Source organism: Mauremys reevesii, linkage group 24 (genome assembly GCF_016161935.1).
Source record: "Mauremys reevesii isolate NIE-2019 linkage group 24, ASM1616193v1, whole genome shotgun sequence".
Lineage (NCBI taxonomy): Eukaryota > Metazoa > Chordata > Testudines > Geoemydidae > Mauremys > Mauremys reevesii.
The window spans coordinates 16,236,282-16,304,418 of record NC_052646.1 but is presented as its reverse complement, the minus strand read 5'-3'; the positions used below and the strand labels follow the sequence as shown (position 1 = coordinate 16,304,418).

General features: G+C 56.6%; 5 protein-coding genes across 10 annotated transcripts; all 5 read right to left on the bottom strand.

Moving 5' to 3' along the window:
• Window positions 1-8,818: 8,818 nt before the first annotated feature.
• LOC120390395 (free fatty acid receptor 2-like) lies at window positions 8,819-9,872 on the bottom strand. Its single transcript, XM_039513037.1, has one exon. It carries the CDS (start codon window positions 9,870-9,872, stop codon window positions 8,877-8,879), a length of 996 nt encoding a protein of 331 aa, XP_039368971.1. The 3' UTR covers window positions 8,819-8,876.
• An 8,038-nt stretch (window positions 9,873-17,910) lies between these two features.
• On the bottom strand, window positions 17,911-18,966 carry LOC120390555 (free fatty acid receptor 3-like). Its single transcript, XM_039513286.1, has one exon. It carries the CDS (start codon window positions 18,964-18,966, stop codon window positions 18,007-18,009), a length of 960 nt encoding a protein of 319 aa, XP_039369220.1. The 3' UTR covers window positions 17,911-18,006.
• Window positions 18,967-26,824: 7,858 nt separating this feature from the next.
• Window positions 26,825-27,811, bottom strand: LOC120390554 (free fatty acid receptor 1-like). Its single transcript, XM_039513285.1, has one exon. It carries the CDS (start codon window positions 27,809-27,811, stop codon window positions 26,825-26,827), a length of 987 nt encoding a protein of 328 aa, XP_039369219.1.
• Window positions 27,812-32,484: 4,673 nt separating this feature from the next.
• CD22 (CD22 molecule) lies at window positions 32,485-46,341 on the bottom strand. Of its 6 annotated transcripts, none has more exons than XM_039513634.1 (14): window positions 46,222-46,341; window positions 44,880-44,937; window positions 44,037-44,438; window positions 41,737-42,027; window positions 41,046-41,306; window positions 39,785-40,048; window positions 38,840-39,103; window positions 36,712-36,975; window positions 36,180-36,452; window positions 35,915-36,014; window positions 35,631-35,694; window positions 34,902-35,041; window positions 33,884-33,977; window positions 32,485-32,983 (listed from the first exon to the last, which is right to left on the bottom strand). In XM_039513634.1, the coding sequence occupies exons 2-14, from the start codon at window positions 44,911-44,913 to the stop codon at window positions 32,810-32,812; spliced, it is 2,625 nt and encodes an 874-aa protein (XP_039369568.1). In that variant the 5' UTR covers window positions 44,914-44,937; window positions 46,222-46,341; the 3' UTR covers window positions 32,485-32,809. The 6 variants fall into 6 exon arrangements, 5 of the variants coding, with proteins under 5 accessions (XP_039369568.1, XP_039369566.1, XP_039369565.1 ...); XM_039513632.1 differs by having other exon boundaries at window positions 44,880-44,975; window positions 46,222-46,298; XM_039513631.1 differs by lacking the exon at window positions 46,222-46,341 and having other exon boundaries at window positions 44,880-45,331.
• Window positions 46,342-48,955: 2,614 nt separating this feature from the next.
• On the bottom strand, window positions 48,956-57,528 carry LOC120389973 (protein NKG7-like). The gene is made up of 5 exons (XM_039512142.1): window positions 57,418-57,528; window positions 50,245-50,463; window positions 49,654-49,800; window positions 49,326-49,454; window positions 48,956-49,032 (listed from the first exon to the last, which is right to left on the bottom strand). Exons 2-5 carry the CDS (start codon window positions 50,417-50,419, stop codon window positions 48,986-48,988), a joined length of 498 nt encoding a protein of 165 aa, XP_039368076.1. The 5' UTR covers window positions 50,420-50,463; window positions 57,418-57,528; the 3' UTR covers window positions 48,956-48,985.
• Window positions 57,529-68,137: the final 10,609 nt, after the last annotated feature.

Sequence of the window (68,137 nt, the reverse complement as noted above, 5' to 3'; positions counted from 1 at the left end):
AGGTACCACTGAGCCTCCTGTCCCACCAGTCAGGGCTCCCACTCACACTGTGATGATGTGACAAGCCAGAAACCTCTGGCAGGTACTGGACTGACACAGCCATCCCCAGGCAGGGACACACCCTTCTGAGTTACATGAATGCTGCCCTCAGCTACTCATGAACCAATAACGGAGAGTCTTCAGCCAATTTCCTCCAGGTCCCCAGCCTAAGACTCCACACCTTTACCGTCCTGCCATGGTCAGAAGCCTGAGCAGTGTAAGTTCTTTGCCCAGTCCATCCCCCTCGCCCCGGGCCTCTCCGTGTGGAGAGGACATGCACATGCCTTTTGTTACCTGAGCTAAGATCTCCAAGCATTTCAACCAAAATTCATGGTTTTAGATAAAGTATAAGACAGATTTATTAATTGCAGATAGAGTCTAAGTGATTATAAGTGGTAGGTATAAAAAGCAGTGATAGTTACCAAAGAAAACAAACTAAACCTGCAATCTAAATCTTCAACTTCTAAGACACTAGGCAATATTTAGATCTAGCAGTTTTCTCCACTCAATGGATGTTACAATTCACAATTCACAGGTTTCTCCCTTGTCTCCTCTGCTGAAATTCTCTCTCTTCTCCGTGTCCTTGTGCTTGCAGCGTAGGTGGGGGAGGAGAAGAGGCCAAGCCATGCAGCCTCTGCCCCTTATTTTATATCCTTAGCCCATGTGCTTAGATGACACTTACCCAGACCCATCCTAGTGGGCTTTGCTGAGTGACAGTGATCAAGTAAATCCCCCATTGTGTGGTGCTTGTGCAACTGTCATTGAATTGTAAATCCCTTGATTGCAACTCCCCTGTGGATGAAAGGCCGGTGAACGCCCACCTGGGCGGAGGTCACCACCCTTGTAGGAAGGACTCTCAAACTTACAACATATTTCACTGACAACAATACAGTAAAATCTTATAACTTCATGCACACTAACGATACACATATTTAGACAGAGCAATGGCTTTCAGCAGATCATGACCTTTAATATGATATCGCACATGCATACTTTGTATCACACATAACATAATCATGTGACATTGGTGAATACGGTGTTGCTTTGGGGTACAGAGTGCCAGAGAGGGGAGTGGGATCTAGTGGTTGGAGAGGGAGTGGGCTGGAGCTAGGACGACTGGGTTCTACCCCCAGCCCGGGGACAGTAGTGGGATCTAGTGGGTTGGAGCAAGGGGGCTGGCTACCAGGACTCCTGGGTTCCTTTGGCAACTGATGAGCCCATTCTCCTCTGTAGGAGCCGAGAAGATGAGTTTGAACGTTTCCATCCCACTGGTTCTCACTGTCTACATCTTCACCTTCCTGATCGGCCTCCCGTCCAACCTCCTGGCCTTCTACACCTTCCTGGTGAAGGTCCGCCAGAAACCCACCCCCATCGACATCCTTCTCCTCAACCTCACCGTCTCCGACATCTTCCTCCTCATCTTCCTCCCCTTCAGGATGGTGGAGGCTGCCTCAGGCATGGAGTGGCCCTTGCCCGCTTTCCTCTGCCCATTCACCAACTACTTCTATTTCAATAGTATCTACATCAGCTCCCTCTTCCTCATGGCCGTCAGTGTTGATCGCTCCCTAGGGGCGGCCTTTCCCATCAAGTACAGGCTCCAGCGTCGTCCAGGTTACGCCGCTGCCACCTCCGTGGTCTTCTGGGTGGTCTCCTGCGCTACATTGTCTACATTGTCCAATACGAGGTCCTGAGCCCCAATGGGACCGCTTGTGCTGCACAGGCAACTGTACAACGTAAGCTCATAACATTCGCCCCCACCCTCAATGTGGAGAGGAATATGCAACAGCCTTTTGCCCCTGAGTTATGATTCCCAGACACTGGTTTAAGTAAAGCAAAAACAAGTTTATTAACTACAAAAGATAGATTCTAAGTGATTATAGGGGATAGCAAACAGAGCAAAGCAGATAAACAAAGAAACAAACATCCATTGAGTGGAGAAAACTGCTAGATGTAAATACTACCTAGTGTTTTAGAGACTGAAGTTTCAATGGTGCCGGGCCTGCACTCAGAACGGGCCCTGGCACCTGACCCTCCACCCTGCTGTGCCCCGAGGCCCCACCCCCACTCGGCCTCTTCCCCCAAAACCCTGTTCGCTGTTGCTCCTCTCCACCCCCTATGCCCCGTGCGAACGGGGCTGAGCAGGGGCAGGGCTTTGCGGCAGAAGGAGGTGCCATGGTCTGGGCACTGGGGACCACAAAAGATTAATCCAGCCCTGGTCCCGCCGGACTTGGGCCTACTTCAGCTTTGGAGTGAGTGTCCCAACTTCCGCAAGGATCCGGTCTCTCTCTGTGTCAGGGTCGCCATGGCATCAAGGGCCTTCCTAGACCGATTTCAGCTGGAGGGTCCCCCCGGCGCCCTCCACCGACTCCAGGTTTTTCCTTCTCCATGGTTGGACCCAAGGGCAAGCAAGCTACTATGGGTTGTAACTACAAGGGGGGAACCAAGTGGGGTTGCTTGAGGGAGAGCAAACAGGCTGAGCTGAGCTTGTCCCATTTCAGGGGAACCATTTAGTGGCATATGAACAAGGACCAGGCTCCGTGAGGGGCCCGTGGGCCCCAAGTTTGCCCTTGTTAAGCTATGGAGAGCTACTAGTGGCTATGGCCACTAGTATTAGTGCGTGTTGGCCTCCATGGAAATGTAGTTACCGCCTCGGTAGGACTGGAACGCAAGAGGCTGCAGCCGAGCTAAGGGAGAAATGCCGTGTGTTGGCAGCAGTAGTAAGGCTATTATCTGCCAAGTGGATGGGAAGGATTTGGACTCTGGACCTCAACCATCAACACATGGCACAAGTGGAAGGGCCCGCGCCGCTTGGTAGCAGCAGTGGGAACAGGCTGTTATTAACTAGGTTTTGAACGCAGGACTTCCAGCACCACAGTGAATGGCTCACGTGATTGAAAAGCGGAGTGCCTTTTGCAGCAGTAGTAGGGCTGTTATCCTCCAGGTTGGTCGGGGATAGGCGATTAGCAGACACATGTACAATGGACACTGGTTCCTGCGGGTCTGTTCCAGGTCCGGACGTAGAGCTGAGATCTCCCTCGCACAAGGTCCTGCACCTCCTCCCTTCGCTGGTGGATCTGGCGCCCCCCAGGGGCAGTGGCTTTAGCTACGTATTAAATAAAATTATTGATTTATTACCCAATTGAGATTATATTCTTATTATTCTTCAGGGCCAGTGGAGTGGGGACTATGGGTTAGAGTTGGGGGGACGCTGGGGACCAGGACTCCTGGGTTCTATCTGTGGGAGGGGACCATGGCTAGGAAGTAGGGGACACACATTGTCGCTGGTGACTTTTAATTAACTGCAGGGAGTGATTCTGGCACCGCAGGTGAGCAAATAGCATCTCTGTGGTGCTGATATTAACAGGGGTTAATGGATAACTGGGCCGGGCAGGGCCTGGGGCAGCTGGGTGATCTTGAATGGGCAGCTGGAGAAACCACCGGCTTCCAGGCCACGGGACACCCCTTTCCCTGGGGCTTCCGCAGAGCAGGAGCCCACTCACACCGCCCCCTGTAAACACAAACTGTGAGCAGTGGCAGAGCTGGGGGGCGGAGCCCAGGGCTTGCCTAGCAGGGGGCTGTGGGTCGGGAGTGAGGGGCACCCAGAGTGCAGGAGTGGGAGGGAGCCCCAGGCTGGGAGAACAGGGGGCTGCAAGCGGAATTGGGTTTGTTTTTGTTAAAGTCGCTTTCATTTTTGCAGCGTTGGGGGTTTGGAGGTGGTGGAGGTGGCTGATTTGGCCTTGAAGGTCGTCTGGGCTGGGCTGCCTCCCCTCCAAGGTCTCGACACTCTGCTTACACCCTGTGCAGGGTCCCGGCGGTGCGGGGGGAGGCGGGATCTGCTGCCGCTCAGTGAGCTCCGGGCAGGGCTCTGCAGCAGTCACCAAGTGCTGGCCCTGCTGGGCCCTGGTGGCCTGCGAGGGACAGACCCAGCCCAGGTAAGTGTCCAGGGGGGAGGCGGTGAAACCCGACCAGCCTGCCATGGCCCAGTTCTCCACTAGCACCTGCTGGTTCTTTGCCCAGAGAGGGGTCCGCAGAGGAGGGGGCCAGCAGATAGGGTTGCCAGGCCAGAACGCCCAGTCAAACAGGGACCCTGGCACACATTTCTTATGGTCATATTTTTACTGGGTCACTGGACGTTGTAGGCAGCAAAACTACTAAACTACATGATGGAATTTGTATGAACAGAGTCGCTTTTTCTTCTTGTGACATCCCTGCTGCACAGCGCCCCCTAGCGCCACCCTGGGGTCTGCAGTGAGTTCACCCCACTGAGCTCGCACACCCTGTCCCCTACGGCTGCTGTGAGCATGTGTGGTGTGTGAATGTCCTATGAGTGTGTTAGTGTGGTGAGCTTTTGTGCAGCTGTGTGCATGTGGACCGCCCTGCACTGTGTGTGGCTAGACAGACACACCTCCTTCCCCACACACCCCTTCCCACCCCAGCCCATTACACACACACACACCCTGACGGGACAGGCCCAGGGACACAACCACACAGCCAGCTGCACCGCACTCCCCCCCGCACACACATCCTCCGAGTGCCAAGATGGGAACAGGCGTCCAAGGGAGAGACAGTCCCTGATATAAACCCTTGTGGTCAGACTGACACTCCTCCCAGCTCTGCCGGTGCCCCTCACTCAGGGCCGGGTTGACAATGGCCCCAGTGGCTCCATGGAGCCGGGCCCATGCTCAGAGGGGCCCCAGCCTGCTCCACTTGCCCTGCGCCCCGGGACCCCGCTGGCTCCCCCCGCCCCCACTTGCTCCTCAGGCCGAGGGCTCCTCTCCACCCCCTGGCCCCACCCCCTGCTCCTCTCTGCCCCCTGGCCAGACCCCAGTGCCCCTCCGGCTCCGGGCAGTCTCTGCTTCCCACCATCTGCGGGGCCCCACCTGCCTCCCCAGAGCTGAGCTGCCTGGGACTGGCGCAGAAGCCTGGCCAGTCTCAGCCAGGTGTGTGTGTGGGGGGGGAATGACAGTGGTGGGGGTGTTGGCTGGGCCCCTCCAGGCAAGAGGGGCCTGAGGGAGCCCGGGCGGAGCAGGCCCTGGCCTGGCTGATCGCGGCACTCCCGAGGGGCCGGAGCGATTCCCCGCCCCGGGACTAGCCCTGGCTGCGCTGCCGGCTCAGCCCGTCGGACACAGTCACCTCCCAGCAGGGCCGGTGAGTGCGGCCAGGAGGCCGGGGTGGGGAGTGGGTCTCTGGGGGGTGCTGGGCTGAGGTGACGGGGAAGATTTATGTGTGTTGGGCACTAGGGAATGGAGCTTCTGTGCGGGGTGCTGGGCAGTTGCGATGGGCAGGGACGTTCTTAGGCGTACGCAGCAGTGTAGGGCACCCGAAAATTTGGGCCGCCACCGGGACAGCAGGGGTTCTTCTGGGGGTCCATGGACGGGGGTGCTGGCTTTGCCCCAACGTGGGCATAGGGGCACCAGTTTAATAATACTGTGCAGGGCCCCATAAATCCTAAGGGCAGCCCTGGTGGTGGGGCTGTGGGCAGGGGGGTGCTGGGCGAGGGGGGTGTTGTGCAGGGTGCTGTGCATTTGTAGGGGGGGTGAGGGGAGGTGTTGGGCATAGCCAGTCCGGGGGGGGCTCTGGCCATAGGGAATTGGGGGGGGTGTTCTGGTGTTGGAGGGGGGGGCTGTGTGGCTCAGCATGGGCCTGTCCCCGAGGGGAAGGGGCACCTGGCAGCACAGGGCCAGGTGGGGCACTGTGCATCTGGCAACTGCCCGTTTGTAAACAGTGCCCCTGCCATGCCAGGCCCCATTGCCTCTGGCTGGCCCCTCGCTCTGGGGATGGACCCCGCACGCCAGGCTCCATTGCCTCCATCGGGGCCCACAAATGTGTTTGGCGCCAGGCCCACAAAACGTTCATCCGGCCCTGCAGGGCCGCAGCCCCTGCTAGCCCAGCCCTGGGCTCCCCCCCAAGCTCTGCCGGTGCCCCTCAATATCAACCTGCAGACCCCTGCTGACCCAGCCCTGGGATCCCCCCTCTCCCCCCGTCCACACACGGCTCCCCTCCCCGCTGCCCATGTGCATGAGGGGTTGGGAGCCCCTGTGTGGGTGTGGGGGGGGGGTGCAATGCAGCGTGGACGGGGGGAGGCGCTCCCAGTGCACGTCTGCACCACGCTCGTTTGTTTATCTGCTAACAGCTGCTCTGGGGAGCTCGCAGTGCAATGAGGTTTGCTGAGTCTCAGCCCCATTAGGAGCAGGAGCCAACCTGCACCCAGCTCCCCGCTCCCCCCCCCCACTGACCCCCTGAGGAGCTGGACAGGCCATGGTGACTGAGCCCAGGAGAGGGGGCTGCATTTGTGATACAGGGGGCTCTGTGTGGGTGGTAGGGTTGCCAGGCATCTGGTTTTTTATCAGAACGCCCAGCCGAAAAGGGATCCTGGTGGCTCCAGTCAGCACCACTCACCAGGCCGCTAAAAGTCCAGTTGGCTGCAGCACCAGCAGGGCAAGCGGGCTCCATACCTGGTTCCATGTGGCTTCCGGGAAGCCAGCGGCATGTCCCTCCAGCTCCTAGGCGGAGGGGCAGCCAGGTGGTCTCTGCGCACTACACCCACCCCAAGCGCTGGCTCCACAGCTCCCACTGACCAGGAACTGAGGCCAATGGGAGCTGCAGTTGAGGCAGCGCGCGGAGCCCCCTTGGCCGCCCCTCCACCTAGGAGCTGGACGGACATGCCAGCTGCTTACCGGAAGCCGCACAGACTTCCTCTGTCCCCGGGAAATGCCGGAGCCACCTGAGGTCACCGGAGCCTGCACCCCGAACCCTCCCCCACTCCCAAACCCCCTGCTCCAGCCCTGAGTCCTCCCCCCACACTCCAAACCCCTCAGCCCCAGCCCGGAGCTCCCTCCTGCTCCCTAAACCCCTCATCACCGGCCCCACCCCAGAGCTCACCACCCCAGCTGGAGCCCTCACCCCCTCCTGCACCCTAACCCCCTCCCACACTCTGAACCCCTCAGCTCCAGCATGGAGCCCCCTCCTGCACCTCAAACCCCTCCTACCCAGCCCCACACCAGAGCCCGCACCCCCAGCTGGAGCCGTCACACACTCCTGCACCCCAACCCCCTGCCACAGCCCAGTGAAAATGAGCGAGTGAGCAAAGGTGGGGGGATTGAGGGAGCGGGGTCAGGGCCTTGGAGAAGGTGCAGGGCAGGGGTGGAGCCTAGGAGAAGGGGTGGGGCAGGGGCGGGGCATTGGAGAAGGTGCGGGGCAGGGGTGGGGCCTCGGAGACGGGGGGGGGCCGGGGGGGGGCCTTGGGACGGGACAGGGAAGGGGTGGGGCCTAGGAGAAGGGGCGGGGCAGGGTGCAAGGCAAGGGTATTCAGTTTTCTGCAATTAGAAGGTTGGCAACCCCAGTGGGTGGCTCCTGCTCTGGGGAAGCCCCGGGAGTGGGGGTGTCAGGTCCATGGCAGCCTCCCATGGCCTGGGACCTGGTGGTTCCGTGTGAAATACCCTGGCAGCCCCAGGCTCTGCCCAGGCCAGTTATCCATTAACCCCGGTTAAAATCAACTCTACAGAGACACTATTTGCTCACCTGTGGTGCCAGATTCACGCCCTGCAATTAATTGAAAGTCGCCAGTGACAATATGTGTGAGGCCTGCTTCCTAGCCATGGTCCCTTCCCATGGATAGACTCCAGGAGTCCTACCTCCAACCCTCCCCAACTCTAACCCATAGACCCCACTCCCTTCCCAAAACTGGGGATAGAACCCAGAAGTCCTGGCTCCCCATCCGCCTGACACCAACCCACTAGACCTAACCCCAGACCTGAAGGATAAGAAAATAATCTCACTTGGATAATAAATAGATTATTTTATTTAATACGTAGCTAAAGCCAGTGTTGGGGGTGCCAGATCCACCAGCGAAGGGCGGAGGTGCAGGACCTTGCGCGAGGGAGATCTCAGCTCTACATCCGGACCTGGAACAGACCCACGGGGACCAGTTTGCCCTCCCTCAACCAACCCCCACTTGGTTCCCCCCTTGCAGTTACAGCCCATAGTAGCTTGTTTGCCCGTGGGCCCAACCATGGAGAAGGAAAGACCTGGAGTGGGTGGAAGGCGATGAAATAGGCCAACTACTCATGTGCCAGCAGCGGCAAAGGAAGGCCCTTGACGCCATGGCGACCCTGACACTGAGAGAGGCCGGATCCTTGTGGAAGTTGGGCCACTCACTCCAAAGCTGAAGTAGGCCGAAGTCTAGGGGGTGCTTGGCCGACCACTCGTGGCCAGGGCCAAGGATGCACCGAGGCCCAGCCCCTCACTCTGCCCCAAGGCCAGACCCTGCTCAGTCTCTTCTCCCTTGAGGCCATGCTCCCACTTGGCCTCTTCCCCCCGAGGCCTCGCCTGCCACTCGCACCAGGTGTAAGGGGTGGAGAGGACTGAGTGGGGGGAAGCTGAGGAGGGGGTGGAGAGGAGCTAACAGAAAGTGCAGGATTGGGAGGAAGAGGCTCAGGGGGGGCCTCAGGCTGCAGCAGGGGGGTGAGGCCATGGTCCCAGCATCAGGGCCCCTTCTAAGAGTAGGCCCGCTCCTGTTGGCGCCATTGTAAGCCCAGTACTGCTCGTGGCCCAGCAGTGGCAAAAGAAGGACCTTGACCCCAACTAGAAGTCGGCCAAACCCCTGCGCAAGTTTGGCCAACCAAACTGAAGCTCGAGTAGGCCAAAGCCTTGTGGAAGTTGGACACCAACTCCAAGCCCTGCCACATGCTGCTGTCTAAGGAGGCTTACGGCCCTCTCGGGAGGTGCAGGGAAGGAGAGAAGACGCCCTGGCTGAAGTGCAGGATCTCTTGCTCCTGCGGATCACGGGACAAGGAAGGCTCTACAGAGGAAGCAGAGAGTCAGTCTCATCCTGGGGATCAAGTCGACGACTCCTCAGCCATTTTCCCACTGGCCGCCTTCAACTCACTGCCCCCTTCCCCGCAGCGAGTGAAGCAGTGGAGATGGCACCGGGACAAGATGGTGCTGAGTTTGTGCCACAGGCTGGCCAGGCAGTTGGCGAAGGCCCGTTGGACGGCACTGGAGGAGAAGTAGAAGATGGCGGGGTCCAGGGCGGCGTTGAGGGTGCTGAGGAGAAGAGCGTACACCCTCCAGGAGGGGCTCTTTTTCTGGACAAAGCCCACCACGTGGGACAGGTTGTAGGGGGCGAAGCAGACGATGAAGTTGAACAAGGTGGCCAGAGCCAGGCCCACGGCCCGCTGCTTCCTCCGGGCCGGGATGTTGGGCAGGGCCACCAGGATGCGGACGAGGTTGACATAGCAGAAGATGGTGACGATGAAGGGAAGGCAGAAGAGGACAACGAAGAACTCCAGCCGGACAGGGAGCAGGATCTGGCGCTGCTTAGGGGAGAAACGTTTGTAGCAATGGGACGAGCTATTGGAGGTCGCGGTCTCATTGGGGCTCAGGACCTCGTACTGCACGATGTAGACGATGCTGCAGTGGATGCAGGAGACCACCCAGAAGACCACGGAGGTGGCGATAGCATAAGCTGGACGGCGCCGCAGCTTGTACTTGATGGGAAAGGCCACCCCCAGGTAGCGATCAACACTGACGGCCATGAGGAAGAGGGAGCTGATGTAGATGCTATTGAAATAGAAGTAGTTGGTGAGTGGGCAGAGGAAAGTGGGCAAGGGCCACTCCATGCCTGAGGCAGCCTCAGCCATCTTGAAGGGGAGGAAGATGAGGAGGAAGATGTCGGAGACGGTGAGGTTGAGGAGAAGGATGTCGACGGGGGTGGGTTTCTGGCGGACTTTCACCAGGAAGGTGTAGAAGGCCAGGAGGTTGGATGGGAGGCCGGTCAGGAAGGTGAAGATGTAGACAGTGAGAACCAGTGGGATGTAAACTTTTGAACTCATCTTCTCGGCTCCTTCAAAGGAGAACAGGCTCATCAGCTGCAGAAGAAAGCCAGGAGTCCTGGTAGCCAGCCCCCTCCTCCTCCAAACCACTAGATACCACTCCCCTCCCAGCACTGGGGATAGAACCCAGAAGTCCTGATAGCCAGCCCCCTCCTACTCCAACCCATTAGGTCCCACTCCCCTCTGTGGCATTCTGTACCCCAAAGAAACACCCTGGAAACCCATATTCACAAATGTCACATGATTATGTTACGTGTGATACAAAGCATGCATGTGAGATATCATATGAAAGGTCATGATCTGCTGAACCCCATTGTTCTGTCCAAATATATGTATATTTAGTGTGAATGAAGTTATAATATTTTGCTGTCTGGTTGTCAGTGAAATATGTTTTAAGTTTGAGAGTCCTTCCTACAAGGGTGGTGACCTCCGCCCACGTGGTCATTCACCAGCCATTCATCAACAGGGGAGTTGCAATCAAGGGATTTACAATTCAATGACAGTTGCACAAGCACCACACAATGCGGGATTTCCTTGATCACTGTGGCTCAGCAAAGCCCACCAGGATGGGTCTGGGTATTAAGGGACGGAGGCTGCATGGCTTGGCCTCTTCTCCTCCCTCACCTACGCTGCAAGCAACAAGGTCGCTGAGAAGAGAGAGAACTTCAGCAGAGGAGACAAGGGAGAAACCTGTGTATTGTGAACTGTAACATCCATTGAGTGGAGAAAACGGCTAGATCTAAATACTGCCTAGTGTCTTAGAGGTTGAAGATTCAGATTGCACGTTTATTTTATTTTCTTTGGTAACTATCTCTAACTTTTGTGCCTACCACTTATAATCACTTAAACTCTCTCTATCCGCAGTTAATAAATCTGTGTTATAGGTTATCTAAAACCATGAATTTTGCTTGAAATGCTCGGAAATCTTAGCTCAGGTAACAAAAGGCGCGTGCATGTCCTCTCCACACGGAGAGGCCCAGGGGAAGGGGGATGCACTGGGCAAAGAACTTACACTGCTCAGGCTTCTAACCAATGCAGCATGGTACAGCTCCAGGGTCCTAGGCTGGGGAGAATTGCCTGGAGCCTCTCTGGTTTTAGCTCATGAGTGGCTGAGGGCAGCATTTCATGTAACTCGGCTGGGTGTGTCCTTACCTGGGGATGGCTGTGTAAGTCTAGTACCTGCCAGAGGTTTGTAGCTTGTCGCCGCATCACAGAGTGAGTGGGAGCCCAGACTGGCAGGGCAGAGAACTCAGGGGTATCTGAGTTCCAGGTTGCACCCCAGGGATCCTGTCACACCCTCCTAGGCCTGCGGATAGAACCCAGGAGTCCTGGCTCCAGTCCTAATTCACTAGATCCCACTTCCCTCCCTGAGCTGGGAGAATACCAGGAGTCGTCCTCCTAGACCCTCTGCACTAACTCTTAGATGCCCCTCCCCTCCTTACCCATAGCCCCGGGCTCCCGTTCCATTAGCTGACACTAGACATAAAAGCCCAGAATTTATGTAGCCGGCTCCTGTATTTATTTAGCTCAGTTTCCTGTTTAGCCAGCAGCGGGCACAGAGGGGTTCGGGGGCAGCACCAGAGAGAGAACAGAGAGTCTGGGATGCATGAGATCCTGTGAGCAAACACACAGGGATGGGCTGCAGGGAGCGGGCCAAGCAGGCACCCTGAACAACAGGGAAGTGGTTGTTACTCAGAGGGAAATTTTCATAAATATCATCGAAGGTGGAAGGAAGTGATGTCTAGTGGTGGGTGGGGGACTGGGAGCCAGGACTCCTGGGTTCAATCTCTGATTTTGTGATAAAAATAGTTCCACTAGACCCCACTCCTCTCCCAGAGCTGGGGAGAGAACCCAGGAGTCCTGGCTCCTAGCCCCTGACTGCTCTAACCACTAGCCCACACTCCCCCCCCCCCCGAGTTTGGAATAGGAGACGTTGATAAGCCTCTACCGTAAAGTAAACCATTGTCTGAGCCCGGCCAGTCCCTCGCTTCTCCACCAATCACGGTGGGGCTAGTGGGTTAGAGCAGGGGGCCAGGAGTCAGAACTCCTGGGTTCTATCGTTGGCTCTGGGTGGGGAGTGAGGTCTAGTGATCAGAGCAAGGGGCTGGGAGCCAGGGTTCCTGGGTTTTCCTGGACTATAAGGCGGATAGAAAGCTGGCTAGATTGTCGGGCTCAGCAGGTAGTGATCAACAGCTCGATGTCTAGGTGGCAGCTGGGATCAAGCGGAGTGCCCCAAGGGTCAGTCCTGAGGCTGATTTTGGTCAACATCTTTATTAATGATCTGGATGATGGGATGGATGCACCCTCAGCAAGTTCGCAGATGACACTAAGCTGGGGCAGAGGTAGATACGATGGAGGGTAGGGACAGGGTCCAGAGTGACCTCAACAAATTGGAGGATTGGGCCAAAGGAAATCTGATGAGGTTCAACAAGGACAAGTGCAGAGTCCTGCACTTAGGACGGAAGAATCTCATGGACTCCTACAGGCTGGGGACCAACTGGCTAAGCAGCAGTTCTGCAGAAAAGGACTTGGAGATTACAGTGGACGATAAGCTGGATATGAGTCAGCAATGTGCCCTCGTTGCCAAGAAGGCCAACAGCATATTGGGCTGTATTAGTAGGAGCACTGCCAGCAGATCGAGGGAAGCGATTATTCCCCTCTATTTAACACTGGTGAGGCCAAATCTGGAGTATTGCGTCCAGTTTTGGTCCCCCCACTACAGAAGGGATGTGGACAAACTGGAGAGAGCCCAGTGGAGGGCAACGAAAATGATTAGGTGGCTGGGGCACATGATTTATGAGGAAAGGCTGAGGGAACTGGGGTTATTTAGTCTGCAGAAGAGAAGAGTGAGGGGGGATTTGATAGCAGCCGTTAACTACCTGAAGAGGAGTTCTAAAGGGGATGGAGCTCAGCTGTTCTCAGTGGTGGCAGATGACAGAACAAGGAGCAATGGTTGCAGTGGGGGAAGTCTAGGTCAGATATTAGGATACACTGTTTCACTAGAAGGGTGGTAAAGCATTGGAATGGGTTCCCTAGGGAGGTGGTGGAATCTCCATCCTTAGAGGTTTTTAAGGCCCATCTTGACAAAGCCCTGGCTGGGATGATTTAGTTGGTGTTGGTCCCGCTTTGAGCAGGGGGTTGGACTAGATGACCTCCTGAGGTCTCTTCCAACCCTAATATTCTATGATTCTAGGAACAGGGCTGAGTGTATACACCAGCCAGCACGTCTCTCCAAGAGTCATGCCCTCCTGCAGTTAGAAACCATCAGTTTCTCCCCTCTCCCTAATGGAGGAAAACCCACTTTCCCTCCCAGCCTGTCTGGCTGCTCAGATGTGGCGGATCGGACCTGATGGTTCCATTCCCAGAACCCTTGGTAATGCAGCCACTTCTGGGGAGGAAGGAATCATCCCCTTGAGTCTCTATGAGTGGGGGACCCATTCTTTGGGGGATGGAATGACCACACCCCACATCCTGACTGGCACCTCCCCATCCCAGTGCTGGGTGCCCCCCATATGTGGACTGTTGTGTTCTCCTGTCTTGGGGTTCTCCTCTCCCTGTCCCCACCATGCACTTACTCAGCTGAGCTAGACAAATTTCCATCTTCCCGGCCCCCTCTGCAGGTCAGCTTCGCTCAGCCCTGATCGCCCAGTGCTGGGTGAGTGTGTTGAAAAAGTAAGTCACAAACCTTCACCGCCATTTGACCAGTGGAAGAACAGACAGAGCAGGGAGAGGAGATGGCCATACTGGGGAAGGAACCCAGGAGTCCTGACTCGCTGCACCCTATATTAATGACTAGACCCCACTCCTTGCCAGGGGCTAGAACCCAGGACTCCTGACTTCCAGCCCCCACTGTTTTAACCAGTGCACCCCACTCCTCTCCCACATTGGAGCTAGAATGCTGAGCCAGCAATCTCCCTTTTACTTTGTTGCTTGTTTGTTTTTTGATTTTGCAAAAGCAAAATTAAACTTTGCACAGAGGCTTGGGCATGCCTGGTAAAGGCAAATACACACCCATGAAGGCTGGGAGCAGAACCCAGGCGTCCTGACTTGCACTGCCCGGGCTTTAACCAGTAGACCCCACTCACCTCCCAGAGCTGGGAAAGGAATCCAGCTCTCCAGTCCTTTCTCTGGTCTCTCTCCTCTAACCCAGTCTTCTTCCAGGGTCAGTGATAGAACCCAGGAGTCCTGAATCCCAGCCACAACCCCTGCTCTAAACACTAGACCCCACTCCCCTCCTTACAAGCCCTGACCCAGGCAGCTAAAGAGCCCATCCTCACCTCCTTTCCAGCAGCCAGTGCGCTGAGAGCCTGCAGAAGGGCTGGAACCCAGGTGTCCGGGCTGGGAGCCACCCCAAGTGATGTGTCAGGGACGAGCTGGTGGCTGGTCTCCTGCGTCCCGGCTGGGGAGCAAGTTTTGTGTAGCCCAGGTGGCAGGTTACGCTGTGTCTGTGGCTGTGCCCCAGAAAACCCCACTGGTCCCTCTGCTTGGAAATCCATGCAGAAAAGATGAGAGATGCAATCGTTACTTCCTCGTGCCTTGCGGGAGGTGTGACTTGGCACATCCTTGAGAGGGTGTGGTGTCCCCCCCCCCCCTCACCTGGTTACTGCACCCTGCTGTGGGCGAGGACTCCTGGGTTATATTCCTGGGAATGGGAGTGGAATCTAGCAGTTAGAGCAGGGCGGGCTGGGAGCCAGGACTCCTGGGTTGTATCCTCAGTTCAAGCGGTGGAGGAGGGGTCTAATGGTTAGAGTGGGGATGGGGGCTGGGAGCCAGGATTTCTGGGTTGTCTCCCCTATTCCAGGAGGGTAGTGGGGTCTAGTGGTTCTACCACAGGGCATGGAGGAGAGGCTGTGCTGAATTTAGGGTTATTTCTGCAGCATCTTTCAGAAGCACGATATTAAATAAACAAACAAATCCGAGTTCATATTTCTTCGCTCAGGCTCCAGGCTCATAAAAAGCCTGCACAGAGCACCGAGACACGAACAGTGGCCACAGCTGAGTGGGAGGGAATCTTGACTGACTGCTAAAGACAGAGGCAATGGGGCCAGATCCCAGCTGGGGTCAATCGCCGTAGCTCCATTGGAGTCAATGGAGCCAGATCCCCCTTGGTGAAAATCGGCTCCATCAGTTTGATGAGCCAGTGCCAGGAAAACAATGAGACGTCCCAAGGCTTTGCAAGCCATCCCAAGGCATCTTGGCCAGGGGGGCTGGGTGAGGGGATGGGGTCCCCAGCCTCAGCCCCCCATGCCCGTGGCCTTGCTTTGGGGAGGGATGAATGAGCCCCAAGAATGCAGACCTTCACCCCCAGGCTCATGCAGGGCTCTGGGTCCAGTGTCCTCCCTCCCTAGGGTGGAGCCGCATCAGTTACTATTTGCATAGTTCTGATAGCATCGGTGCTGTTGAGACAGACGGACGTTCATGTGGGAGTGCCACGGGCTGCCTCACCCGTCCTTCCAGAGGGGAGACAGGTTACAGATGGGGGCGTTTAGCACTGCAGGGTTCACGCTTGGCATCTATGGACCCACCCTGTGCTCTTTTGCCATGATAGCCCTTGGCCCAGGAGTCTGGGCTCCCAGCCCTCCCCTGGCTCTAACCACTAGACCCTACTCCGCTCTCAGAGCTGGGGAGAAAACCCAGGAGTCTTGGCTCCCAGCCCCACCCCACCCCACCCCAGCAGCTCCAATCAATAGACCCCAAGCAGAGGAGCCAAATCCTGCCTGCCCCATGGTGGTTGGTTGCCCCATTAGCTGCAGGGAAGTTAGGCCAGACGGGTTCTGCCCTCGGCGAGACAGGAGGAAATGGCTGCCCACAGCAGCTGTCAGAGCTCATGCTGCACCCAGTGCAGGGACTCTCTGGTCAGGGCTGATATGGGGCCTTTGTACAACCCTCAGCACCCAAACTTCTGGAAAATCAGACAGAGCTACAAGCTTCTGCCCACAACATTTCCACAGATTTCCCCTAGGGGGCGCTTGGCCCAATCCGGCCCCAGGGCAAGGACTGGCTGGCTCTGGGGGAGTGGGGAATGGGGAATCATGAGGGGTGGGGTGGGGAGCATTTAGCCAGCTGGTGCCTGAGGGAGGGGCACCTCCCTCCTTTCCCCTTTTCTATCCCAGCTCCCAGCCCCACCTGCTCTAATGCATTAGGCCTCAATCTTCTCCTGGAGAGCTCACGTCTCTCCCCGCCTTTGCTATTACCCCAGGGGGCTGGGGTGGGTGCCCAGCGCCCAGCTGCTCGCTGTGACAGGAGGCAAGGCAGACCCGCTGGGGGACATAGCGGGGGGCTACATGCAAGAACCCCAATGCTGAGCTCGCCATGGCCCCCCTTCCCTTGCCTAGTTCTGAGAAACAGACCCCCCTCCTTCCTGCCCCAAGACACGGAGAACTGGTTCCACCTCACGTTGGACATCAGCCCAGCCGGGGTTATGTTCTGCTAATGGGATTTTTTGTTAGTGACACTGGGGTTTATTATTTCTTTACGAGCCCGCTGGGGAAAATCTCATAACATTGCACAAAGGTCCTCGTGAGCAAAGGGCCCCATTGCGTGAGGTTTCGCTCCACCATCTCGGGAGGCAGATTGGCCATGTCACTGGTCCCTTGAAAGGGCCCCCTCCACCCCATGAGAAGCCCAAAGACTCCAGTTGGACTAGACTAAACCCTGTGCCCCAGGGAGAGACCCGGGGAGAGACCGAGACCAAGGCCCCTGAGCAGAGGGCGTCTCTGGGGCCACTCGTAACGTTCCACGGGCCACAGGCGAAGCCCTCAGCTGTTGTGCTAAACACAGCCGAGCAGCTGGGACACGAGGCAGATATTGCTCAGCAGCCTCGAGACGCCTCCACCATCCCGGTGCACGCTCCGCTGGCGCGCTGCAGCTACACGGGGTGGACTCCTTTCTGCAGTCAGGGCTGTCCAGTGACAGGTCCCATCAGCTGGGGGAGCAGAGAAGCTGGTCTTCTGGAAGGACAGTTGAAGTCACACCACCCTTCCTGGCCGTGGTCCATTGCTAATTGCAAGAAGCTGGGCTGACTTTCTAAATCTCCTGCCTCCAGCCAGCCGTGGAGATCAGCCGGGTCTTAGAGCACCATGGAGAGACCCCGTCTTGTTGATGAACTCTGAGGCCTGGCGTGGAGAGCAAAGAATAGGCAGATGGGTCCCATCAATGCCCCCATTTCAGGAACCCTCAGCGTGCCCCTCCACCAGCAATCTCCTGAGCATCACCCTCCTGGAAGCAGCATGCACCTCCATGACAACCGCCCCATGGTTTATCTACCAACCCCGAACGGGCTAGGTCCTGACCAGGAGCAATTGTGGGTGACAAATTTCCAGATGACGAGAGCCACATGCTTCTCCATGCTGAGGGGAGCTCTCCTGTTGCTATTGCACCCCTGCAGCTCCGGGGTGAGCTCTGCGCAGATCTCTGGGGGCCTGGCCTATCTCCCTGAAGTGCTGCCACCCCACTGCTGCTCACCACAGGATGGGTGGTCCTGTCCCACTGGTCGGCGCTAGCTGACTGAGCCCAGAAGTGGTCCCACCAAGAGAAGTCACTCCTGGGAGCCCATGGACACAAACTAGCTGCTTGATTTCCTCTCTTATCCGTATCATTGTGGCTGTTTCCAGCGCCATCCGGCTCTATGATGGGCAGTACACGTGCATCTGCCTGTTTGTATTACTGACCACCAGGATCCTGGTGCCCAGAACGCTGCCCCATAGCCAGAGGTTTGGAAGTGGGGCTGGCTTGCCAAAGCCAAACCAGAGGACCCGTCAGTCCCAGAATTCTAGGGGCATCCCACAACACGTGAAATTCCAGGATGCATAGAGGCGAGTGGCGGGAGGTTGCAGCAAGAGATGCTTTCCTGGAAGGCTGTGTGTTTATTTGGAAAGTGCGTGGCCAGCGGGGCTGTGTGGATGCAATGACTCAAAAGGGAAGTTGCTTAAGCCGGTGCAAGCCAGTGTTCACACGTAGCTTTGGGAGAGTTATCCCTGATTAAAGTGGAAACACCAAACCTGAAATAACTTGCAAGCGTAGACAAACCCTCGTTTGGGAATATTCCTTCTCAGCCTTCAGTTCAGGGCTGGCAGGAACCATAATACAGCCTAGACCTGGTGGAGGTGGAACTGTGGTCCCCACCCCATCCATCTCACTGCACCATCTGTGAATCCTCCGTGGCCACGTTCTCCGTGGCCTCCATCCAGACCCCAGGGCAGAGCCGGCCGAGCTGGAGCTTCTCCCAGGTGGCCTGCAGACACTCCAGGCAGATCTTCTGGAAAGATGAGGAGGAGAAGTAGAAGATGATGGGGTCTAAGCTGGCGTTGAAAGTGCTGAGGAGCAGGACGTAGCCTCTCCACTCTGGGCTCTTATTTTCCACGTAGCCCACCACGTGGGAGATGTTGAAGGGGGTGAAGCAGACCAGGAAGAGGAGAAATGTAGCTGCCACCAGCCCGATGGCCCGGCGCTTCCTCCTGGGGCTCACCAGTGGCAGGGAGCGTATGATGATGATGAATCTGGTGTAGCAGAAGGCGGTGATGCCCAGCGGAAGGCAGAAGAGGACCAAGAACATCTCCAGGCGGACGGGCAGCAGAACCGCCAGCTGGTGGTCAGTGAAGGTGGCGTAGCAGCGGGTGAGGTTGCCCGCTGTGTCATTGCCCCTGGCCTGGTACTGGACTACGTAGACCACGCTGCAGTGGGAGAAAGCAGCCACCCAGAACAAGGCCACGGCCACCATGGCATAGGACGGCCGGCGCCTCGCCTTGTAGCGGAGGGGGAAGGCCACGCTGAGGTAGCGGTCAACACTGACGCCAGTGAGCGAGAGGGTGGTGAGGTAGATGCTGCTGAAGAAGAGGAGGCCGAAGAAGGGGCAGAGGAAATCTGGCATCTTCCACTTCATCCCCCAGGAGGCCTCGGCGATGCGGATGGGCAGGAAGGCCAGCAGCACCAGGTCGGACACCGTCAGGTTGAGGAGCAGGACGTCGGCTGGCAGCAGGCGCCGGCGGGCCTTCACCACGAAGACGCAGAAGGCCAGCAGGTTAAGGGGCAGGCCTGTCACGAAGGTCACCGTGTAGACGGCCAGGGAGAGCTGGGGGCTGCTGATGGAAGGCATGGTGGGAAGAAGGGGGTGGCAGGGGCTGGATTGACAATAGCAACCAGGGATCCACTAGGCCTTGGGATGGGGATGGAGATGGATCTGGGTTGCCAATAGCAACGGGGGGCACACTAGGCCTTGCGATGGGGATGGAGGTGGCTCGGGGTGGCTAATAGCAATGGGGGATCCACCAGGCTTTGGGATGGGGATGGGGATGGAGATGGAGATGGGTTGCCAATAGCAACGGGGGACACACTAGGCCTTGCGATGGGGATGGAGGTGGCTCGGGGTGGCTAATAGCAATGGGGGACCCACCAGGGATGGGGATGGAGATGGATCTGGGTTGCCAATAGCAACGGGGGACACACTAGGCCTTGCGATGGGGATGGAGGTGGCTCGGGGTGGCTAATAGCAATGGGGGACCCACCAGGGATGGGGATGGAGATGGATCTGGGTTGCCAATAGCAACGGGGGACACACTAGGCCTTGAGACAGGGCTGGAGGTGGGGCTGGAGGCAGGGCCAGATTGCCAGTAGCCACCGGGGCCTACTAGGCCTTGGGGTAGGGGTGAAGGCAGGGTTCCCGCAAGGCTCATTCACTGCAGAGAAAGGAGAGACAGGTGGGGTTAGTGAGCCCCCTTCGAGACCAGTCCTTAGACCAGTGGTTCTCAAACTTTTTTACTGGTGATCACTTTCACACAGCAAGCCTCTGAGTGCGACCCAGATTAAAACACTTTTTAATATATTGAACACCATTATAAATGCTGGAGGCAAAGCAGGGTTTGGAGTGTAGGTTGACAGCTTGCGACTCTCCATGTAATAACCTCGCAACCCCCTGAGGGGTCCCGACCCCCAGTTTGAGAACCTCTGCCTTAGACAAACTCCCTGGGGCCGAGGGGCAGCTCTTCGCTCTGTCTGTGCAGTTCCTGGTGCAGGGGGCTCTCGGGGCACCTGGGTGATACTGTAATGCATCAAAATAGCACTAATAACATACAGCGCCTGGCGCATGGGGGTCCTGGGCCAGGGCTGGGGTGCCTGGGTGCACAGCGCTAATAACATACAGCACCTGACACAATGGGGTCTTGGTCCATCATTAGGGCTCTTGGGAGCTACCATAATGCACCTAATAAATAGCACTAATATAATGTACAGCACCTAGCACAATGGGGTCCTGTGCCATGCCTGGCGGCCCATCGAGCCTACCACAGTACAGATAAGACTATTACTCATCATTCCATTTGGTGGGAAACTTTCAAAAGCACTGACCTCACTCCCTTCCACTCAGAACCCTTCGTTTTCTGAGTGACAGTTTTGAAAGTTTTTTCCAAGAATTTGGGAGCAAAAACCCCAAACCCACACCCACACTTTGTCTCAGTCTCTGCCCCCCCCTTTTTTTTTTGTAATTTCCCCACCTCAGAAAAGAGGATAGGAAAATTACAACAGTGAGTGAAAGTGGGGAAATAAAAACATTTTCATTCCCCCGCCCCCTTTTATCTCACTGGGGGAAAAGATCATAGATTCATAGATTCCAAGGCCCAAAGGGACCATTACAGTCATCCAGTCCCACTCTGAGCAGCGCCCGATCCAGGACCCCACGCTGGGGGTCCGGCCATCGGTGACGGATCACTCCCTCTCTGAGGCAGTGAGCCCCTGGGCCCAGCACCCCACAGCACCTCATCCCGTCTTGATTGGGGATTTAGTTGGGGATTGGTCCTGCTTTGAGCAGGGGGTTGGACTAGATACCTCCTGAGGTCCCTTCCAACCCGGATATTCTATGATTCTAGGATTCATCTCCGCTCCAGCACTCTAAGATGTTTACATTGTTCCCGGCCTGGAGCGAAACTGTTACTGTTCCCCAAGAACTGCTATAAATCCTCCTGGCCAACAGCTTGATGTCTCTCCCAGTCACATTATGGCAGGGACAACGTGTTCCACCTTCCTATGTCTCACCTATAGGGGGCTCTGGTTACTCAGGACCCCTGGGGTCTATTCCCAGTTCTCTGAGGGGAATGGAGTCTAGTGGTTAGAGCAGGGGAGGCTGGGTGGGGTTTAGTGGTTAAAGCAGAGGGGCTGGGAACCAGGACTCCTGGGTTCTGTGCCCAGCTCTGGGAGAGGAGTGGGGTTTAGTGGTTAAAGCAGAGGGGCTGGGAACCAGGTCTCCTGGGTTCTCTCTCCAGCTCTGGGAGAGGAGTGGGGTTTAGTGGTTAAAGCAGAGGGGCTGGGAACCAGGTCTCCTGGGTTCTCTCTCCAGCTCTGGGAGAGGAGTGGGGTTTAGTGGTTAAAGCAGAGGGGCTGGGAACCAGGACTCCTGGGTTCTCTCCCCAGCTCTGGGAGAGGAGTGGGGTTTAGTGGTTAAAGCAGAGGGGCTGGGAGCCAGGACTCCACCACAGCCACACCTGTCCCCGGGGTAATGGCCCTGCCAGACAAAGAGCAATGGGCAGAGGCTCCCAGCATTCTGTGTGGGCCGAGTGAGTGCCATGCTCCCGCGGCAGTGTCTGGGGAGCCCTCTGGGGCTGTGGGGCTTAGTGGTTGAGTCCAGACAGAGGGTAGACAGATGCCCTGTGACCACAGGGCCAGGAGCTGCCACCCAGATGGCTCCTGAGCTCTCAGAGAAACCACCACACTGAGCCAGCCCCTGGGTTATGAGGAATGGAGCCCTGGTGGGGGAGAACATGCCCGGAGCCAGCCCGTCCCCCACCCTGGGGCCAGACTGGAACTGGTGCCCCATAGAGGGAAAAAGGCCCCATGTCCCATTCCCCACCCATCTCTCCTCTGAGCATTCACAGCTCTCTCCCTGATCTAAAAACCTACCAGGGCCCATCTCCTCAGGAGAGATATAGAGATACGGTGTATGGAGATGGATAGGTCGAGGGGATGGATAGAGGCGGGTGTTTGGGGATAGACAGACAGCTAGATAACCACAGTGCAGTCCTTACCCCATGTCCAGCTCCGATTCTCTACCAGACTAGTTCTCTGAGCAAAGCAGATCATTCCTCTGGCCCTGGCTGGGTAAATCAGCCTCCTGTCCAGGATGGGGTCGATGTGACAGCTGATAGGGACAACACTTTGGAGCCCAAAATAAACCGAGGTGTCGATGCTTCACGCAGCATAGGTGGAGCAGGAAGAGGTGACCAGAGCACCAAAATAGACACCCTGTTCTCTGTAGCTGCCACTGACATCTGCACTGGGAAACTTCCCCATCCCCTGAGAGGGGAGAACCTGCCTGTTCAACCACTAGACCCCACTCCCCTCCCAGAACTGGGGATAGGACCCAGGAGACCAGGCACACAGCCTCCACTGCTCCAATCCCGAGACCCCCCCTCCTGCCAGTGCCAGGGATAGGACCCAGGGGTCCTGACTCCCAGCCTCCCTGCTCTAACCACTAGACCCCACTCACCTGCCAGAGTTGGAGACAGAACCCAGGGGTCACGTCGCCCAGTCCCCACTCCTTTCTAACAAAAGGCACTTCCCCTGAGCTGTAGGAACCGAAGTCCTTTTCCTGGTTCCTTTTCCTACTCACTGGAGCAGTGTCTCACACCCTCACCCGTCCTGATCTGGATCAGCCCCCACACCAGTACCCCGGCCCGGCCAGCCAGTGGGCACAGGACGGACGGCTGGGAGCCAAGCTCTGGAGCCTGCATGGACCCCCTCCCCAACCAGAATTGGGGCCCACTGCCAGGCACTACACAGAAACCCAGCAAGCAGCTAAGAGATGAGCACCCCAAACTTGGAAGGCTTCGAGGTGGTGGGGTATGGGGCACAGGGCCTTTCCCTTCCAGGGGGTGCTGGCTCCCATCCGGCTCCACGCCGGTGGACTGGCGGGTTTGCGGGGGCAGGCAATGGGGCACGGGGCCTTTTTCCTCTAGTTTTGCTCTAGTGGCTCAGAGACCAACTCTCCCTCCCCCTGCCAGTGTCCTGGGTCACGAAGCATCGCTGGGCCCTGGGAAACCGCCCTCCGCGCTTGTTGGCTGTACCGGAGAGACAGCAGCGGGTGGGGCCGCTAGGCAAGACCTGAGCAACCAGGGAAGAGTTGAGGTGTCTGGCCCCGGAGTCCCCTCGCCAAACACCTATCCCTCTTCCCTCCTCCCCAAACTCTGACCCCTTGTCAACTGCAGCTGGCTACAAAGCTTAGGCTAGGGATCAGCAACCTTTCAGAAGCGCTGTGCCGAGTCTTCATTTATTCACTCTAATGTAAGGTTTCGCGTGCCGGTCATACATTTTAATGTTTTTAGAAGGTCTCTTTCTATAAGTCTATAATATAGAACTAAACTATTCTTGTATGTAAAGCAAATGAGGTTTTTTAAAATGCTTAAGAAGCTTAATTTAAAAGTAAATTAAAATGCAGAGCCCCCCGGACCGGTGGCCAGGACCCGGGCAGTGTGAGTGCCACTGAAAATCAGCTTGTGTGCCGCCTTCGGCACGCGTGCCATAGGTTGCCTACCCCTGGCTTAGGCAAAGAGGGAAATTGAGGGTGGGGCAAGCTGGTAGTTACAGGGGAGCTGCGACAGTTTCAAGGAGCCCAGAGCCCACCCACAATAGTTTCGAGGGTGCCCTGAGCTCCCTTGACAGTTTCTAGAGACAACTCATGTTTGTAGGGAGCCTGGAGCCTAGAACCGATAGTTTTGAGGGAGTCCCAAGCCCCCTGTAATTGTTTTGAGGGAGCCCAATCATCCCTGTGGTGATTTCAGGGAAGCCCAGGGCTCAACCACGTAATTTCTAGGAACCCAGCCTTGCTTCCCCTCGTAGGAGTTCCTAAGAACCCCAGTTTCTGCTCTGGACAGTTTCTAGGTGCCCAACCACCCCCTCCCACAGGTTCGCAGCAATTTCCAGCCACGCCTCCAAACCACAGGGAGGCCTGGCGGTTTCAAGCAACTTCTGCTTTTGCAGAGCCCTAAAGTGGAACCAAAGGGAGGGAGGGGCATGAAGGGGGGTGGATTCGTCCAGATCCTCCTGTGACGCTTTGTACCTCAGAGGAACCCCTACACCTCCATGTTCATCTTTATAAAATGATTGTGTGGTAGCCAATGCAAAGTGTGTCCTGTTGGGTGTCTTCGGAAGGCTCGTGATGCCCTGAGCATTGTTATAGTGATGTTATTGCAGTGTTATAGGTGATAATTTCATGTATATAGTTATGAGGCTGAAAATGTGTCTTCATGGCTTAAAACAAGCCCAGGCAAAAACTCCCCAAGAGCAGAGGGGCAGTTCACACCTCATCAGGGCATGGACGGGACAAACCCGGCCCAGCCTCACGGGAACAAAGGACACTGGCCTAGGCAGCAACAAAGGATCTGTTAGACCCTCGAAGGAGTCACCCCCCTTCCTTGGGGCAGTTTGGGCCGGCGATGAGGTGATGCTCACCTGACTCTGAATGGGGGGGAGGGGGCAAAGCCAAGAGGGAAGAAGGGACATGATAAAAGGGGGAGACGTTTGCCAGGCTCTTCCTCTCTCTTCCGCCTACATCGACAGACACCAGCACCAAGCGACTGAAGCGCTGATCAAAGGGGAGAGCCTGGCTGCAGAGCTCCCAGCCAGCCTGTGGGGAGAGGCATCTCAGTTTGTAAGGGCACCAAAAGTGTTAAGAGCAGCTTAGAGCGTGTTTTGCTTTTATTTCATTTGACCAAATCTGACTTGTTCTGCTTTGACTTCTAATCACGTAAATCTACTTGTTTGTTCTGCCTGAAACAGTGCGTTTGGTTTGAAGCGTGTCAGAGGCTCCCCTTGGGATAACAAGCCTGGGACATATCAATTTCTTTGTGACATTGGCGAACTTATAGAAGCTGCAAAGAGTCCTGTGGCACCTTATAGACTAACAGACGTATTGGAGCATGAGCTTTCGTGGGTGAATCCCCACTTCGTCGGATGCATGTAGTCAGATGCATACAGAAGCTTGCAGCGTCCAGCGGGCGTAACTGGGCACTGCAAGACGGAGGTTCCTAGGGTTGTGTCTGGGACCAGAGATGTTGGCTAGTATCATTCGGTCGCACACTCCAAGGAGCAGCTGACATGGCAGAGGCTGTGCGTGAACAGCCCAGGAGTGGGGTCTCACAGCAGAGCAGGGTAAGGCTGGCTCCCAAAGGCAAGGACTGGAGTGACCTAGCAGACCACGGGTCCAGATAACCCGGAGGGGAACGTCACACCGCCCCCTCCTGGCAAGCTGCAAAACTGCTGAGCTCAGCACAGCTCCCAGCAGCGGGAATGAGGTCTAGGCCCAAGGGGCCGGGCAATACAGTTCTCATCTGCTGCCACCTAGTGGGCAGAGGGGAGACTGGAGGGTGCCTGGTCATTGAGTCTCGCCTGCCCAGGCGTGTTGGATGGGCAGCGCTGAACCCAGGCCAAGGGGCAGCTGGGCCGAATGCAGCAATCAGAACTAGGAAGGGAGAGGCTGCATCGGCTGCACCTCCTGCTGGCCCCTTCTCCCCATTTAGACAGAGGGAACCTGAGGCACAGAGCGAGGCAGGGACTCGCCCAGGGTCACACTGGCAGTTGGGAATAGGACCCAGGAGTCATAGCTCCCAGGCCCCCCTGCTCTAACCACTAGGCACCACTCCCCTCTTATAGCTGGAAATAGAACCCAGGTGACCCCACTCCCCTCCCAGATCTGGGAATAGAACCCAGGAGTCCTGGCTCCCAGCCCCTGCACTGTGCTGTGAGTCCAGCACACCCGTTTCAGCGGGCCCTGATCTCAGTCGAATGATAGCTACAATAATTATATTCATAATAACGACCCCACTGGAGCTGGGAAAACTTTATTTATTAAATCAACACGGATCCGTTAGTGGAATGCAATTTACAGCCACTGGGCAAAAGAGTCAGCGCTTGGGTGGAGTGGTGAGACCCCTGGGTGATCCCGATTGGCCCCAGCTTGGGGGTCTGGCCCCACTGACTCCCATGGAGCTACAGCCCATCGACACCAGCTGGGATCTGGCCTCATTGCCTCTGTTCCTACTAACTCATTGATCAGTCCTGGGACATTCTTGCAGGAGCTGGGATTTCATTGACAGGATTCCCACTGAATTGTGTTTTGGAATATTTCTACGTCCAAGTTACACAGATCTCCCAGTTACCTTGCACATATCTCTAGCACCTTCCATCCACAAAGGGTAGGAATCATGGTCTCAGTGGCAAAATGCAGCCACCTCTGGGGCGGGGCAGCTGGGGAGCAGCCACAAGGGGTGGCTCACCTGGTGCTGAGATGCAGCCACCTCTGGGGCGGGGCAGCTGGGGAATAACTGCTCAGTGACACCTCATAATCTGGCTCACCCAATGCAGACCTACAGGACGGAGTTTAGTCTATATCCCCAGTAGCAGGGTTAGCCATACAGTCTATTTCGCCCTATGGGGGTGAGGGGGTCTGGATCATCCTCTATATCCAATTCTCCCACGGCAGAATCGGTCCCATGGGGGTATGAAATGACCACAAGAAATTTGGACCCTGCCATCACACCCCGCCTGGCATCTCCTCACCTCCCGTCCCAGCCCAGTCAGGGATGTCCCCATCCTAAGGGGTCTTTCAAGGCCACCAATGGTCAAGGTCATGACCATGCACCCTTGTCTCAGTGGAAAACGGCTACCTCACCCTCTAGTCCTGTCAAAACCAGACACCTCCTTGTCCTAAGGGGGATATGTACTGACCCTCGGATAGGCCAGGTTCTTGGACTCACGTGCCATCCAAGGTCGGAGACTACTAGTCCCATGGAGACTCTGTAAAGACCATGAATTTCCCGGTCCTTGGTCCTGCGTCCTATCCAAGATTGGAGGCTCCCAGCCCAGTGGGGAATTTTTAAGGTTCATGAGCAGCTGGGTCCCACAGCCCATCCAAAGTTGCCAATCTCCCCGAATCCCGTCCCAACAGAGTTTGGTGTCTCCTTGTCCCATGGTCACTTGGAGCTCCCCACCTTCGGGCCCGTACTTCCCAGCGATGCAGCCCCCTTCTCAGGCTGCCCCTTGCCTGCCTCCTTGTGACCCATGGTCATCTTCTGCCGGAAGGAGCTGCAACGCTGCCCCACCGAGCGCCACACCCAGGCCAGGCCCTCGTCCCTGGCCGAGGAGAGGAAGTAGAAGATGAGCGGGTCTAGGAAGGCGTTGCAGGCACCGGGCAGCAGCGCCACCCTGCGCCACCAGACGTCTTCGCCGCGGGCGTAGCCCACCACGTGGGACAGGTTATAGGGGCCGAAGCAGAGCACGAAGACCGAGAGCGTGGCCACGGCCAGCCGCACCGCCCGGCGCTTCTTCTGCTCGTGGAGACGGGACTTGACGAGGACGTGGATGCAGCCAGCGTAGCAGAAGACCGTGATCACCAAGGGCAGGAAAAACAGGGCCACGGAGAGCTCCAAGCGGACCGGAGCCAGCAGGGCCAGCTGCTCTGGACTGAACTCCTGGTAGCAGGCGCTGCCGTTGCCCATAAAGAGGGTGGCGTTGGTGCCCAGGGAAGATTCCAGGATGAGCAGCAGGACGCCGTGAAAGGCCACCAGGGCCCAGATGGCCACGCAGACCAGGCAGGAGTAAAGGGGCTTCTTGTAGAGCTGGTAGCGGATGGGGAAGGCGGCGCCCAGGTAGCGCCCGGCACTGACCGCCGTCAGGAAGCAGGTGCTGGCGTAGAGCGTGCCGAAGTGGGCCAGGCTGTAGAGGGGGCAGAAGAAGCTCGGAGGGGACCAGCCCGGCGGAACGACCTCCAGGATCTTGAGCGGCAGGATGAGGACGAAGGCCAGGTCCGAGAGGCAGAGGTTGATCATGTAGATGAGGTTGGGGGTGAGGCGGGTGCGGGCGCGGCGGTAGAAGATGTACAGCGCCAAGATGTTGGCGGGCAAGCCCAGCAGGATGGTGACGGAGTAGACAGCCAGGGCCAGCGTGTCCACCGGGTCCATGGTGCCGGCTCAGCGGGGGGTGGAGGAGGGAGGCATCTCAGCTGGGGCTGGAATGATAACAAGGATGAGCCCCCTGCACCTTGCCCCCTAGATACACCCCCACATCCCTGCCCCACGCCCCTAGATCCACACCCCAGATCCCTGCCCCACGGTCCATCCCCTAGATCCACCCCCATCCATGCCCCATGTTCCCTAGAGCCACACCCCAGATCCCTGTCTCACGACCGCGTCGCCTAGATCCACCTCCTCATCCTTGCCCCGCAGCCGCATCCCCTAGATCCACCACCCCCATCCTTGCCCCATGACCATGTCCCTTTGATCCACTCCCATCCCTGCCCCATGGCTACATCTCCTGGAACCACCCCCATTCCCCGCCCTACGGCCACGTCCCCTAGATCCACCTCCACATTCCTGCCCCACAATCACACACCCTGGATCTACTCCCAGTCCCAGCCCCATGGCCGTGTCCCCTAGATCCACCCCCAGATTCCTGCCCCATGGCCATATCCCCTCGATCCACCATGATCTTTGCCCCACGGCAGTGTCCCCGAGATCCACCTCCATATCCCTGCCCCATCGCTGCATCCCCTAGATCCACCTCCATGTCCCTGCCTGTGTCCCTTAGATCCACCCCCAGATTCCTGCCTCATGGCCGTGTCTCCTAGATCCACCCCGCCCCATCCCTGCCTCATGGCCACATCCCATAGCTCCTACCTCTCTGGCTCAGCTCCCCACAGCTGCGCTCCCGCCTGGCCTGGCCCCGGGGACGTGGCGAGCTGCGGTGCCAGCGGTCGCTGGGGGCGTGGATCAGCCTCCTCCCAGGTGGGATGAAATTGCCCAGAAGGAATTGTTCAACCAGGGCAGCTTCATCCCCTGGCTACGTGGCTGGGCCATAAAGCCATAAAAACCCAGGGAGGCGCAGGGGGCCGCCCTGCCCCACAGGCCCTTCTGCCTCGTGCCCCCCAGCTGGAGCGACTGAGAGGGAGAGAACTGCCGCCGAGGCGGGGGCACGGCTGGATTATCCCCCACGGGGAGTGGATTCCTCTGTGTGGACCCGGAGCTGGGACCCCCAAGTAGGACAGACACTCAGCCCCATAAGGTCACCCGATAAATGGGACTCGCCCCCTCATCCTGGGAGGAGATTCAGAGGCAGCTGCCGCTCATCGATCCCTGCATGGTGGTTTCCTAGCTGCCCTGCCCCAGAGGTGGCTGCATCTCGGTGCTGGGTGAGCCATCCCCGTGCAGCGTCGCTGTGCGGCTCTTCCCCAGCTGCTCCGCCCCAGAGCTAGACGCATTTCTTGGGGACTCCTTTAAAAGCAGCTGGATCCCCCCTTGTTAGTGAAAAGCAGCATAGCATGGCATTCACGTGTGCAATAGGCGCTTTTTACCCAACTGCCAACCTAGTGGTTTCTCCTATCGCCAGAGCCGAGGCTAGAACCCAGGAGTCCTGGCTCCCAGCCCCGCTGCTGTCAGCTCATCAGCTGTCAAGGCCTGTTATTTTGGTAGCTGATACAAAGCTCAAGGAGCGAACTCCCCCCCAGATCCATATCGCTCTGCTTGTTTCCGTGACTGTGTGCTATTTCCGCTGGGAGAGATAACGTGGTTTTAGAGACACACAGGAAGGCAAGGTCAACTCACTAGAGCGAATTACTCCCTCTGAAGTGCTTCTGCAGGAAACCCCCAGCATGATCTCATGACCGAGCTGGCTGCATCTCAGGCCCAGTGAGCTGTCCCCATGCGGCGTTATGTGTGGCTGTTCCCCAGCTGCCCTGCCCCAGAGGTGGCTGCATCTCAGCACCAGGCTAGGCCTCCCCATGCAGTGTTGTGTGCAGCTGTTCCCCAGCTGCCCTGCCCCAGCCCTGTTCCCCAGCAGCATATCAGCACTGAGCGAGCCATCCTCGAGCGGTGTTATGTGCAGCTGTTCCCCAGCTGCCCTGCCCCAGAGGTAGCTGCATCTCAGCGCCGGGTGAGCCATCCTCATACGATGTTATGTGCAGCTGTTCCCCAACTTCCCCACCCCAGTGGTGGCTGCATCTTGTAGTCGGTCAAGGAGTCCCCATGCGGTGTTATGTGCGGCTGTTCCCCGGCTGCCCTGCCCCAGAGGTGGCTGCATCTCAGCACCAAGCTAGACCTCCCCATGCAGCGTTGTGTGCAGCTGTTCCCCACCTGCCCCACCTGCATCTCAGAGTCCGTCAAGGCATTCCCAGCTGCCCTACCCCTTACAGGCATTAAGTCACTCGCACCCACACCATAGCAGGAAACTGAGGCACAGGTTAGGGAAAGACAGAATAGAGGAGAAACCAAGAGTCCGGATTCCCAGCGCCCCCCGTGCCACGCTCTGGCATTGCCTCCCCTCGGGAGACCTCAGATAAATACAGCTCCAGGCGAATGCTCATAGATCAATTTATTTCTTTTCCTGCTGTGGCAGCTGCGCTGGTTTCTCTTGGCAGCGGGGGCCGAACGCGCCGGTGCTTTCAAGCTGAGAGCTGTTTACAGAACTTGCTATTTGACCAGTTCCTGCTGCACTTAATAGCCTGTAAAGTATTTTTATTGCTGATCCTACGGCGGGAAGAGATTCCAATTACAGCCCTGATTCCTCGTGCCAGGCGCGTGCTAGCCCAGGCACTCGTTAATCAGAACGCAAAGCACTGAGTGACTGCGTGCGGCTGTCCCACCCCAGAGCTGGCTGCATCCCAGCACCGGATGAGCCATCCCCCCGCACTGTTGCTGGGAGGCTGTTAAACAGACACTACGCTTATAAACATTTCAGTGAGCATTGCAAATCCTCCCCCTGGCCCCCCCAGTTCGATCCCACTCCCCTCCCAGAGCTGGGGCTGGAACCCAGGCGTCCTGGCTCCCAGCCCCCACGCTCCAACCTAGAAAAGCTGCAGCAGGTTGAGCTGGCTCTTGAGTGATAGTTGTGGGGTCCCCTGCCCCGGGGGTCCCCTATCACCTGGGTGGGGAGGTAGGGGAGTGACACGTGGCCAAACCAGGCTCAGCTTGTAGGGGAATCACCCACGGCCTGTGGGCCTCAGGGGGGTCGCCGTGCTGGGCGGCTAAACCTCAGGGGCGAATTACCGCCCAAGCGGGTCCCGCCGCCAAAGCGGCAAAGACCGGGAGCGGAAGAAGCTCCGGGGGCCGGGGACCTGCGAGAGTTTTCTGGGGCCCCCGGAGCGAGTGAAGGACCCCGCTCCAGGGGCCCCGAAAAACTCTCGTGGGGGCCCCTGTGGGGCCTGAGGCCTGGGGCAAATTGCCCCTCTTGCCCCCCTCTGGGCGGCCCTGCCTGGGGATAGCTGGGGTGGGGGGGTAACCAGGGAAAGCGCCCCCTGCTGCAGACAGGTGTGTCCTACAGCCAGCTGGGGAAGTGTGTGTGTGTGTGTGTGTGTGTGTGTCCCTGCTGCCCCCTGCTGGCTGGAACACCCCACCCCTTGCTCTGTGTGTGTGTGTGTGTGTGTGTGTGTGTGTGTGTGTGTGTGTGTGTGTGTGTGTGTGTGTGTCCCTGCTTCCCCCCCGCTGGCTGGAACACCCCATCCCTGCCCGTGTGTGTGTGTGTGTGTGTGTGTGTGTGTGCCCCTGCTGCCCCCTGCTGGCTGGAACACCCCACCCCTTGCTGTGTGTGTGTGTGTGTGTGTGTGTGTGTGTGTCCCTGCTGCCCCCTGCTGGCTGGAACACCCCATCCCTGCCCATGTGTGTGTGTGTGGGTGGGTGTGTGTCTCCCTGCTGCCCCCTGCTGGAGGGGCTGAGCCCTGCATGCTGTGTGTGTGTGTGTGTGTGTGTGTGTGTGCATCTGCTGACCCCAGCTGGCTGGACCACCCCACCCCAAGCTCTGTGTGTGTGTGTATGTGTATGTGTGTGTGTCCCTGCTGCTGTGTGTGTGTGTGTGTGTGTGTGTATGTGTATGTGTGTGTGTGTCCCTGCTGCCCCCTTCTGGCTGGAACACCCCACCCCTTGTCGTGTGTGTGTGTGTGTGTGTCCCTGCTTCCCCTCTGCTGGCTGGAACACCCCATCCCTGCCCGTGTCTGTGTGTGTGTGTGTGTGTGTGTGTGTGTGTCCCTGCTGCCCCCTGCTGGCTGGAACACCCCACCCCTTGCCGTGTGTGTGTGTGTGTGTGTGTGTGTGTGTGTGTGTGTGCTTCCCCTCTGCTGGCGGGGACACCCCATCCCTGGCCCTGCGTCACATCTCCTGTGTTTAGCGCTAGCTGCACAGACTCTGCCCGCCCTGCCCCCGCTCTGCTCCCCTGTCCAGATCCAGTGCTAGAGCCACTGACCCTCCCCCACCCCCCACAGGCTCTGGGTCTCTAGGAGGGGCCTGGCCTCCAGAGCTCAGCTGGGGCTGAGAGTCCAGAGTGGCTCGGGGCCACACCCTGTGGGTCCATGGCCCAGCCCTGTGGGTCTATAGCCAGGCTCTGTGGGTCTATGGCCGGGCTCCGTGGGTCCATGGCCAGGCTCTATGGGTCTGTGGCCAGGCTCCGTGGGTCTGTCGCCAGGCTCCGTGGGTCCATGGCTGGGCTCCGTGGGTCCGTGGCCAGGCTCTATGGGTCTGTGGCCAGGCTCCGTGGGTCCATGGCTGGGCTCCATGAGATTGTAGCCAGGCTCCGTGGGTCCGTGGCTGGGCTCTATGGGTCTGTAGCCAGGCCATGGCCAGTCTCTATGGAGTCTGTGCCCATGCCATGAGATTGTAGCCAGGCTCCGTGGGTCCGTGGCTGGGCTCTATGGGTCTGTAGCCAGGCTCCATGGGTCCGTGGCTGGGCTCTATGGGTCTGTGGCCAGGCTCCGTGGGTCCATGGCCAGTCTCTATGGGTCTGTAGCCAGGCTCCATGGGTCCGTGGCTGGGCTCTATGGGTCTGTGGCCAGGCTCCGTGGGTCCATGGCCAGTCTCTATGGGTCTGTAGCCAGGCTCCATGGGTCCGTGGCTGGGCTCTATGGGTCTGTGGCCAGGCTCCGTGGGTCCGTGGCTGAGCTCCATGGCCAGTGGGGAGCCGGCCCCGTCTGGGGAAGGTCAGTGCCTCAGGGCCGCGTACTGCACGCTCGCCTCCGACTCCGAGTCCGACTCGAACTCCCAGCGGCCACGTGGGGCCCGGGTGCGCGGGGGCAGCACCAGGGTGCAGTAGTTTAGCTCCTCCTCCTCCTCCGGCCGGCCCCCCACATTCTCGTAGTCGTCCTTCGCTTCGCCCTGGGGAGGCAGGCGGGGGTCAGAGAGGGACAACTACAGACACCAGCCCCCAGCCCTGCCTGCTGGGACCCCCTCAGCTCGCAGCCCACAGCCCCCTGCCAGCCCAGCCCTGGGCTTCTCCCAGCTCTGCCGGTGCCCCTCACTCCTGACCCACAGCCCCCTGCCAGCCCAGCCTTGGGCTCCCCACCCCCAGCTCTGCCGGTGCCCCTCACTCCCGACCCACAGCCCCCTGCCAGCCCAGCCCTGGGCTCCCCACCCCCAGCTCTGCCGGTGCCCCTCACTCCCGACCTGCAGGCCGCAGCCCCCTGCGAGCCCAGCCCTGCCCTCCAACCCGCGCTGCCAGAGGAGAGCTGATGTTAAATGAAGATGCCTCAAGACATAATAGGCCCGTTGCAGGCTCCCCAGGGTGTTCATGGCTGGTTTAGATTCCAGCTGCTCGGGGGAAGGGCAGGGTATTTTTATCTTATTTCAACAAATGATTTTATTTTGAGAGCGAAAGTTTATTCTAAGTCACGTGAGAGACACGAAAAGGGAACTAGAGGCAGAAAAACAACCTGTCCAGCCTGCTATGCCGGGGTGTCTTAGCCCGATACAGTCCCATCACCCCTGCGATCCCAGCCCTGGGCTCCCCCGCAGCCCTGCCGGTGCCCCTCACTCCCGACCCGCAGCCCCTGCGATCCCAGCCCGGGGCTCCCCCCCAGCCCTGCCGGTGTCCCTCACTCCGGACCCACAGCCCCCTGCCAGCCCAGCCCTGGGCTCCCCCCACCCCACCCCCCTGCCAGTGCCCCTCACTCAGTGACAGATGGGCATTGCCCAAGCATCACAGTTAAGGGGCCTAGAGGACACAGGCTCTGAAGTGATGGGGCTCTGGGGGGACCCAGGGTAACCCCAGGCTGGTACCTTGGGTGCCAGGTTGGGTTTCTTCACCACACTGTAAATAACAGTTTCATCCGGGGACCCTGGCTTCACTCGCTGCTTCGAGTTTCCTGGCACACTGGGAGGAAATGGACAGCTCTGATGAGAAGCAGCCAGGACTCCTGGGTTCCCTCCCGAGCTCAGGGAGGAGCCAGGACTCCTGGGTTCCCTCCCCACCCCTGGGAGAAGCCAGGACTCCGGGGTTCCCTCCCGGGCTCAGGGAGGAGCCAGGACTCCTGGGTTCCCTCCCCGCCCCTGGGAAAAGCCAGGACTCCGGGGTTCCCTCCCAGGCTCAGGGAGGAGCCAGGACTCCTGGGTTCCCTCCCCGCCCGTGGGAGAAGCCAGGACTCCAGGGTTCCCTCCCAAGCTCAGGAAGGAGCCAGGACTCCTGGGTTCCCTCCCCACCCCTGGGAGAAGCCAGGACTCCGGGGTTCCCTCCCGAGCTCAGGGAGGAGCCAGGACTCCTGGGTTCCCTCCCCACCCCTGGGAGAAGCCAGGACTCCGGGGTTCGCACCCGGGCTCAGGGAGGAGCCAGGACACCTGGGTTCCCTCCCCCCGCCTGGGAGAAGCCAGGACTCCAGGGTTCCCTCCCAAGCTCAGGAAGGAGCCAGGACTCCTGGGTTCCCTCCCCGCCCCTGGGAAAAGCCAGGACTCCAGGGTTCCCTCCCAGGCTCAGGGAGGAGCCAGGACTCCTGGGTTCCCTCCCCGCCCCTGGGAGAAGCCAGGACTCCAGGGTTCCCTCCCAGGCTCAGGGAGGAGCCAGGACTCCGGGGTTCCCTCCCGGGCTCAAGGAGGAGCCAGGACTCCGGGGTTCCCTCCCGGGCTCAAGGAGGAGCCAGGACTCCTAGGTTCCCACCCGGGCTCAGGGAGGAGCCAGGACTCCTGGGTTTTCTCCCCACCCCTGGGAGAAGCTGGGTTCCCTGCCCAGCTCAGGGAGAAGCTGGGACTCCATACTGGGGGCAGATAAACTCATTTCTGCTCCCCTGGTTCTTTTCCTTTGTACCTGGCAGGGGCGGTTGGCCCCTGGGGGTGGCTGGGTGGGAACTGGAGTGTAGCATAATTGACAGCATCTCCGGATACTCCATTCAGGCACCCCACCGATCTGGCAGGCTGCTGGGTTTTGAAAGGTTCCCGTCTCCTAGGCTGAGAGAGAGACAAAACATTCCATTGAGTGCATGGGGATGGCTCGCCCAGCTCTGAGATGCAGCCACCTCTGGAGCGGAGCAGCTGAGGAACAGCTGCACATAACGCCGCATGGGGATGGCTCGCCCAGCTCTGAGATGCAGCCACCTCTGGGCTGGGGCAGCTGAGGAACAGCCGTTCAGTGATGCCGCAGGTTTAGGATGGGAAGTGAAGACAAATCCTCTCTTCTTGTAACGTCTGAGAGGGCTTGGAGGAGGCAGAACAGAATTTCCCACGCTGGGGTTTCGCCCACACGCTGGGTTTGACGTCCTGAAGTTTAGGGAATGGTCTCAGGACCCTTTAATGACCCCAAGGGCTCAGGACTAGAAATTCAACTCTGATCTGCTATAGGGCAACGCCCTGCAGCACAGCACCCCCTAGTGCCGCCCTAGGCATTGCGATGAGCCCTGACTGCCAGGGGAGAGCCCCACCCCGCCCTCTTCAGCACAGCGCCCCCTAGTGCCGCCCTGGGGCACTGAGGCCAGCCCTGACTGCCAGGGGACAGCCCCCGCCCCCTGCAGCACAGCGCCCCCTATCAAAAATCTCTCACCAAGAACGATCTCCTTCGCCTGCCCAGAGGTGCCGCAACCAGCTCGGGAAGACGCCGCTTCCTCCTGCAATGACAATGTGGAGCAGGGTCAAGAGCCAGGACTCCTGGGTTCTACCTCTGGCTCTGGGAGGGGAGTGGGGTCTAGTGGTCAGGGCAGGGGGGTAGGAGGGGAGTTTCCCGGCTGCACAAGCCTGTCGCAGAGGTCAGGCTGCCCGGCTCCGTGGGTGCTGATCCCTGGGGATTGGGGATGCCCGGGCTGGGGGTGAGGAGAGGTTTCTGCTTACCATCGCCTAAGGGTGAAGATCAGCACCAGTAGCAGGGGGATAAACGCTACCACCACACCGATCCCTAGAGCCGTGTTCTTGGCTATAGTCATGGAGCTCCCTGCAAAACAGAGAGCAAGGAATGGTGGGCACGGGAGTGGGGGCCAGTGGTTAGAGCAGCTCCGGCTTGAGGGGCCCCAGCAGAGCTGGGAGCCGGGTGAGCCCAGTGCTGGGCTAGCAGGGGCTGCGGGTTGGGATTGAGGGGACCAGCACACAGTCCCCTTACAGTAGACGGTGAGGTGGTAGGGCGAGGAGTCCCCGTAGGAGATCTGGTTTCTGGCCCGACAGTGGTAGTGCCCGGACGCCTCCACCTTCACAGCCAGGATGCTCAGCACGGCCTGGCTCTGCCGCTCCTGCCGCTCCTGCAGTCGGCCGTCCCGGTACCAGTCGTAGCCCAGCACGGCTGGCTGGGCATCGGCCCAGCACCGCAGCATCACCTCCATCCCCTCCACAATCCGCCCCTGCGGGGCCACGGAGAGCTGTACATCCCGGGGGCCATCTGGGGAGAGAGCCAGTGCCAGGGGTTAGAGTGGGGGGCTGGGAGCCAGGACTCCTGGGTTCTCTCCTCAGTTCTGGGAGAGGAGGGGAGTCTAGTGGTTACAGTGTGTGGGGGGGGCGGGGTTTCTGGGAGTCAGGACTCCTGGGTTCTCTCCTCAGTTCTGGGAGGGGAGGGGAGTCTAGTGGTTACAGTGTGGGGGGCGGTTCTGGGAGCCAGGACTCCTGGGTTCTCTCCCCAGCTCTGGGGGTTGGTTACTTACACCAGACGTCCAGCGGGATGGGCTCAGCATGGGTGGTGCCCACGTCATTCTTAGCCTCACACCGGTACTGGCCCGAATCAGCCGACACCACGGCCACCAGCTGCAGCCTCCTGGAGTTCTCGCCCTGCGGCGCCCCGTCCTTGTACCAGGCATAGTGCAGGGCAGAGGGGTTGGCGCTGCCCACGGAGCACTCCAGGGTCACGGCCTCGCCTTCCTTGATGGACCCTGATGGCTGCCGCACCACGGCAACGTGCTGGGGCGCGTCTGCAGAGAGACACACAACCCTGAGAGCCCCAGGCCGCCGGCCCACTGACCCCAGCTGGGATCTGGCCCATTGACCCCCGCTGGGATCTGGCCCACTGACCCCAATGGAGCGACGGCCCAAGGCTGGGGTCTGACGCCATCTAGATTTTAAAGGCCAGACCATTACAGCCTCCCATACCACTCCTCTGGTTCCGCTATTTCGATAGAAAGCAGGGATTTTCCCTCCTGGGTTCCCTTCCAGCCGCTGGCCCCTCCTGATCCTGCTGAGCTTCAGAGTTACAACGGGAGCCTAGTGACCCAGAGATCACACGCAGGGCCGACGGGGTGGGGGGAAGCCGGTACAAATTACCGGGGCCCGGCAGTCCAGAAGGGGGCCCGGGGCCCGGCTCCCCCCGCTCCTCGTCAGCCCTGTTTAGCCGGTCCGGCCTTGCTGGGGGGCCTGAAAAAAAAAATTTCACTAGGGCCCGAACCCGCTCTCGGCGGCCCTGATCATACGGCCTCTTGGGCCAGCCTCTCCCGGCTTAGCTTTACAGGTGGGACAAAGCTCCAGAGCTCTGCTCCTTCAGCTCTCTGTCTCCATCACCCAGGAAGGCCTCGTGTCCATGCACTGTGACCCGAAGGCCAACGGGACGAGAGTCCAATCCAGCTTGGCTCCTTCTGGCGCTCTGCTTGGAAGCACTTCGCACTTCTCCGTGAGCCAAGCGTGTCTAGCCCAGCTTAGATTCAGGACTCCCCCCAAAAGCCCCTGAGATGACAACCAGACCTGCCAGAGGGTTTTTCAGCAGATCTATTTTTGCCAGAAAACAGGAGGTTCACCCCCAAAAGATTTGTCGCACAGGGAACAACAGTCATATCTGACAGCAAAAAATTGGTTGGAAAAAAAATATTCTCAATGTAACATTTTGGGGGGAATCATTTCTTTTATGATTTCGGACAGATGTTGGTTGTGAGATCGTGGTGAAGTTCTCACCATTGTTAAGTTATTCACTGGAAAAAGCTGGGAAGGGGTAAAAGAGGGGGAGAAATTATGGGGGAAACACTTTCTGGTCATTTCTAAATATTAAAAAAAACTTTTTTCCTCTATTTTTTCAGTGGAACAAAGTCCAAAAAGTCACTTTCCTCCCTGGAAAATATAAAAAGGGGTTGTTGGTTTTTAATAAACCCCACTACATAGTGAGACAAAATAACACTTTTCAAAACTTTTCTGATACTGTTCCAGTGAAAAATAAAGTGAATTAAGCCACGAAAAAGATACTTTTTAAATAAAAGGCTAAATCGTGAGCGTAAATAACACTTTTCGAAACTTTTTTGCATGCTTTGTCAGTCACAATAAAATGGAGAAAGCCAGGAAAAAGCATGACAACGTGATTTTCGGTTTTTGTAAAGGCTAGGTGGTGAGAGAAAACCACAGCTTTTCAAACCTTTTTTCTCCCTTTTCCGGTGGATTAATAAGGCAGAATTTTTTTAAAAGTTACTTTCCCATTAGAAAGTGTGAAAAAGACTTTTTAATAATAATAATATTAATAATAACAATAATAATAATGAGAAAAGGCTACACAATGCAACCAACGCACAATTTGTATTGCTTTTCACCCCTACTTTTCTGTTAGAAAATAAAGGGGGGTTTGGGGGGGTTAAGTCACTTTTCTCATTAGAAAAGCATGAACAAAATGTAAAAGGCCAAACAATGAGAGACAAAGACCATTTTTTCTAAGGGGAGAAAACTGAATTTTTTTGCTCTTCAAAAAGCACCAATGGAATAAAAATGTTGAGCCGGAAGAACAAAACGATATTTTTTATCAAAATTTTGCAGTGGAAAATTCCAAGAGGACTCTGCCTGGGAAGCCAGGAGGCGATTACTTACACTGCACATCCACTGAGACAGGCAGAGACTGTCTATAGCCGATCACGTTCTGAGCCGCACAGCTGTAGTTACCGGACCGCTCCTTTGTGGCAGGGAAGGTCAGGACGCTCTCCTGGGTCTCCTGATACCATCTGTCATCCTTGTACCACGTGTACTTGGTCACCGGGGGGTTACTGCTGCCCACCAAGCAGTTCAGTGTCACCGCGTTGCCTTCCCGGATGCGCTGGAGGTTTTCAAGGGTGATTCGTACCTCCTTGGGGGGGTCTGGAAAATAATCGAGATCAGAGTGTGTCTCAGTGTTCGGGGGCGGGAGGGTTATAGGCAGGAAATAAAAAGGAGGGAGCTGCCTGAGTGTAGCCGACACCTGCCTGAGTCTGCAGAGAGCCTGAGCTCATTGCTGGGAAACGAGGGTGTGACACCCTGGCACCCCAATAGTCACCACTATCCTGTAATTAGGATATGTTTTGTACAAAGTATTCCTTGTGAGGTATCACGTTAAAAGTCTTGATCAGCTAGAGATTAATATCTCATTGGATTGTATGTGTTACCGTCGTATGTGGAGTTATGAAGTTTGGCTTTGTGTGTGTTACTGAAACATGTTGTGAGGCTGAAAACACCCACAAGCCGCCTTTCAGGTACAACAGTAAAAAGGCCAAACAATGGTAATGGCTTATTGAGGAAATGCAGACGAGCACAAGGATCACCCCAGGAACTGCGTGCAATAGAAACCTCTCCGAGATAGCACTGCACAATGGTCACAGCAAGTGGGAAGAAGCTATACAAGTGGGGGAAATGATGGTCCCTCACTCTCCCGACAACAACACACCTGGAAACACCTGAGGGGCAAAGACTGAACTGTGGGAAGTGATGGTCCCAGGCTGGAAGGATTTTTAGCCTGTGTATGAAAACCTGGGAAAGCCCCCTGCTGGTCCCCTGGCAACTCACACTGCACATCAATTGTAATGGCCGGCGACTCCGACATCCCAACTGTGTTCTGAGACTCGCAGTGGTGGGAACCGGACTGGTTGGGATGGATCTTGTCGAAGCGAAGCTCCTGCTGGGTTTGTTCTGGGATGTGCTGCCCATTTCTGTACCATGTGTAGTTGCTGACGGGTGGATGAGCCCTGCAGGAGCATTTGAGCACAACCGTGGTCCCTTCGTGGATTGGAGAGCCGGTCACCAGTTCAACACGCACGTCCTTTGGGGCGTCTGGGGAATAAAAAGGCCCTGATTTAAATGGACTATTCCATGGGAAACCCTAAGAGACTTGACCAAGGTTACCCGGAGAGTCCAGTGGCAGAGAACAAACTGAACTTAGTTCCTCGGTGAACACCAAGCAAACCAAATGTCCAGTGAAATGAATTATCTGTCTGTGGCAAAATCTCCAAAAGCTGCGGGGGGGGAGTGTTTTTTGGTCTGTGAGTATTTTAGCACAATCCGGGACATTTCACCCCAAAAGCGAATGTTCCTCTTGCATCACACGTTGTTTTCTGCATGTGCCAGGGACCAGGTGTGACCCACCGAATTCATTCAGGAACAAGATGCTCTCTGGCTCTTCCATGAGCTGATAGGTTGAAAAAACTTTCAAGCGTTTGAAACAGCCAAGTCACTTCTGCTTCAAAATGGGCCAATTTGGGGAGGGGGGGGGAGAACGTCACATTTTTTAAATGACAAATTTTCTGTTTTCTCCTTTTTGCCCCTGAGTGAAATAAAATAAATTGTTCCAGCATTTGCAGGTTTGTTTGTCTTTTTCTCCCAACTCTGTGTGTGTGTGTGTGTGTGTGTGTGTGTGTGTGTGTGTGTGTGTGTGTGTACACACGTCTCCCTGCTGCCCCCTGCTGGAGGGGTTGAATTCTGCTCTGTGCATGTAAGCACCCCCCTGCTGAAGGGAATGGGTCAGATCTGCCTTTGTGTGTGTGAGATTAGGCAATTGCCCTCTGCTGGCTGGAACCAGAACTGCCATGCTGTGTGTCATGGGCTTTGTACTGCTAAGCCCTAATGGAGATTCCCCTTTAACTTCAGTTCCTGTCTTTTCCAGTGCCACAAGCCCTGCCTATTTCACCTCCTCTGATGTCCACATCACACATGTCTAGAGAAGTACAATAACACCCTCTCTTAGTCCCCCTCCTTGTGCTCAGCAGAGGTATCTAGTCTCAGGCAGTTCCACAAACCTGCCTTCCTGTCTGGCCCCAGCCCCCACACTCACACTGAACGTCTATTCGCAGCGCTGGGGATGGGACCGTGCGTATTTCATTGGTGGCTTCGCAGTGATAGGAACCGGAATGCTCGTCCCCCTTGGCTTCAAACTCCAGCCTCTGCCCCTGGTGCAGCCACTGTGAGTCCTTATACCAGTTGTACATGGAGACGGGGGGGTTGCTGCCCTTGGTTACACACATCAGCACGAGTCTGTCCCCCTCTTGGATGGTCTCTCCGGGTGTCGCTTTCACCTGGACTCCCTTAGGGGCATCTGGAGCAAACCAACACATGGGTGAACAGCTGAGATATGGACACTGTCCAGACGTGGGGCAGGGAATGGGACACTGGGCCTTTCCCCTGCAGGGGGCGCCAGCTCCCATCCAGGGCAGGGACTGGCTGGCTCAGGGGGACGGGGGATGGGGCATTGGGCCTTTCCCCTCTAGGGGGCACTGGCTCTGACCCTCGTGCCCATCCCTGCCCAGTGAGACGGCCCCACCCTTCCTTCAAAATACAGCCAGCTCCCGCCCCATTGGCCAATCTGCTTCCACCCACCTGGACCCTAATCCACCTCCCTGGTGCCCCCCAAGAAATGCAGCCCCTAGGGTGCTTATGGGTCAGTGCCAGAGTTACTGATGGGGCTGGTGCTGTCAGACCCAGGGGCACCCAGTTCAAACCCCAGCCCCCCCCACACACACACTCACATTTCACGTCCAGCACCACGCTGCTCTCAGAGCTTGGTGTCCCAGCCGGGGTGCTGAGTCGGCAGGTTACATTTTTCCCATGGTCCTGCCAGGTGGGTGTGAAAGTCAGTGAGCTCTGAGTCCTTCCACTCTCCATCCTTGTGGTGGGCTCAGGGGTCCCATGCCCCAAACCGACCCACGTCAGGGTTATGGGGTAGTCGAGGCAGTAATAGGCTATGGAGCAAACCACATTGGCCAGCATTGACTCCCTGAGCTCTCTGGGTGCTTGGATTTGAGGAGCTGGAGGTGAAGCTGCGTCAGGGGGACAAAGGGGAAGTTATTATGGAGAACACTTTATTATTAGGTGTTGTTAGATGTCTGGCTGTGTGTGTGTGTGTGTGTGTGTTCTCTGTGTGCTGCCCCAGCTCTGCGCAGACACTTCGAGCGAACCGCCCAATGACCACTAGATCCGTTAAGGTACGAAGGCACTGGACCAGGTTTATTGTCGACAAAGCAGGATAGTAGCACCTGGCAGACTCTACAAGGATACTATGACATGTCTGCCCGTGACAATGGACGCAGCTCAGTCCATGGTGGGACTTTCCACTGAACCCTCAGCTAACCAAAGATTCTCCCTCTAAGGCTGTGTCTACACTGGAACTTCGTCGGCAAAACTTTTGTCCTTCAGGGCAGGGCTGCCCGGGGGGGGGGCAAGTGGGGCAATTTGCCCCAGACCCCGGGCCCTGCAGGGGCCCCGTGAGCCCTGGCCCAGCAGTGGTCCGGGTCTTCTGAGGCATTTTGGCGGCAGGGGGCCCTTCAGTGCTGCCGAAGACGCAGAGCGACTAAAGGGTCCCCAGCTGCCTAAATGCCGCCAAAGACCCGGACCACCGCCGGGTGAGTACAAGCACCGCTGCTCCCCTGCTTTGCCCCAGGGCCCCTGAATCCTCTGGGCAGCCCTGGTTCAGGGGTGTTAAATACACACATCCTGAATGACAAAAGTTTTACCGATGAAAAGTGCAGGTGTGAACAGTGCTTTGTGGGCAGGAGTGCTATCCCGCCGACAAAGCTGCTGCCACTCCTTGGGGTTGGAATTTTTTTGTCAGCAGGAGAGCTCTCTCCCGCAAACAAACAGCAGCTACACTGCGCGCCTCTTAGCAGCAGAGCTATAGCAGCACAGCTGTGTCGCTGAAAGGTGCCTAGTGTAGACAAAGCCTTAGACACATCTTTATACCCTGCTATAAACAAGTTCCGTTCTGTCAGCCTGATCTTATCTATTAGGAGGGGTCAGTGTGTTCCCGTTATCCTGGGGGAAGGTTTTCCTACCTTCCTCGGTACCACTTAATCTCGGGCTGTGTGTGCGTGAGTGCTCTGTGCCCAGCACTTCTCAGCAATGTGAATCTCTGCACGATCAGCCCTGTTCTTGCCACATTCTGTGAGCCGGGCCTGCCTCACACCAGGCCTCTGATACAAGGGCTCGCGTCACAGGCTCTCTTCCTACTGCATTAGGTACGTTACGGTAGAGCCCCTGCCCCAGGTGAGATCTGGGCCCTGTTGGGCCGGGCGCTGCCCAGACACAGTGAGAGAGAGTCCCTGCCCCAAAGAGACCACAGTGGAAATAGGCAGAGGATTATTCTCTCTGATTTTCAGGTGGGGAAACTGAGGCACCAAGAGCTGAAATGACTTTCCCTGGGGCACCCGGGAGAAAGAGAAACTATGAAATAACAAAACCCAACCCCCAACATCCTTCCTTGTGCTGCACTTGGGGTGAAAAGGGAACAAAAAGCGAGTGGGAAAATTAAATTAAAAAATTCAAAGTTTGTGAGTAAAATAGTTCAGGAGAAATGTGGAAAAACACAGTAAAACAGAAACAACTTGGAAGTTTTCTATTCAAACTGTTCTTCCGTTTTGCTAGAGGCTCTGCTGAGCAGCACAGAGGATACCAACCTACTGCTTCTGCTAGGTAAGGACCCATCTCCTTTAGCTCGACTGGCAGAGGTCAGTGCTGCTCTCGTGCAGACGAGGAGTTCAAGGCTGGCTGTAGCCCCAGACTTTAGCGAGAGTCGTTGCCTCATTAAAGGGATGGGACAGAGGTGGAGAAAATAGGAACAGCCGGCCTGGATGTCATCCCAGGCGCACTGAGCTGCGTCCCCAGCGATGGCTGCTACCAGAGCAGGGTCTAGTGTTTGGGGGGGCTGGGAGCCAGGACTCCTGGGTTCTCTCCCCAGCTCTGGGAGGGGAGTGGGGTTTAGTGGTTAGAGCAGGGGGTGGGCTATGAATCTTTAATCTGTTCCGACAAGGAAGCCCAGGACTTTCCCTCTTACCCGTCACGTTCACACTGATCCTCGTCATCCACTTCTCCTCCTGCTTCTTCCTGGGGTTCGAGATGATCAGTCTCAGCCCATACGAGCCGTTCTCGCTGGCCCGCAGGTCAGACAGCTGCAGGCTGCAATCTTTCTCCAGGTCCCCCAGGAACCTCACACGCCCTGTGAAGGCCGGGCTGATGGCGGCGTTGTGTTTATACAGGATGGTGCCATTGAAAACTTTCTTCTCCTGGTCATACACAGGGTTCAGGTACCAGGTCAGGGAGCTGATGATCAGTTTGTCTGTCCTTATGGGGGTCATGACACAGGATCGATAGCGGCACGAGATGGACAGACAGGCCCCCGTCCAAGCGATCAGGGACTTGGGCACCTCAACAGGTTGGTCGCATTGACACAGGAAGCCTGGAAGCAGCAGAGTGACAGAGATGGCAGCGAGGGGCAGGCTGGCCGGGCGCTTCCGGTGCCGAACTGGGACTCAGGAGATCGGGGTTTGATTCCCAGCATGAAACTCTCTGTTCCACTCATGGTGTGGCTCTGTGCCTCAGTTTCCTCATAGGCATGCTGGGAAGAACCCAAGAGTCCTGACTCCCAGCTCTAAATCACTAGACTCCACTCCCCTTCCAGAGCTGGGATAGAACCCAGGAGTCCTGATTCCCAGTCCACCCCCCACCGCCAATCACTAGATCACATTAGTGTGATGCAAGTGGAGTAAATCTCACAGAGGAAAACCTCCCTCTGCGCTTGTGACACCCCCCCCCCGGGTCTTCTCTCCCATCTCCCCTGCCCCCAGGGCTCTGAGGGTCTGAGGGAGCCAGATGTTCAGGGCGAGGGGAGGGGTCTTACCCGGGAGGAACAGCAGCCAGACGAGACGCCTCATGGTGACCCCAGGGCAGCCGTGGCACTGGGGAGCAGAGGAAAGAGCGAAGGGCTGGTTGGTTCCTGTGATGACCCAGAGCAACATCAGCCACCCGGAGCGGAGAGAGACCAGGTAGAGGGGAGACTGCAGGGAACCTGCTACCTGCCCTAACTGCTAGACCCTGCTCCCCTCTCAAGGATGGGAGAGAACCCAGGCGTCCTGGCTGCCAGCCCAGCCCCCTGTTCTAACTCACTAGCTGCCGGATGGGTTTGTCACACATGGCACCGTGCAAAGGGTGTCACATTTAGGCAGCTAAATGCATGGGGACCGTTACACACCCCACTAGGCTGGGTTCTGTTATTACAGGTCTTGGTACAATCCCACCCACACCCCCCGGGATCTCAGACCGGATGCCTCTAATCGGTTAGGGGGTGGGGGATGGAAACCATAACTCCTGAGTTCTATCTGTAACTCTGGGTGGGGAGCAGAATCTAGTGGTTAGAGCAGCAGAAGAGCCCAGAACTCTGAGCCCACTTGTGTGAGAGGTTCTCCAGGTCACCCCCGGTGCCTCAGTTTCCCCAGCTGTGCAGCAGCTGTCAGGCTGTGCATCGCCGCAGGCCGGGCACGGCGCAGTCCAGAGTCAAAGGCCCCGGCTGCTCCTCACGTTTGATTCCCCCACTTGGGTGATGGGGGTTGAAGACTCCTGGGAACGCTCCTCCCCCACTTCCGAGCAGCGCAGGGCGCCAGAGCAGCTGTTTCCCCCGCGTCAAGGGCCACTGGCTGGGCCTCGGCCCGGGGTATTTTTGTCACAGAGACGCTGCCACTTCCTCTGGGCATTGAGGCAACCAAAGTGAGGGGGAGGACGTGGGAGAGCAGCCTCAGGGTGTGAGAACCGGCATTATATACCCCTGTTCCCTAGCACCCCCGTAACGCCCCCACCCTGCAGCACAGCGCCCCCTAGCGCTATGCTGGGGCATTGGAGTCAGCCTTGACTGCCCAGGGAGAATGCGACCACCCCCGCTCACTTCTGCACAGCACCCCCTAATGCCCCCACCCCGCCCCCTGCAACCCAGCACCCCCTAGCGCCTCCACTGTGCCCCTGTATGTGTTTCCCTGTAGGTCTCCCCTCCAAGCACTAAACAGGCCCCTTTCTTCCCGCTCAGCCCTGGAGAGCCAGCGTGCACCAGCTCCAGCTCCCAGCCCCCCACCATTACCCCTAGACCCCAGTTCCCTCCCAAAGCATGGATAGAACCCAGGAGTCCTGGCGCCCAGCCCCCCCTGCTCTAACCACTAGCCCCCACTCCCGCCGGCAGGAGAATGTGCAATTACCTTATAGCGTGTCCTGCAGCTGCGGCTCCGGCAGCCAATCTGGCCTGGGGGGAGCTGCGCAATCAGTCCGGCGGCTTTGGAGGGCGAAAGGGGAAGTGGCACCGGGCGGGGTGAGGAGGGGGTGAGATTTCTGTGGGTCCCTCTGGGGGCGAGCTGGGGGGGGGGGCTGGGCCCCAGAGCACCTTGAAGGGCGGCTCCAAACTCCCCCCTTTCACTGCAGGTGCAGGGGGCTGTTTAGCAGCGTCTGAGTCCTTCACTTTCCTCTCTCTGCTAAGCAGGGCCGGGCACGATCCGGGCATGGAGGGGAGACAAGAAGGGAGTGGGGTGGGGGGCTCTCCCCTGGCAGTCTGGGCTGGCCCTGATGCCCCAGCCCGGCACTAGGGGGCGCTGTGCTGCAGGGAGCAGGGTGGGGCTCTTCACAGGGCTGATCCTGGTGCCCCAGGGCGGCACTAGGGGGCGCTGTGCTGTAGGGAGCAGGGTGGGGGTCTCCCCTGGCAGTCAGGGCTGGTCCCAATGCCCCAGGTGGCACTAGGGGGCGCTGTGCTGCAGGGAATGGGGGGTGCCACCCCTGCCCCAGGGGAATAGAAAGGTCACTAATTGCTCAGAATATCTCAGTCCAGACCTGCGCTCAGCCTGGGGCAGGGACAGCAGGGGGCGATCGCGCCCTGGGCACGGCGGCAGGGTGGAATATATGATCGCACCTCTTACTGCGGTGCCCTCGGCCCCGTCCTTCTCCAGCCCTGCGTCTATGTCCCCCCATATGGGCAGGGATAGATTCACAGCCAGGGTCTGCAGGATTCAGTGTTTGTTTCTTGATCATTTCAACAGACAAGATCAACATTTATTTTCAAGCTTTTTTTTTTTTCAATTCTCATCCCTGGAAATGTTCAAAATTTTTTCCTGATTTTTATCGATTTCCCGTGGGGGGGAGGGGAGCAGAGAACAGCGGGATCGGCCAAGAATTACTTCCTGACAGCAGCGGTTGAGATGCTAAAAGTTAGTGCTTTCTAACCCTTAAACAGAAATGTCGCTGGTGCACATATGCAAAGTCAATATCCTGAAATCAAACGCGGAGACATTCTCAAGCAGCGTTCGACTTACTCTGTAAATGTCAATTATTATCAAGGGAGATATTTTTTCCGCCCCTTGACATCGACGTTCACCGATAAAAATGCCTCTCTGCCAAGCCTAGATAGAAACGTGTTCGGCGGAACTCCATGTTTACTTTTTTAAAAACTTCGCCGGACAATTTACCATGTTTTTCTTTCAAATGTGTTTCTGTAAACGTGCAGTCGCGTGACGTGGCGGGGCGGTTAATCGGTGATTTTATTTGATCTTGGGGCTCAAGAAGGTACAGCTTTATAACTCTTTACAACATCCACTGTCAACATCACGTGGCAAAATACACAAAGGACAAGCCGTCAAGCAACAAATCAGACCTGTTCCACTTGTAACAGGCCTAGTTCAAAAGTCCAGCTCGCTGGATTTTGACTCAAAGAAATTCTTCGTCAGCAGTTTTCTTCCTTTGCCTGGCTGTAAACTTTGATTAATACCAATGAGGAAAGACTTTCTCGTCCGTTTGTGTGTAAACAGTGAAATCAGCGTTAAAATCCTGTTGCTGAAAGCAGCTTACAGTGCGGCGTGAAAGGATTAGATAAAACTTTACCGACGTTTACCGGTAAAAATCTAATCTTCCTTGCTTAGCTCTAAGCTGCTTTCCACAGCAGGGTTTTTCAAGTGGGATCTCTGCTCCCGCTCACATTTACCAGCTGCTAGCAGTCACCGAGCTCCCAATATTAATTCTTTTGCCGGCCTGTCACCTTTCTCCACCCCTGTGAAATCTCTGCGGTGAAACTGGGAATGACTGAATTTAAAGAAGGCTAAATGTGGATGATTTTGGAGATGGGTCAAGATGTAAAAGCAAGAATTTGGGGGGATTTTTTCCACATCATTTCAAAAACTAGCAGCTAAGGAAGGAAAAAACCCTCCGTCTACTCAGACCCTGATTTACTCTGGCTACCCGCCCATCTCTTTCCCTGGCCTCTCCCTGTTTGAGTCACCCCCCTGCCCAGCCCTTCCGTCTCTGACACTGCAGATGTCAGCGGCTAAGCGGCCTCAGCCAGCTGGAGCCTGGTCAGGGTCAGCGATGAAGCAACTTTGGACGGGAAGCATTTTATAACATTGCAGCCCCGACACCCCCAGAAACGGAGAGTGAGCTCCCAGAGCTGATGTGAGCCGAACCGACTCCCCTGCTCTCATTGGTCATCTCCCCGCTCCTCCCAGCACTAGGAATAGAACCTAGGAGTCCTGACCCCCCTTCCCTGCTCTGACCCACTAGACCCCACTCCCCTCCCTGAGCTGGGGAGAGGACCCAGGAGTCCTGCCTGTCTTTGACACTCGCCCCAGGGGAGTGGTGGGGGATGGGGATGGGGGGGTGTTGTTGAGGGGCCAGAAATCACCAGACAGAAGGCTTGGAGGACAGGCCCTTTAATCTCCATGGAAGAAATGGGGTTCAGCTGGGGGCCCTGGGAAGGAGAGAGGAGGACGGGGGGGTCTGTGTGAAGGGGGGTAATTGCTGTGATGGGGGTTTGTGGGAGCCCAGAGTGACATATACACACAGCAGGGCTCATCCCCTCCAGCAGAGGGCAGTAGGACAGACAGACAGACACACACAAGTTCACACGCCCTGCTCGGGGTTCGTCCCCAGGACGCTGCAGGTTCCATCCAGCCCTCCCAGCTCCATCCCTAGGGGGCGGCGTGGGCCTCACACTCGGCTGTAAGAGGATCCCGGGGTGAGCAGCGTTACCGCACCTGGGGCAGGGCGGGCAGAGGAGAGAAATGGGTTAAGGACAGTGATGGAACCAATGGAAGCATCATTCTCTGGTCCCCAGCTGCCCCGCCCCAGAGGTGGCTGCATCTCAGTGGTGGGCAAGCCCTCCCATGTGATGTTATGTGTGGCTGTTCCCCAGCTGCCCCGCCCCAGAGGTGGCTGCATCTCAGTGGTGGGCAAGCCATCCCCATGTGATGTTATGTGTGGCTGTTTCCCAGCTGCCCTACCCCAGAGGTGGCTGCATCTCAGCCCACAGAGCCCTAGGTGCGCTCACCAGTTCCAAGATACAGGAAGCAGGACAGCCAGCCCAGGCCGTAGGACCAACTGTAGGAGAGGATTCCTGGCATGACGAGCTGGCAATCAGCACTGGTGAACACGGCCAGCGCGATCATGGCACAGACACCTAGGGCCAAAGGGAACAGCACGGACACCCCTCAGTGCATCCCACGCTCAGTCCCAGCCCCGGCCCACCACCAGGGGGAGCTGCAGAGCCCAGGGCAGGATGCCAGGGGAGAGGGGCATCTCCCCAGGGGGATCCATAGAGCTGTGGGACCTGGGGGCCGGGAGTGGCCGGTGAGGAGGGGGCCCTGTGGGTGTGGTACCTGCACTGAAGCTGCCCATGGTGGAGATCAGGGTCAGGGACACGGAGCGAAAGTGGGAGCAAACGAAGGAGGCGATGAGAGCGAAGAAGGAGAGAAACCCGGTGAACATGGCCAGAATCATGAAAAACCTGCTGGTGTGGAAGAAACCTGTGGGGTGGGGAAGGGGTTAAATCAGTAACTGCACAGAACCCAGGAGTCCTGACTCCCTCCCCTCTAAGCCACTAGACCCCACTCCCCGTCCCCTCTGAGAGCTGGGGAGAGAACCTGACTCCCAGCCCCCTCTGCTCTAATCCACTAGACCTCATGCCCCTGTCTCCCCCCACCCACCCACCAAAGCTGGGGAAAGAACCCAGGAGTCCTGGTTCCCAGCCTCCACCCCGCTCTAACCACTAGACCCCACTCCCCTCCCAGAGCCGGGAAGAAAACCCAGGAGTCCTGGCTCCCAGCCCCCCACTCTAACCCACTAGACCCCACTCCCCTCCCAGAGCCGGGGAGAAAACCCAGGAGTCCTGGCTCCCAGCACCACCCTGCTCTAACCACTAGACCCCAACTTCCCTCCCAGAGCTGGGGACAGTCCCACAGCTTCCTTACCTGGTACTCTGGTTAGACGCAAGATGCAAATCTGTGACACACAGATCTTCCACAGCCCAAGATGACTCCCCTCTGCTTCATTAACCTTCACCCAGTTGTCTGTGACCAGGGCCACCACCAGCAGCGCCGAGCTGAGCAGAGCCAGGGTGACGCTTGCGATCCGGATAAGCACCATCGCTGGGGGGTCCCTGGGCCCGATCCTCAGGGGGGAGGGAGCTGCTGGGAAGCCAGATGGGAAATAGGGATGGTCACAGACCAGCCTCTCTGTCCCAGGTAGGGGAGAAGGCGAGGGACCAAAGAGAGCGAGAGGGAAGAAATGAAAGATGGGGAGGGGGCCATGACCCCAACTGTCCCCCCGCACTGGCCGGGGCGGGCAGGGTACGAATAAGGGGCTGCAGTGAAGGGAAACCTGGGATGGGGAGAGCGAGATCCAGGCTTGTCACTTTGGCTGGGACGTGTTCCTGGAGGTTTCATCACATGACAGAATAGTTCATTCAAGGTTCGTTATTCCTGGAGACGCCGGGACAGTCCCGGAGAGGGGGGACGACTCTAGCGAGATCCCACCCAGACCACGGACGGAGAGAACCTGCAATTAGCCTGATTCGGCCTCCAAACAGATTTCTGACGCAGAGCTAAGGCTGCCCGGGGGCGGGGGTGGATCTTGGGCCCTTCCCGAACACCAAGATCAACCAACCTCTGCAGACCAGGAAATACAGCACTTGGGTCCACGCTCATGTGCCACCTTCACCCATAACACAACCCTCCCCCCCACCGCCTGTGCCATGTATTTAACAGGAGCAGCCTGCCCCCTCCTACAGACAGGTAGCCCCGTCTTTCTCAATGACCGGTCCCTGAGATCTCCCTGACACAGTCTAGGAAGGCAGCAAGCCGGTCCCTGGTAGCAAAAAGGTTGAGAAGCTGTGAAACTCAGCCCGGGGGCTACATTTCACAGCCATTTCAGCGCCTTCCCCTCACGTGCCGAACATCATCTAACTCGCCCTTCACTTCCCCTTCTTTAAACCCACAGACCAGGCTCCTCTCCTGGCTCCTGCCCCACAGCTGCCAATCCCCACAGCAGGATAAGCCGACGCTCTGCTGCGGACACGCCCTACACAATGCAAAGCGTTTGGTTTTCATCCGCTGTTGATTGACGTCAGTTTCCCAGGGCCACCCGGGGGAGCAAGTGGGACAATTTGCCCCAGGCCCCGGGCCCCGCAGGGGCCCCGCCATCCCTGGCCCAGTGGCGGTCCAGGCCTTTGGTGGCATTTCAGCGGCAGGGAGCTCTTCAGTGCTGCCGAAGACGCGGAGTGACTGAAGGGCCCCCTGCCACGGAAATGCCACCGAAGACCCAGACCGCCGCCGGGTGAGCACCCCAGCTCCCCTGCTTTGCCCCAGGCCCCCTGAATCCTCTGGATGACCCTGCGATTTCCCCGTACCCACCAGGCACTCCATACCTCAAAATCACACCCGGGAACCTCCAGGTTCAGCGTGGTTACGATGGGTTTTATACAATGCCTGCCCTGTGAGGTACTGTTCAAAAAGTCTTGCTCTGTTGAACATTAATACCCTGTTGGATTGTACGTGCTAGCCTTGTGTGGGGAGCTGTGACGTTTTGCTACGTGTGTTTTGTGACTTTGGGAGATGCCCACAGCCGGCCTTTCAGTGGCAACAAAGGTGCAGCGATCGCTGGCCAGACAGGCAATTGTGGCCCATCAGGAAGAATCCACACTCCTCAGAGAGGGCACAGATGCATTGGGCGCTCAACACCCGGAGGATAGTCTGGAAGACAAAGATTGGAACTGAGGAGATTGGTCCCAGGCTGAGAGGGAATCCAGCCTGTGTATCAAGAACTGTCAGCTGCCTGTAACATCTGTTAGGGTGAGAAACTGCTTGATCCAAATTTTGCTTAGTCTGTAGAATGTAGATGGTGAATTTATTTTTATTTCTACATAATCGACTCTGACCTCTGGGCCTGCTACTTATGATCACTTAAAATCCAGCTCTCTGTAGTTAATAAATCTGGTTTATATTTTACCTAAAACAGTGTGTTTTGGTGGAAGTGCTTGGGGAATCTTAGCTCAGGTTAACAGGGGCTGTTGCACGTCCCCTACCCTTTAATGAAGCGGCGAACTAATTAGTGAGTTTTCACCGTCCAAGGTAGTCATGAGCAGTGTCAGATGGGGTGCAAGGCTTGCGGGTGGGGTGAATGGCTGGTGCCTCTCTCTGTATGATCCATGAGTGGCTCAGGGAGCCTTCGTGCAATTTAGCTGGGCATGGGGCTGAGTGATCGCAGCGCCTGGAGGGGACTGCTGCTTGTGACTGGCACAGCTTTGTGAGACACAGCCCAGGCTGCAGAGTTAAGCAGGCACAGCAATACCACAGTTCCATGTTGTACCCTGAGGATCACGTCACACCCATCCACTAACCGACATTTCCATCTATGATGATCAAAATTGACCGATAGGAAAAAGTAAGAGGAACGCTGCCCCAGGCACAACTGGAGTTTGATTTCAAGGTATTTGCTGGGTGTAGGTTGACATGCAAAGCTGCAAGTTCATGTTTTAAGGGTGGGGAAGTTTCACTTTTTGAATCGCAGCATCTATTGTCATAAGAACATAACAGCTGCCATCCCGGGGCAGACCAATGGTCCATCTAGCCCAGTATCTCCAACAATGACCAGCATGAGGGATTCAGGGGTGTGTACACAGAACAGAGTAATTTTGGAGAGCTCCACCCCAACTTCCCCTCCCAGCTTCTGGCAGTCAGAGATTTAGAGGCTGCATCCCTGACGATGTTGGCTAATAGCTGTCAATGGACCGATCCTCCAGGAATTTATCCAGTTCGTTTTTTTAACGCGGTTACACTTTACAACGTCCCCTGTCAATGAGTTCCACAGGTTAACGGAGCCTTGTTGTGTGAAAAATCACTTCCTCTTGTTTATACTGACCCTGCTACCTGTTCATTTCACCGGGTGACCCCTGCTTTTTTGTATTGTGGGAAAGGGTAAATAATGCTTCTCTAGTCACTTACTCCACCCCTGTAGCAGGGTGGACCCCTGCTCCTGCCCTGAAAGGTTAAAAACAGCCCTGGGAGGGGGCTGTGGCTGGGAGCTACTAAAGGCTGGGCTGATTGGGGAAAGTGGCTGTAGCTGGGGCCACACCCCAAACAGACTCGGCTGACCCTATAAAGGCAGAGAAGCCAGGGGCAGACACTGCCTGTAGAGGGAGAAGGGCCTGGCTGCAGGGAGCTGGACACAGGGTATCTAAGTGGAGCTGGGCTGGGGAAAGGCAGAGGAGCTGGGGAGCTCCAGCCTGGAAAGCCCCAGGCTGCGGCCTAGCATTGGGCTAACAGGCACTGGGGGTTGCAGAGGGCAGCCCAGGGGGAGGCCAAGGCAGCAGGTCCAAACCCTCCTTGCCAGTGCTGAGTGGCTGATACTGCAGCCTGCCCCAGGGCGCGGGGCTAGACAATGACTGGCAGTAGCCTGATACTGAGGCGAAGTGGGGCTAGTGGGTGGGGGTTCCCCGGGGAGGGGAGACCCTGAGGGAAAGGGGTTACTGCCAGGGGGCAGCACCCCATGTAAAAGGGCACCGGGTCCAGGGAGGGACACGGGGGCCAGAGGACAGGCGGATCACCGGCCTGCAGAGGGCGCTCCGGAGCTGGAATCGAGCTAAGTCCCAGAAGTCACCAGCAGGAGGCGCCGCAGGGGTGAGTCTGCCCCTCCACAAGCCCCTTAATGATTTTATAGCCCTCGATCATATCCCCACTGAGTCGCCTCTTTTCTAAGCCGAACCACCCTAATCTCGTCCACAAACTGTTCCAGACTCCTGAGCATCTTTGTTGCCCTTGTCTGAAACTTTTCCAGATCGACTGTCTCCTTTCTGAGATGGGGCAACCGGAACTGGAAGGATAGAGTGGAACTGACATTAAATAATTTTTTTCCAACCCTCCCTGACTGTCTGATCCCACCCCTACTATAACTTCTCACAACTAGGAACATTTAAGTAAATAAAAATTAGGGGGAAAAGGCTTAAACCCCATAATTGTGTGCAACGGGGAACAATTAAATTGATAAAAATAGGGGGAAATGCTTAAAAATAAACATTGATATTGTCTATCAAAAGTATTTAAAAAATTGAAATCGAATTCTGCCAAGATTAGACATACTGGGTCTCTCAAGGTATGCGTTCCCCTCTTTCCTTGGATCACACGCGTGGGGCGGGGGGGGAGCGAGAGGGGCCCATATACACCTGCAGATCACAACCACAGCTCTGTCAAGATGCTCCGTCTAATCCCTCCACCCTGCAATGCAGCTGGGCTGCAGGCCGATAATTCCCCGTGGCTACTGATAGCCCCAGGGGCAAAGATAAAGCTGCCCGGGCATTTACCTTCCCTCTGCATTTGCTGGCTTGCAGAGGACTGAGTCTGGCTGAACTCGATGCTCTGCAAGGGCATGAGATACCCCTGGGCATCCTTAATCCTGCGTTGACCAATTTTTTTTGCCACTCAATATGAAAAGATCTCAAAGAGGCTGGCAGATGCAGCCATCAAGCGGACTGAGTCCAGTGCAAGGAGCTCACTGAGCACCTGCCAGGAGCAAGGACAAAAGCAAATCTGGCAAATCCCTGCTCTCTGAAGCCGCTGACTGTCCTGCACGGCCGTCTTCGGGGTGGGGATGTATGAGCTTTAGGCTGGAGGCAGAGTCATGAAACAGAGCCAGGCGCAGCTTAACAAGGAGAAAGGTTAAGAGGTGCCTTGATCGCAGTCTACCAGGGAACAAATGTTTAATAATGGGGTTCTTCAACGTAGCCGACAAAGGACTAGCAAGAGCCAATGACTGGAAGTTGAAGCTAGACCAATTCAGACTGGAAATAAGGCGTCAATTTTTAACAGGGAGGGTACAACCACTGGAATAATTTACCAAGGGTCATGGTGGATTCTCCACTGGTGACAATTCCTAAATCAAGATGGGATATTTTTCTAAAAGATTTCCTCCAGGAATTATTTTGGGGGCAGTTCTCAGGCCTGTGTTATCCATGAGGCCTGGCTAGATGATCACAATGGTCCCTTGGTCTCTATCATATAGATGGGGAAACCAAGGCACAGAGCTGGGCAATGACTTGGCCTAGGTCACCCAGAAGGCAGGTGGCAGTTGGGAATATGGCCCAGGTTTTCTGAGCTCCAATCTGCTGTTCTCTCCGCAAGGCCATGCAGCCACTATGTGATTGCTAAGTGCTGGGTTGCCAGGTGTCCAGTTTTCAACCGAACACCTGTTCGAAAAGGGAGCCTCACCAGCTCTCCCCAGCCTGGTGAAAATGAATGAGTGAGTGAGGGTGGTGGAGAGGAAGCGATGGAGGGAGGAGGGAGCGGAGGGGCGCCTCAGAGAAAAGGCAGGGCAAGGGTGTTCGGTTTTGTTCGGTCAGAAAGTTGGCAACCCTACAGACGGCTGCGCCGCATGCTTTGTGGCAGTGGAATGGGGTGACTGGCCTTGCTTTGAACCACCTGCAACATGTCATTGCCCGCAGGGCTGGAGAGAGAAATCTCCAACCAGGTCCGTGCCCCAGAAATGGGGCAGTTTTATTACATGATGGTTACAGGAACTTTAAGCTTGTGAGAGAGGCTGGTGTATCCCTCTCCTTCCCCCATCCCCTGCAATATGTAGCCTCCTTCCCACCACCATTTCCATCTCCCTCTCCCCTCCACACCCCCATCAAGCTTTAGAAGGCAAGTATGCACAAAAAAACGCATTGGGAGAATCTCTGAACTTGAAGAAGTTGGATGGGGAGGGGCAGGGGCTGTATCTCAGCAAACTAGTGCCAATGACCCCACATGTAGATCATTAACTCTCCTCCATGAAGAACAGCAAATTGCTAAGACAACTGGAGAGAGCATGTGGATTTTAGAGCACTTAGGAGTGGCCTGTAAACAGAAAACTGCTGTTAACTTTAGCAGAGTTGGCACCTTGCTATAATACATAGAGTGGGTGTATCTGGGGATAGAGAGATAGATGATAGCTAGATAAGATAGATAGAGGGGGGTGTAAGGAGATGTCTAGATAGAGGTGCATAGATAGCTGGGTGTGGATGGGGACGGACAGACAGTTGCATTCCCCATGCAGTCGGGGGGGATCTGCTTAAATTAGCCCTCACCTGTTCTCTGCATCACCTCCTCCCTCGAAGGCCTCACTCCAGCCCAGCTCGGCTCCTTTGCTGACTCCGCGAGACAGCTGGGGGCCGCGGAGGAAAGTGTCCATTATGTGGACACAGACCCTGCTCTCCCCATCCAAAGGTTTGTTCCCTTCTCACAGCCCACGAGCCCCACCCCATCAGCCAGCTCCAACGTTGCTGAGTGATGCTGAGTGAGAGAAACTGCCTGGTCATTGAACCCAGGAGTCCTGACGCCCAGCCCCCACCTGCTCTAACCCACTAGACCCCACTCCCTTCCCAGTGCTGGGGATTCAAGCTGGGTGCCCTGACTCCCAGCTCCCCCGGCACTAAACCCAATAAACATATTCCAGCAAGGCTGGCGGTCTAGAGCTGAAGACGCCAAGAGACAGAGGATTCGCCGCCGTCGTGGGGAGTGTGCCTGATTTCTAACTGGAATGAGCCTGGCGTGGGCGTCCAGCTGCTGGCTCTTGTTTCTGCCGTTCTCTGCGAGATTCGAGAGCTCTTGATGACCCGGGGTTTCCTGCCCGGGAAGGTCCTTATCCACCCTGCTTACGTTACCTCTCGCTCAGGTCTCTCTCTGTCAGGCCCTTTCTGCTGCTCTTCTCTGCCTCCTCTGCAGCTGGTCAACCTCCTTTTAAAGACACACGCACCAGAGCTGGACGCAGCATCCCAGCGGCACTCTCACCGGTGCCTTAGCGGGAGGCTAAAAACCCCTCCCCACCCCTACTGAGGACTCCCCTGTTTACACATCTGAGGATCGCCTTGGGCCCTTTTTAGCCCCATCGCACTTTGCGCTGCGAGGCAGGGACTAGTTATGTGGAAGAAGATATTCGCAGGGGTAGAAAAACAGATCACTGCAGCAGGAGTGTTGGGAACACTGAGGCATCACTTTTCCATACTGCCTTTCATCCCAGCAGCTGAGAGAGACGGCTGTCACTTCGGGGGGAAACTGAGGCAGAAAACAAGGGAAGCTGCGGGGATGGGGAGCTCTGCAAACAGCAGCTCTTACCTGGGCCAGGGGCCTGGTCTGATCCCACTGCTGACACTAACCAAGACAGTTCTGGAAGATAAATGCTAAAGACGCACTCATGCCATTCTGGAGCTGCCGCCCGGGCACACAGCAATGCTCAGGGAGGAAAAGGAGCTGAGAGAAACTCCCTGCTAATTAGAGACAATGAATCTTCTGTTCAGATGAGGGGAAAGTCCAGCGATAAGAGCAGGGCTGGGAGCCAGGACTCTGGCTCTGGGAGGGGAGTGGGGTCTAGTGGGTTAGAGCAGGTGGGGGCTGGGAGCCAGGACTCCTAGGTTCTGTTCCTGGCTCTGGGAGGGGAGTGGGGTCTAGTGGTTAGACCGGGGGGGCTGGGAGCCAGGACTCCTAGGTTCTGTTTCTGGCTCTGGGAGGGGAGTGGTGTCTAGTGGTTAGACCGGGGGAGCTGGGAGCCAGGACTCCTAGGTTGTGCCCCTGGCTCTCTCCACAGTTTATACCACTGGAGCCTTCCACTTTCTTTTCCAACCGCAACAGAGGAACTTCCACTTTCCGGAAAACAGGAAGGCGATTGTTTCTCATTAACCCCTTCACCACTGGAAACTCCCCAGCCACAGGCCAAATGTACCTGCTGGGTCAGAGTTTGAAGGACCACGAGCCCCGTGCTCTGAGAGAGCCTGGTGAAGGGATGAAACTTGTCCTGTTCTAGCGCCGGCCAGCTGGGATCTCAAAGCATCAGAGGAGCGAGATGAGGGTCTCTAAAGGGGTAGAATCAAGCATAGACCCCAGGAGTCCTGACTCCAGACCCCACTCCCCCGTCAGAGATGGGGATAGAACCCAGGACTCCCAGCTCTCCCCCTCCCCTCGATGGGGTGAGAACCCAGGAATCCGGGCTCCCAGCCCCTCCCACTCTAACCCACTAGACCCCACTCACTTCCTAGAAATAAGGATAGAACCCAGGAGTCCTGACTGCCAGGCCCCCTGCTCCAACCCACTAGACCCCACTCCTCTCCCACCGCTGGGGAAAGAACCCAGGAGTCCTGACTCCTAGTCACTCTAACTACTGGACCTCATTGCCATCTAAATAGCAAGTGTGTGGCCTTTACGAGCCTGGAAGCCTCTGACGCAGTTTCTTTTCCTCTTTGGAGCCACCTGCCGCTCCCGTGCCTGGGAATATTGCCACAGCCGGCGAGGAATACGGTTCCTCATTAGCTGCCGCTCCAGCTAACCCAAGGGCTGGTGCTTGTAAATTATGACCCCCACGTTCTTTATGGGGCACTTGTATTAGTGGATTTTAGGGGCGGCTGGGCCTCGCAGGCCCCCTTTTCCAGGGGCTGCGTGACTGGCTGCTGCCTGACCCCTCGGGCCTGAATGCCGGGTTTCCCCGAACACTGGCTTCCTCCAGAGCAGGACAGAGCTGCCTTCCAACAGGGCCGCCCAGAGGATTCCGGGGGCCTGAGGTCTTCGGCGGCAGGGGGCCCCGCTTCGGCGGTAAGCCGGAGGTGGGGGGGTCCTTCCGTTCCAGGACCCGCCGCCAAAGTGCCCCAAAGACCCACGGCGGGGACCCCCCTCCGCCGAATTACCGCCGAAGCAGGACCCGCCACCGGAGTGCAGCCCCCACCACGGGTCTTCAGGGCACTTGGGCGGCGGGTCCCGGAACGGAAGGACCCCCCCACCGCCGAAGACCCGGCTGCACTCCGGCGGCGGGTCCCGCTTCGGCTGTAATTCGGCGGCAGGGGGGTCCCTCTATCCCGGAGAGGAAGGACCCCCCAGCAGCGAAGACCGGGAGCGAAGAAGCTCCGGGGGCCCGGGCCCCGCGAGAGTTTTCCGGGGCCCCCAGAGCGCGTGAAGGACCCCGCTCCAGGGCCCCCGAAAAACTCTCATGGGGGCCCCTGCTGGGCCTGGGGTAAATTGCCCCACTTGCCCCCCCCCTCTGGGCAGCCCTGCCTTCCAAGCTGACCTTTTGGGGCCTGAGACACTCCGTACCCCAAGGCAACAGCATGGAACCCCCGTTTTTACCACGGCGATATAATGTTGTGCAGTCTGCCTTGTGAGGTATCCGGTTAAAAGGCTGGATCTGTTGAACATTAATGCCCTGTTGGATTGGCTGTGCTGTCGTTGCATGGGGAGCTGTGACGTTTTGCTACGTGTGTGTTACTGAAATATGTTGTGAGGTGGGGAACCCCCCACAACCAGCCTTCCGGGTACAACACTGGAGCAGCCAGATGCACTGATGGTCCATTAAAGGAATCCACACCCCCAGGGACGATCCCAGGAACCGGAGACAATGGAGACTTCTCAGAGGGAGCAGGCAGACAATGGAGGCTGCTTGACTCGCGTCATAGCAAAAGAGCTTTTCAGCGAGCTGGAAGAAACTATAAAGGCGGGGAAGTGATGTCATCCCTTGGCCTCACTCCCCCCACAATCCAACACCTGGAAACACATCTGGAGGACACTGAACTGGGGAGGGGGGTCTTAGCCTGACGGGGAGTCCCTGCTGGTGCATGGAGGAGCGGTGACCTGCCTGTGTTGTCTATCCGCACGAGACAAGGCTTGATTCAAATCCTGTCTAGTTTAGAGAACTCAGTTGCAATTTTACTTTTATTTCTCAGGTAACCGACTTTGATCTCTACACTCACTGCTTACAATCCCTTGAAATCCATCCGTCTGTAGTGAATAAACCTGCTTTATATTTTACCTAAAACACCGCGCTGTGGTTGACGTGCCTGGGAAAGCTGCTCAGGTTGCCAAGGCGGGTGGAAGTGGTGGATCGGCGTGACGGGGCTGGCACCCGCCTCTAGCGAGTGCCCCCTTCTGATTGGGCGTGGCTGCGTTCTTTACGTCTGGAGACCCCTTTCGGTGATTCTCTGGTGGGTTTTCAGTGACTCAGCTTGTGTATTAAGGAACACCACCACCGTCAGGGCGAGACACGGCTCGACTCAAACCCTGCCTAGTTCGTAGAACTCAGATTGGGATTTCACGTTTTATTGATCTCTACGCTCACTACTTATCATCACTTAAAATCCACATTTCTGACCAGAGCAGGACGGTGCAGCTCTGGGGTCCTAGGCTGACGAGAGCTGTGGGGAATTGTGGAGCCTCTCTAGTGTTGGTTCATGAGGGGCTGGGAGACCATTCATGGAGTTCAGCTGGGTGTGTCCCTGCCTGGGGATGGCTGTGTCCGTGCAGTACTTAGAGGGGTTTGCACGTTGTCACAGCATCACAGTGTGAGAGGGAGCCCAGGTCGCTAAGCCAGAGAGCTCAGCAGTCACCCAGTTCCAGGCTGTACGCTGGGAAACCGGTAACAGGGCTTTTTAGGTGGTCTCAGTGGTCCTGGTTTTCCCCTGTTTCGGGGCAATCACAGCACTGGGGCAGGGGCCGGGCTCTGGAACAGGCCGAAACGCTCCGCAAAGGGCACGGGGGAGATGCACAAAAGTGTCAGTGATTTCAAGTGTCAGAGAGGTAGCCGTGTTAGTCTGGTTCTGTAAAAGCAGCAAAGAATCCTGTGGCACCTTATAGACTAACAGACGTTTTGCAGCATGAGCTTTCGTGGGTGAATGCCCACTTCTTCGGATGCAAGTGATTTCAAGGCTTCGCAGACTCGAGCGCTTCAGTTACCGACCCACCGCAAGTGTGGCTGACTAGCTCGACCGAGGGCCCGGCGTTCCTCGGCTCTCAGCTGTGCCCGCGGTTCGTGTAGATAGGAATCCCCGTCTCTCTCCCTACTGTGTTTAGCTAGGGACCGTGAAATCAGATGGCTCGTATTCTCGGACTATTTACAGCTCTTAACCGCAGCTGATTAGTGAGGATGGGCTCAGCTGTAAAGGCGTCTGTCGCTGATTGATTCCAGAGTGAGGTTGGCACAACAGGGCTCTGATCTCAGCTGGGGCAGGGACTGTCTCTCGCTGTGTCTGGGCAGCGCCCGGCACGACAGGGCTCTGATCTCAGCTGGGGCAGGGACTGTCTCTCGCTGTGTCTGATCTCAGCTGGGTCAGGGCCTGTCTCTCGCTGTGTCTGGGCAGCGCCCGGCACGACAGGGCTCTGATCTCAGCTGGGTCAGGGCCTGTCTCTTGTTATGTGTCTGGGCAGCGCCTGGCATAGCAGGACCTGGATCCTTAACCCTGCTAGCACCCAGTGGTGGGGAGTCCCATGGGTTAATGATTTGCTGGGTGGCAAAATCTGTTTCCTTTGATCCGCCTTTAGCATGTTGTGTAAACACCGGCTGCTTTTCTGCCCCAGACTCCAGCTCTCCAAAGCACTTAGGGAAGGATGTTTATTGTCATTTTCTTATTTTTCTGCACATCGGCCCCTAGCAGCCTTTAGAGCCGTTCCTGGAAATTGGGAAGTGTTGTTTGGCTTTAACGTCACACAACCAGCAGACTGGCCATCCCCGCACCATTAGCGCTGACGCCGAGCGGAGTCACTGGGTGACTGGGGAGGGACAAAGGGCTGAGAGATCAGACACCCCTGGATGTTAGAGACGTCTGAGTACAATGAAGATCCAGCCCAAACCCGCAGAGAGAAATGTGGAGCTGGGAGCCAGGACTCTTGGGTTCTATCCCTAGCTCTGAACAGAGTGGGGGCTCGGAGACAGGACTCCTGGGTTCTTGCTATCCCAGCTTGGGGAGGGGAGAGGAGTCGAGTGGAGGGGTGGGGGATGAGGGAGGCAGGACGCCTGAGTTTTATCAGTGTGCACAGCACCCCCTAGTGGGCAAGACCAGGAACACTCCCATCCACCCTTCCAGCCCCTGCTGTTATACAATAGGTCTTGGTTTACTTCCGTCTGCAAAGTCTCTGGCTGCTTCGTGTCTTGTTTTGCTTCCTCTCGGCCGGCTGTAATTTCTGCAATGCCTTTGTTATTTGCTCCATCTTGGCGCCACAGAAATCTCGGCTCACAATTTTCTCTCCTTGGAAAGTGGATCCCCTGCTCACATCAACTTTACTCCTTTTTGACCTGACTGGTTCACCGCTCTTCAGGGTCTAGAGGATCCTGTCCATGCACAAGGGCCTGTTTCCCTGAATACAGCAGGAATCAAAGCTGGAGAAAGTTTCTTTGCTTGCAATCCCAAGCCCCCTTCCAGCCGGTACTGTGCCCAATAGCGCGCTCACCCTCTCTCTCTCTCTCTCTCTCTCTGTTCACTTTTCTGAGGGCCACATTCCAAGTGCTTGTTCTGGAAGCTTCCTTGGCTTTCTGCTGCTTCTCTCCACAGACACACCCCTTCCAACAGACAATACCCAGTGAAACTCCTCTGCCCAGGTGTGCTCTTGTTCTGAGTGGAGGCTGCAATTGTTTCATCTACCTGGTTCTATCATCATCATGATGTTCCTATTACGCCTCTGGTGTTTAGGGCAGTGACCAAGCTCCTCCACTCCTGTCTGTGTCTGGCAAGTCTTTCAATGGTTCCCCAGCTCTGCCCCAGGTTTTTCAGCTCGGCTTCCACAGCTCTTCGCCGTGTTGTTTTCGGGAGACCTCATTTTCGCTTGCCTTCAGGTGTCCGTCTTATTGCTAGTCTGGTGATGGAATCAGTTGCCATCTGAAGCACTTGGCCGATCCATCTCCAGCGCCTCCTGGCAGTGATGGGGCTCAGATCCTCTTGGCTGCACTGTGTCAATAGGTCTGGGTTTGAGATTGTTCTGGGCCAAAAGATAGGGAGGATTTTTCTGAGGCAGGTTGTATGGAACGAAGACAGTTTGGACATGTCAGACGTTCTCATTCCCCAGCATTCTGCACTGTAAAGTAATGTTGAAAGTACCCAGCTCTGATAAATCTTGAGTTTGGGTTTGGTGTTGTATGTTGATGATTTCCAGACTGTATTTAAGCTCCTGACGGTGTTCCTGGCTCTACTGATTCTGTTCCGGGCGTCCTGGCTTGTTCCACCGTCCTGGCTGATGGTGCTTCCCAAGTATGTGAATGTTTCTACATTGGTGAGAACGGTTTTGTTCAACATCTTTATTAATCTGGATGATGGAATTAATTGCATCCTCAGCAAGTTCGCAGATGACATTAAACTGTGGGGAGAGGTAGATATGCTGGAGGGTAGGGACAGGGTCCAGAGTGACCTAAACAAATTAGAGGATTGGGCCAAAAGAAATCTGAGATTCAACAAGGACAGGACGTCCTGGCTTCTTCCACCGTCCTTGCTGATGGTGTTTCCCAAGTAGGTGAATGTTTCTACACTGGTGAGAACATGATCCTCTAGCCGTACTGGTGACGGTGAGGCAATATTAAAGGTCATGAGATCTGTCTTATACTTGGTTCTATAGAGGAGTTTAATTGTTCCTTATGTGTAGCAACAATGAAAGGCGGCTCTCTCAGCCACCAGGTTTGGGCCAAGTTTAAACCAACCCAGAGGCCTAGGTCTGGGGGCGGGAGATCAGGGAGGGACACTGGCAGTGCGGGAGGTGGCAGTGTGGGGAGGCCAGGGCGAGGGCAGCGTCTTTGACTGATCTGTTTGTTCTGCAGCCCGTTCATCCACTTCCTGATAGCAACGAACAAGCGGTGACAAACCCCAGGTCTTCCTGTACTAACTTCTTGTCCCCCAGGCCAGCACCAGGGCACCTGGGTTCTAGCCTCACCTCTGGGAGGGGAGTGGGGTCTAGTGGGTTTGGCCTGGGAGTCAGGACTCCTGGGTTCTAGCCCCAGGACTGGGAGGGGAGTGGAGTTTAGTGGGGGAGGAAAGGGGGCAGGGAGTCAGGACTCCTGGGTTCTAGCCCCAGGACTGGGAGGGGAGTGGAGTTTAGTGGGGAAGGGAAGGGAAGGGAAGCGGGCAGGGAGCCAGGACTCCTGGGTTCTAACTCTTGGCCACTCCAGGGATGCTGGATGGGAGACAACCTCCAGGCCTGACATAGCTGGGGCACTAGAATGGGCCCCCCCAGTAGTGGGACCAGGGAGGAGCGGAGCTCAGGAGGCCTACGCCATGCCAGCTGACTCCCCACCCGACTGCGTCTCCTCCTGTCTCCAGGCACCCACGGTCACAGACTTCTGCATGCCTGTGTTGCCAGGCAAAGGTGCAGTGTGACATTCACTCCACCTCCCTCCTCGGGTTTCACCAGCTCGGGGGAGAGGGGGAAGAGAGAGAAAAGTAGGCAATGCAGCTGCTTCTCGGGTGGGGCAGCTAGGGAACGGCTGCAGAATGACGTGGTATGGGGACGGCTCGTCTGGTGCGGAGATGCAGCCACCTCTGGGGCAGGGCAGTTGGGGAACAGCCACACATAACGCCACATGGAGACAGCTCACCCAGCACTGAGATGCAGCCACCTCTGGGGTGGGAGAAGCTGGAGAATGGCCACAAAGGGACAGCTCACCTAGACCTTTCAAGGGGTAGTTGCTGGAGTCAGTGGTATCCAGATACAGAGGGAGCCACCCTGAGCAAACTGGAATATTTCTTATTTACCTTCAACAAGGAAGTAGGTGAACCAGTCCAAACCATCAGTGACTCTCCTCTGGCAGTCAGGGCTGGCCCCAATGTCCCAGGGTGGCGCTAGGGGGTGCTGTGCTGGAGGGAGCAGGGCAGGGGAGTCTCATAAGGACTGGGCAGTGGAGTTCACTGAGGCCAAGCAGGAACAATATCCCCCCCAAAGGGGGTGTTTTCACAGAGGTGGCAAAAACAGGCCGGGGAGAACAGCCCAGGTGCTTCAGTCTCATTAAACTGAAATGGAAAAGAGGAGGCAAAAGGGTCAGCAATGGGAGTTAGGACACCTGGGTTCTATCCTCAGGGAGGGGAGTGGGGGATAGTGGTTAGAGTGGGGGGGGCTGGGAGCCAGGTCTCCTGGGTTCTATCCCTGGCTGGGGGAGGGGAATCTAGTGGTTAGAGGGGGGGGGGGGCGGCAGGTTGGGAGCCAGATCTCCTGAGTTCTAACCCTAGCTGGGGGAGGGGAGTCTAGTGGTTAGAGCAAGGGGGGGCTGGGAGTCAGGACTCCTGGGTTCTATCCCCACTTCGGTAGCACATTTATTTAAACTGAAGTGATTATATAAAACCAAGAGCCACATCCTACGTGACGCTGCAGCTCCCTGTGACCTGTGCGTACCAGGAAATGAGAACAGTTTCACCTGCCGGGTTGGAATTCCTCCCTTTGGCCAGCACTTCCTGCTGCCTGGGCTATATTTAGCTCAGAGCCTGCAGGCCCATCTAGCCTGGCGTCCCGCCTGCACCCCCATCATTGATATAGAGCCACAGTCCCATATAGTACCCAGTTCCCACCCTGTCCCTACAGCCCCGGATCTGACCCATGGGCCCATCTAGCCCGGTATCCCGCCCCCTCCTTATCACCTCAGATCAGACCTATAGGTCCCTCTAGCCCGGTACCCTGCCCCCACCCGGATCAGACCCCTGGGCGTACAATGGCCCTGGCTTGTTCCCCGGCTGCACCAGACTCTCTTGGGGACACAGGACCTGGTGCTTTTCTTTCCCCAGGGCCAGGGTTGTAAGGTGCGTCACTGCCCATACAACTCCCCAGGGCTGGACACTAACTCACCCAGCACACGCCCTTGCCACGTATGAGCTGGGAGGGGAGCTGTGACCGGGATGGCCCCCAGTGAGAACGACACACTCAGGGCAGACTGCAAGGAACCGGGCAGACAATCCCCAGAGCCGGTGGCTTCCTCGAGGACTGTATGCAGCAAAAAGAGCCTCTGCAGCACCCCACTGCACCAGAAGCCAGACACCGTCCCCTTTAGGCATTCCAGCCCTCGGCTCCCACCCAGACAAATAGATCTAATATAGTGAGAGGTTACTGAAAACCCAATTCACCAGATGGGAGGCTCGTTCCAGTCCCAAAGGATCAGACACTTCCCCCCAGCTTAGGGTGACCAGATGTCCCGGTTTTATCGGGACCGTCCCGTTTTTGGGGACTTTTTCTTAGATAGGCGCCTATTACCCCCCACCCCCGTCCTGTTTTTTCGCTGTTACTATCTGGTCACCCTACCCCAGATCAATATCATCTCAGATCTTAGCAGGCTGTCAGCCGAGCCTTAGTAAACCAGCTAGAGGTTTAAGGAGAGAGTTATAAATGGGTAGTAAATCCTACACAGACAAGTGATTGCAAAGTCCTTGGACCAGGTTTGATGGGACAGACGGCGGCTTGCCAAAGTCTCCCTGGTAACTTACAAAGGGTTGGAAGGTCCTCAGTGCAGAGTTCAAGTTATTCCTGTTAATTGTAAATCCACAGTCCAGACAATCGGGTCAGGAGAGAGGCAAAATGGAGGTGTTGCAACTGCAATTTATATCCTCTCTGCCGTGGGCACGGAAATGGACTGTCCCAAAGAAAGCCCCCCCAAGCGCCACTGCATGGAAAATCACTGGCCCAAGATGGATCCCAGGGTCACAGGGCTACCGTGTGCCCTTAGGTGATTTGCTGAACCGCAGGGGGTGGCCACATTGGCTCCTCGTTGTCTGAGGCACCCTCAGGAAAAGCTATTTGGACGGGATGGGTTTCTCTGACGGCCCATCGGGAGAGTGGGGTGCCCTCGGTAGGTTAGGCCCTATGGTTTTCGGATTGGATTGGATTTAATTTTCCCAGGTGTTTATTAACCACCACAACCAAAACAGGTCAAAATCGGTGCCAAAAACTAGTGATCATTTTTCAGGGTAAATCTCGGGGTTTATTTTGGTGGGCGGGGGGAAACGTGCTCAGTGAATTAGCACTTTGATGAACGGAATTCAGTGCGGTTTGCTGCAGAACTGGCTCCGAACTCCAAACGCAAGGCCACCTCGGCAGTTCAGAGAACAATCCCCACCTAAAGCTTTTCATTTGAATAAGCCGTTTACTGTTGCAGGCTTTGAACGATTAAGCCTATAAATATTAATGTTTAATAATTGGGCCCCACTATTCGCAGCGGATACACTCAACTTCATCTTTTTCTCCTTGTTTTTTGTCAAACAAGGTGGGTGAGAGTTTTGTTTTCTTTCCATTTCAGGGTGTCAGATCTTTAAACCGTTCTCGGCGAGCAGCTTGAAATGTGTCCCTGGTGGGCAGGAGAGTCATCGGGACGTTCAGATGCACACACGTCAGAGCTTGTGTGCAGGCCTGTTTGGTTACTGTGTGTTTATCTTCCAGACTAATACAGAGCCTCATTTTAAGAGGCAGCTTTGCATATACACACAGACTAATGTATTATCTTAATCCATATATCTCATGCAATACATTGTATTTTCCTAATAAAACAAGTTATTTTTTAGATACTTGAATGATACAAAAGTAGGGTGAAAATCAGAAACAAAGGGTAATTGTATAACAGTGATAATATCAATAAGATAAATGGTCTTTAATCATAGAGCTGCACAGGAAGGGTGTCTAGTGATTGGGAGGGCAGGGAGTCAGGACTCCTGGGTTCTCTCCCCGGTTATGGAAGGGGAGTGGGGTCAAGTGGTTAGAGCCAGGGTAGCTGTGAGCCAGGACACCTGGGTTCCATCCCTAGCTCTGGGAGGGGAGTGGGGGTTAGTGGTTAGAGATGGAAAGTGCAGAGTCCTGCACTTAGGATGGAAGAATCCCATGCACTGCTACAGACTCGGGACCGAGGGGCTATAAGAACATAAGAACATAAGAAAGGCCGTACCGGGTCAGACCAAAGGTCCATCTAGCTCTATCTGCTCTACAGACCAGTGTGGCCATGTGCCCTGCCCCTGAGAAGTGAAACTAAACAGCAATGATCAAGTGATCTCTCTCCATCCCATCTCCATCTCCCTCTCGAACAGAGGCTAGGGACACATTCTACTCATCCATGGCTAATAGCCATTTATGGACA

Bases quoted from the DNA above. Each gene is read 5' to 3' on its own strand.
- CD22 (XM_039513631.1), bottom strand. From the start codon at position 44,997: ATGTTGCTCTGGGTCATCACAGGAACCAACCAGCCCTTCGCTCTTTCC. The intron at 44,439-44,879 runs GTAAGACCCCTC...TGCTGCTTCCAG, and splicing joins CTGGCTGCTGTTCCTCCCGG to GCTTCCTGTGTCAATGCGAC. The intron at 36,015-36,179 runs GTAAGGGGACTG...TCTGTTTTGCAG, and splicing joins CTACCACCTCACCGTCTACT to GGAGCTCCATGACTATAGCC.
- LOC120390554 (XM_039513285.1), bottom strand. From the start codon at position 27,811: ATGGACCCGGTGGACACGCTGGCCCTGGCTGTCTACTCCGTCACCATC.
- LOC120389973 (XM_039512142.1), bottom strand. From the start codon at position 50,419: ATGGTGCTTATCCGGATCGCAAGCGTCACCCTGGCTCTGCTCAGCTCG. The intron at 49,801-50,244 runs GTAAGGAAGCTG...CCCACCCCACAG, and splicing joins GCGTCTAACCAGAGTACCAG to GTTTCTTCCACACCAGCAGG. The intron at 49,033-49,325 runs GTGAGCGCACCT...GCCCTGCCCCAG, and splicing joins CTTCCTGTATCTTGGAACTG to GTGCGGTAACGCTGCTCACC.
- LOC120390555 (XM_039513286.1), bottom strand. From the start codon at position 18,966: ATGCCTTCCATCAGCAGCCCCCAGCTCTCCCTGGCCGTCTACACGGTG.
- LOC120390395 (XM_039513037.1), bottom strand. From the start codon at position 9,872: ATGAGTTCAAAAGTTTACATCCCACTGGTTCTCACTGTCTACATCTTC.